General features: G+C 38.4%; 1 long non-coding RNA gene across 2 annotated transcripts; it reads left to right on the forward strand.

Moving 5' to 3' along the window:
* Window positions 1-26,428: 26,428 nt before the first annotated feature.
* On the forward strand, window positions 26,429-54,470 carry LOC147581248 (uncharacterized). 2 transcript variants are annotated; one of them, XR_015251576.1, is made up of 4 exons: window positions 26,429-26,890; window positions 27,204-27,324; window positions 41,165-41,265; window positions 53,442-54,470. It is a non-coding gene; the product is annotated as an uncharacterized LOC147581248 (long non-coding RNA). The 2 variants fall into 2 exon arrangements; XR_015251577.1 differs by lacking the exon at window positions 27,204-27,324.
* The last annotated feature ends 17,619 nt before the right edge of the window (window positions 54,471-72,089 follow it).

Genomic DNA, 72,089 nt, shown 5'->3' on the forward strand with positions numbered 1-72,089 from the left:
CAGAAACTTGCAATTTTAATGAAATGCTTATCAATTCTTCCATGCATTATGTCTTTGGTATATTACCAAAACCAAGGTCATCTAGTTTTTCTCCAATGTTATCTTCTAAGACTTTTATAGTTTTGCATTTAAATTTAGGTCTGTGATCAATTTTTAGCTACTTTTTGTGAAAGATGTAAGGTCTATAGATAGATTCATTTTCTTTTTTCATGTAAATGTCTGGCTGTTCTAGCACCATTTGTTGTTGTTGTTGTTTTAAATGTTTATTTATTCATTTCTGAGAGAGAGAGAGAGAGAGAGAGAGAGAGAGAGAGAGAGAGAGAGAACATGGGGAAGGGGACAAAGAGGGGGAGAGAGAATCCCAAGCAGGCTCTGCACTGTCAGCAGAGAGCCCAACGTGGGACTCAAACTCATGAACTGTGAGATCATGACCTGAGCTGAAATTAAGTCAGAAGCTTAACCAACTGAGCCACCCAGGTATCCTTCTAGCACCATTTGTTGAAAAGACTATCTTTTGTTTATTATGTTGCCTTTGCTCCTTTGCCAAAGATCAATTACTCTACTTAATGTGGATCTTTCTGGGTTCTCTATTTGGTTCCATTGACCTGTTCTTTCACTATTACCACACTGTTTTGACTACTGTAGCTTTATAGTAAGTCTTGAAGTTGGGTAGTGCTAGTCTTCCAACTTTGTTCTCCTTTAGTACTGTGTCAGATATTCTGGATCTTTTGTTTCTCTCTGTGAACTTTGGAACCAGTTTGTTAATATCCACAAAATAACTTACTAGACGTTTTACTGAAATTAAATGACTCTATAGATCAAGTTGGGAAGTAGTGACATCTTGAAGTTTTTTCCTATCTATGAATATGGAATATCTCTTAATTTATTTAGTTCTTTAATTTCTTTCATCAGAGTTCTGTAGTTTTCCTCATGTGTATCTTATACATATTTTGCTAGATTTATACTCAAATAATTCATTTTGGGGGTGATAATATAAATGGAATTGTGTTTTAAATGTCAAGTTCCATTTGTTTGTTGCTAGTATAAAGGGAAGCAATTGCCTTTTGTATATTAATTGTGTATCCTCCACCTTGCTATAATTATTTATTAGTTCAAGGAGTTGTTAATTTGTTTTTTGTCACTTCTTTTGGATTTTCTGCATAAATAATCATGTCACCTTTGGAAAAAAAAACATTTTTATTTCCTCTTCTTTTTGTCTTGCATTAGCTAAGGCTTCTAGTACAATATTGAAAATCAGTGACGAGGAGAAGCATCCTTGCCTTGTTTTCCTGCTCTTAGTGGAGAAGTTTCTCATTATTAAGTGTGATGCTAGTTGTAGGTTTTTGCTATACATTCTTTATCAAATTGAGGAGGTTCCCCTTAATTCCTAGTTAATGAGAGTTTTTATCATGAGTGGGTGCTGGATTTTGTTAAATGCTTTTTCTGCATCTATTAATATGACTATGTGATTTTTATTCTTTAGTTGTTGATACAATAAATTATATTAGTTGATTTTCAAATGTTGAACTAGCTTAGTATATCTAGGATAAATTCTATGTAGTGATGACATATAATTCTTTATTTTTTAATGTTATTTGATTTGATTTGCTAATATTTTCTTGAAGGTTTCACATCTATTTTTATCAGACATATTTGTCTGTGGTTTCCTTTTCTTGTAATGTCTTTGTCTGATTTTGGTATTAGGGTAATTCTGGCCTTATAGAATGAGTTACCAAGTATCCCATCTGCTTCTATTTTCTGAAAGAGATTTTAGACAATTGGTATAATTTCTTAAGTTTTTAGTAGAATTTACCAGTAAACTCATCCAAACCTGGTGTCTTTTGAAAGATTATTAACTACTGATTCAATTACTTTAATGGATATAATCCTATTTGGATGGTCTATTTCTTCTTGTGTGAATTTTAGCAGATTATGTCTTTCAAAGAATCAGTCCTTTTCATCTAGGTTATAAAATTTGTAAGCATAGAGTTGTTTATAGTATTTGTTTTTTATACTTTTAATATCCATGGGATCTGTGGTGATATCCCCTTTTAAATTTTTGGTATTGGTAATTTGTGTCCTCTCTCTTTCTTAGCCTGCCTAGAGGCTTATCAATTTTATTAATCTTTTCAAAGAAACAGCTATTGGCTTCATTGATTTTCTCTATTGATTTCCTCTTCTAGCATCAATGATCTCTGCTCTAATTTTTATTATTTCCTTTATTTTCCTTATTTTGGATTTGATATGTTCTTTCTTTTTCTAGTTTCCTAAGGTGGAAGCTTAGATGATTAATTTTAGATCTGTCTTCATTTCTAATATGTGCATTCAATGTTATAAATTTCCTTCTATGCACTGTTCTCACTGCACCCCCCTCCCCCAAATTTTGTTTTGGTTTTTATTTAGTTAAAAATATTTTTAAATTTCTCTTGAGACTTTTTCCTTTGACCCATGTGTTATTTAGAAGTGTTTTATTTACCTTCCAAATATTTTGGGTTTTTCTAGCTGTCTTTCTGTCATTGATTTCTAGTTTAATTTAATTATAGTCTGAGAGCATACATGTTATGATTTCTACTCTTTTAAATTTGTTTAGGTATGCTTTATGGTCTAGAGTGTGGCCTATCTTAGTGTATATTCCAGATGAACCTGAGAAGAATGTGTATTTTGCTGTTTTAGGAAGTAGTCTATATATGTCCATTATATTTGGTTGATTGATGGTGTTGCTGAGTTCAACTATGTCCTTACTGGTTTTCTGCCACCTTGTCCATTTTTGATACAAGTGAGTTAAAATCTCCAACTATAATAGTGGGTTCATCTATTTCTCCTTGCAGTTCTACCAATTTCTGCCTCACATATTGTGACACTCTTCTGTTAGATGCACACATGTTAAGGATTATTCTATCTTCTTGGAGAATTGACCCCTTTATCATTCTGTAATGCCCCTTTTTATCCCTGGAGACTTTCTTTGCTGTGAAATTTGCTTTGTCTGAAATTAATGTAGCTACTTCTATTTATTTTTGATTAGTGTTAGAATGATATATCTTCCTCCACCCATTTACTTTTAATATGTATGTGTCTTTATATTTAAAATGGGTTGCTTGTAGGCAACAAATGGTTGGCTCTTGTTTTGTGATCCACTGTAACAATTTCTGTCTTTTAATTGGTGCACATAGATTGATGTTCAAAGTAATTATTGATATATTTGTGTTAATATCTACTGTATTTGTTACTGTTTTATATTTGTTGTCCTTGTTTTTTGTTCCTATTTTCTTATTCCAATCTTTTGCTACTGTTTGTGGTTCTACATGAGCATCTTATATGATTCCATTTTCTCTCCTTTCTTAGCCTATCAGCTTTACTTGTTTTTTCTTATTTTTAGTGGTTGCCCTAGATTTTGCAAAACACATTTATAATTAATCCAAGTCCACTTTCAGATAACACTATACCACTTCCTGGGTAGGGCAAGTACCTTCGAATGACAATATAATCCTAATTCCTCTCTCCTGTTTCTTGTATCTTTGCTGTAATTAATTTCACTTGTATATAAGCATATATATGCATTTATACATAAGCATACATAATTGAATACATTTCCTGGATCTGCAATTTGGTGTCTGACATTAATCTGGGGACATTATCAGTCATTATTATTTTGAATATATCTTCTGTTTCTTTATCTCTTTTTTCTTCCTTTGGTATTCCCAAAAGGTATTTTGTACAAAACATCTATCAAAAGGTATTTTGATTTTCTCCTCTTGGTATCCTATGTCACGCCTTTAATAATTGTACCACAGTCCTTAGACATTCTATTCCGTCAGACTTTTTCCATTTTCTTTTCAGTTTTAGAAATTTCTATTGAGATATCCTCAAACTATGAGATTCTTTCCTCAGCCATGCCCAGTCTACTAATAAGCCCATCAAAGGCATTCTTCATTTCTGTTACAGTATTTTTAATCTCTAGAATTTTTTTTCTTGCTTTGTTCTTAGAATTTCCATCTCTATGTTTATATTGCCCATCTGTTCTTGCATGCTGCTTACTGTATCCATTAGAGCCCTTAACATATTAATCATAGTTGTTTTGAATTCCTGGTGTGATAAGTACAAAATCTCTGTCATATCTGAGTTCTGGTTTTGATGTGTCTGTACCTCTTCAAATTGTGCTTTTTGCCTTTTGTTATGCATTGTAGCTTTTTCTTGATAGCTAGGCATGGTGTACTGGGTAAAAAGAATTGTTCTAAAGAAATATTCAGTAATATGGCGGTAAGGTGTTGGGGGGAAGGGAGGTGTTCCGTAGTTTTCTGATTAGATCTTAGTCTTTTAGAGTCTATGCCTCTTGAGTATGAACTTCACAAGTGTTTCTCAGCAGGATGGCTGGAGTGGGCTGGAGTAGGGTTATTTCCCTTTCTTCATGTGGAAGACTAGAGACAGCTGAAGTTGGGTATTTGCCTTCTGCCAGAACATTACGCTCTGATAAAGCCTTAGTAGGTTAGGCTCTGGTTAAACAGTTTTTCCTGAGTACAGACCTTGTCAAGAACAGAATACTCTGGCATAATTCAAAATGTTTTCTTTTCTCCTCCCCCTAACGGAAGCTTGAGGGGATTTTCCTTCGATATTCCCTGTGAGAATGTAGTAGAGCTCCAGGCAGTAAGAACTTGTAAGTGTGTCCCCCTTCTCTTCAATGACTGGGTTCTCCCTTACCCCCAATGACCAGTTCCCCCCGTAGAGCTTTTATCTGTCAGACTTGTTCACATTGACTTTCTAGCAATTTGTCAATTATAGTTTAGGTTTTCCTACTTGGGTACTGGTTTCCACAGAGATTGCACTTCCTTGGTTTCTGCTCAAGTAAGTTGTGATTCTCTCTATCTTCCTGTCAGTCTTTCCAATTTAGGGGACAACAGCTTGCCCTGCAATGTCACTCCTCTAATGGAACTGAGACAACTTGTTGAGTTTTGTTTGTTCAACTTTCTTTTTACTTGTTGGTAAGATAGAGTGGTGACTTTTCAAGCTTCTTATATGTAGGACCAGAAACTGGAAGTCATCTTGGTATTTAAATTGATTAAAATTAAATAATATTTAAAATGCAATTCTACAGTAATATTAACTACATTTCAAGGACTCAAAATCCACATGTGACTAGTGGCTACTGTGTTGACAGTGTGAGTATAAAACATTTCCATCATCACTGAAATTCCTATTGTATTACCCTGCTCTCTAATATCCCATAACTTCTCTGTTTGGCATGGAAACAAGTGATGAGAATTGGGAGAAATAAAGGAAATACTAAAGCCAAAGTATTGCCTATATTCAGAGTATTATCCTGGCTTTTTGGAAGGCTAGGACTCTGGCAGCCAGACGCTGAACCATTAATCTGGCTTCCACTGTCATTATTTTATTAATAATGGAGATATTCATTTTTGTTCCCCATTTCACTTCCTGAGTTCTTTCCTGAAAATACTTTGCTTGTGGGCTCTGACTTATTTAATGGATGATTGTTAACATTCTTTGGCTTTTCGTTATGTTTTCCATCTGTGATATATTGTGGCTTATCAGCACACCAGGATATTCAGTCACAATTTTAGAGTGCTTTTCAACTACCATTCTGTTGCAATTTCTTTTCCCTTTTTCAAAATTGAGAAGAGGGTGCCTTTTTAGCTCAGTTGATTGTCAGTCTCCAGTTCAACTTGAGAAACACAATTGGGCAAGTACTTGAAAGTTCAGCTTGAAAGGACCATGATTCCTGAGAATAGTGATTCCTTTGCAACTTTGTCAGGAGGTGGCTCTTTTCTTTACCACACCCCTGCATCAGGAGGACTCTGGAAGGTAGGATTGGTGCTTTTCTTGCTCCTCACTTCAACTTCCAAGCCATTATTTCTCCTTCTCCTCCCTAAAATGACACCTTTGAATCTCTAGTTGTTTGACTATACTCTCTGCTGCCCTTCTTAGTTGCCTCAGCCATAGAACCTGTTTACTTTCACATTTTCTCTGATGCTCCTCAATGCGAGAGGTTTTAGCTCACTCCTATATTCTCTCGAGTGCTGCTGTCATCATAACTCCTTATGGCTTCTATACCACACAGATGATCCTTCAATTCCTGGTCTATCAGCTCCTTGTCCACTTCCAAATTGAGTAGTTGACTGCCATGGTCAGATTCTAGACCTTGTCATATTAATACCTTTAAGCCTTCCACAACTACCACTTCAAGCATCCTCTTCTCCAACGACTACCTCTTACCTTTCTCATTGTCTCTAATGGCTATACTTCAACAGTACTGTAGGAACTATAATCCACCTTTTCCCACTGTCCATTACTCCCTCATATTCTCACTTCTTACCTTTCATCAACTTCCTTTGCCTCCATCTCTGTTCCTTATACTCTTATACCATGCTGCCATCCAACTCTCTTTTCAACTCTGTGAGGGTTCTAATACAGGTTTGAAAAAAGTACCCCATCTTCTCATTTTAAATTCAAGTCTAATAACTTAAGATGATCCTTCACTTTTGCCAGGCAGTCAAGCTACCTTTCCTTTATACATCCATTGTCTCTCTCCTGGTGACTGTTTCATGCATTTCTTTTATCCTCAAGCTTTCACACTCATTTGTTGATTTTGCTGACTTTACCAAGACAAGAGCAGCAATCAGAAGAAAACTTCCATAAGCGCTGCCATTCCATTCTACCCATTTAGTATATTTGTGCCTTTTTCCTCATCCTTTTCTTCTGTTGCTATGGATGATCCATCTGTGCTCCAAAGGTCACTCCTTTTCTTTCTGTTCTCAATCAATCCCATCCCTCGTGCCCAGCCAAAGGCATTGCTCCAGCATCTCTCCCTTCTCCGTATCGCATTGTCACTATTAAACAATCTATTGGATTATTCTAATGAGGATAAAAACATGCTATTATTTCTTCCATCCTTAGAAAAAAAGATTTTTCTTCCCTTCCTACTCTTCCTCCTAGACCAGCACACTACTCCATTTTTTCCCTCCTTTTCATAGCCAAATTACTCAAAATTATTCTCTACATTCACAACACTATTTCCTCTCCTTTCATTCACTCTTGAATTCAGTTCAGTCAGGACTTTGACCCCACCATTGCAAAGAAATGGTGAAAGTCATTACTGATTGTCATGTTATGAAATCAAATGGTCAATTTTCAGTACCCATCTCGTTTGACCTAGCAGCAATGTTTGACCCACCTGATCACTCACTTCTTGCAAAACTTGCTTCACTCAGTTATCAGTAGAATTCAGTCTTCTAAATTCACTTGGCTTCATGGGTCTCTCCTGAGTTTTGCTTGTTGGTTGCACCTCATTTCTCTGATATTTACATGTTGAACTGCTGCAAGCTTAAGATCTTGGATATCCCATTTTTCTTACCTATACTAACTTCTGTGGAGGTCTCATCAAGTCCAATGTTTTAAATACTTTTACATGCTAACCATTCCTCAATTTCTATGGAAATTATCTGGCATAGCCAGATAATTTTTTGTGGAACTAAAGACTTATATATCCATTTGCCTTCTCAGTGACAAACAATAAGCTCACATTTACATGTGCAAAATTCATGTCCTGATCATTTGATTCTTTTTACCCCATTAGACCCCAGTTTCATCTTCACTTCTTTGAAGGAGCGTTTCTCCACATGAAGAAGATCAAAAAGAAATAACTGAGGAAATAATAAGTAGGTCTAGAGATCTTAAGGGACAGATATGATAGATTATATACAGGGCAAATCCTATTAAAGTAAACCAGGAATATTTACCTGAAATAGTCTATGTCCAGTTTTGAAGATGCCACTAATCTTTCCTAGTTGTGAAAATATCAAGCTTAAGAGTATAAGATTTAAGAGTCTATAGCACTGTGGTTAAACGTATGGGATTTGGAATCAGAATATTCAAACTCTCTTTGAGGGTCAGTTCTTTATCTTTTAAATGGGAGACAATGACAGTATCTGACTCACAGGGCTTCTGTGAGGATTTGATAATATGGTATACATATTAGAGAGTAAAACCTTAATAAATGTTTAATATGTGATGAAATGATGATGCCCTGCATTAGCTGTACATCAAGAAGAATATTCTGGAACACAGTGGCAGAAGGACCTAATGCTGCTTAGGGAAATTAAAAATTGCTTCACAGAGAAGGTAATGTTTCAGCTGGCCTTTAAGGATGAGCGGGGGTTGTCATGGAGAGAATGGAAGGAAGGTACAGAAGACTAAATGAGCATATTCAGAAAATATTCTAAGGAAAATGTGGTTAGAGAGGGATGGGAAATTATCTGAAGTTAGGAATTAAAAAATGTATATTCCCTATGCTAATTTTAAAGTCCAAAATGTTGAATGAACACATTTCTTTAAATGCTTATAGCATCTGTTTAATCTTATTATAAAAGAAATTAATACATTTTAGGGAAAATCTGAAAAAATATGGAAAGCATATATATATATATATATACACACACACACACACACACACATAATACATATACACATATACACACACATATGTGTATTTGTGTATATGTATAGTGTATATATGTATGATATATATGTATATACACACATACACATGTATATAATTTATAGGTGTCCTTTCTGGAAATCATCTCTATTTGATATTTTAATATTTCTTTCTAGTCTTTTTCTTATATCCACATGCATTTTTATATATACAGATTGTAATATGTAAATGGTTTTGAATTTCCTTTCCCTTTTAATATTTTGTAGTAATTGCTGAGTGTTTGCAATGTGTCCAGCTTTGTACTACTTGTTACGTGTATTGTTTCAAAATGACTATGTCTTTGTAAGTTTCATGGCAGATTAGAAAGTTGAGATTTTTCATAGAACCAAATAAAGTTTTAGAATCAGGATTCAAACTCCAATCTGTCTGACTTCAAAGTACATCCTTACAACTTTAAAACCTTCACAATGGTATTTAATTGCTACATTATAATATTTCATTGTTATGAATATATTGTAATTTACTTTAATACTTCTCTATTATTGAATAATTTGGCTGTTTGTAACTTGTCACTATTTTATAAATAATGCCAGTAATGAACATCTTTGGAGTCTATGTTATTTCTTGTATTTAGAGCTAATGTATTACAACAGATTCCTAGAATTCATTATGGGGTCAAAAGAAATGAACTCTCAGCACTTGACATTTTGTTTTCCAGAAAAATCCATGGCATTTCCGGAATTCCATAAACAGTTTACTTTAATGAAAATATTTCCTGCTTTGATAAATTGGCTACAGATACAGTGCTTTATTGATCACCTTATAATGAATTCACTACCATAAATGACTCAAATGCAGTATATTCTTTATTCAACCTGAAATTCACAAAACAGTTACTGATCATAATAAATAGAATTTTAAAAAATTGATCTGATTGCAAGTATAAGTAAAACCCCAGGTAAACAATATAGATTTGAAAAAAACCACAAAAACTCCAAATAACAAAAACTGTAATAATGACAACAATATCAACCCCAAGTCCCTCTTTCCAACCATCTGAATGTGTTTGGTTTCTGAATAAAGACTGTGTTATTTTCTAACAAAGCAGTTTGCCTTGTGCATTTTGTGAGGGGTGAATGTTACTCGGAGGTGAGACTTTGATCACCCTTTCTATTTCTAGGACATGCTTATTCATTGGCAGTAACTGAAATTTATCCAAATAGACTTTCAAAGCTCCCAAGTGTTCTAAATTTATCTCACTCAGTTTCTTTGGTTTAGAAACTAGTTTGGAAAGCTTACAAGGCCAACTTGTCTTCAGTAATTTCTAGTGCTTCTTGTTTGGGACAGGCTAGAAAAAGCTCTGAAAAGCTGCTAAATTTGGTGCTTGGCAGAAACCATAATACACGGGGAGAAATACATGAAGTGTAAAACCTAAAATATCAAAACTCTTTGACATTTCAAACCAATTTCAAATGTACAGAAATTATAAAATCATAACATCCATATAAATCAGCTGTGTGCACGACCTATACTAGTGAAAAGAAAAAAAGGAAGTATTAATTGGTATATACACTAATCATTTTATAAATCTAATGTTTGCATATGAATGGGATGACTTAGCGCAAGGGAAAAAGTCTATATATTTTTTCCTACTGATTAAAAACAGTGTTAGAATGTGCTAAAAATGAACATTTATTGCGTGGACCTACAAGAAAGACTCAGACTGGGATATGAGATAGAATTGCTTACAGAAGACCTGGGTTTGAGTCCTGGCTTTGCACATGCTTACTGTACAATTTAGGGACCATTTACTCGAATAGTCTGTATCTTAATTGCTTCATCTGTAAAATGGAAATAACAGTATCTACCAACCTGAGAATGCATAGGAAAGCACTGAAAAAACTCTAAAACCCTATAGAAATATGAGGTGCTATTTTTATCACTGTTAATTGTAAATTAAACTAAGAGTTCCTGAGATTAATGGAATGTGAAGTTCTCATGAAGTTGAAAAATTTTTTTATCCTTTGAATTTGGCAAAGAGTAATTGTTAATTAGACTGGGTTGTTGTATATGATTATGTCTTAGGTATAGAAGCTTAGGCAGCTGTTAATAAATTGTAATCCTCCCCCCCCCCACTCCCCGCACACACACTATTCCCCCTTCTTCCAGTTAATCACAGAGGAAATGCAGTTTTATTATCCAACTGCTCTTTTCAAGTGGCAGGGAAGGGGGCAGTGACAAATGAATTTTCCTCAATAGCATGGACCTGTCCGTGGCTTTAGACGATACATGAACAGATAAGAAAATGGCTGAATTCTAGGGATATATTTAGACATTCTACTCCCTCCCCCATCCTAACAAAGTAATGTCACTATGAATAGAGAGAGTTTGGCAGAGATGATACAGTAGGAAAATGACTGTTCAGTGTTTGGGGAAATTCCAGGCCAATTGGATATTAAGGGAAAACCCATAGATAGGTATTTGAATCCAGGCCCATTACTGGTCCTTAGGTTCCCAAGCCAAGTTCCTTGGAAGGATAAGTCAACAGCGTCCTCTGATACTCAGATGTCTTTTCAAAGGCAGTATGTGGATGGCCAAGAGGAGATTTTGACTATGGTTCTGCTGCCTTTGGCTGGAGAGCTCATGTTACTACTAGTAATAGGCTTTTATTCAAATATCTGTCTGTGAGTACTTGCAGTCAATGGAAATTGCTAGTGAGTAACAGGAGGATGGATTTGGCATTGCATTCTGAAGACTGGAACAACTGCTCAGTATTTATTCTGCCTATAAACTGGTAGTTCAAATATTTGTTAGTCATTCAGACAACTTTTCCTTGGTAAATATATTTTCAAAACCAACTTTTTTTTTTTAATTTGTTAATTTGTGGTCTTCCAAGATTTTTGACTGGTCTTGTTATTTCAGGATTGAATCTCCTTTGCAAATATGAATTAAATGTTATCTTCTCTCACCTTGTGAATGCAAGATTTCCCTTTCATATCTTTGGTGATAAAAATGTATTCTGAGTCCTAAAAATTTTAACTGTCCAAAAGCTAGGGGAAAAGTTGTTTAGGTGTAGAGTCTCAGTTTTCCAAGAGGAAAAGAGTTGTGGAGCTGGGTTGCATGCCAATATGAATGTACTCAGCACTACTCAACTGTATTGTTAAGAACGGTTAAGATGGTAAATTTTTTTGTCATATGTATTTTGCCAAAATAAAAATTGTTTAAACTTTGTTTTGAAGTTGATGGAATAAAAATGAAAATCTCCCCTGTATCTATGTCTCAGTCCTACTTTCCTTCCGAACCCTGGTTGGTCATTCGTGTGGTCTTTAGGTGCCCTGTAACCTTGAATGCAGTTACAGCCTTTGGGAGAAAGGCAGCCCCATTTTAATCAAAACAAAACTCCTTTACAAAGAATCCCATTAGTAATAGTGGCTAAGAGCCCCATTTTTAATGACATCATCTCTCAAGTTATTGCAAAATGAAAACATTTTTCTCTGTTCTTATTACTTTGTGACTGATTCATTTTTATTCAGTGGAGACATTTTAAGATCATATGAAACACAGAGTCGCAGAAACCATCACTGGGGTTTTCCCCTTCTATGACAGCCCCTCAGGGACCCCGGGCCAGCAGTAGAAGAAAAGAAAAACATATTTAAGCTTGTCATCTAATTAGTGCATATTTTCTTTTACATAGTGTCCTCATCCCCATATACCTGTCTGTTCCACGTTATTGACGAAATACTAGCAACTTGGGTGCTCGTCTGCCTGCCTGGGGTGGATCTGCGTGAATAACTGTTGTGTGTTCTGTTCCTTGTTCTCTGAGTCATCCCTTCCCCAACTGCGTGTTTTTGCCAAGACGGTGCACAAACAAGTTGCTCATTGTTTAATCTGTCACTGGGGCCAGGACTTGAAGCTTCCACAAGCTTCAGGTATTCAATTTTACTCTTTCTCATCTTTTCTTTTTAAATGTCTTGGCTTCAGAGAGAATGCCTTTCACCTAATTTTCTAAAAGGAGAAATCCTTGTGCAAATTTCCTATTAAAAGAAACTATGCACCTTCAGTGTTGTTTATTTTTTGCTAGAACAAATGAATATTGGGAGCTGTGGTTCATACCTGCTTTGCAGCAGTGTGGTTACTAGATGCTTGGTGTGAGAAGTGTGATGTGGCTGCTAGGGATGTCACTGGAATGTAGATGGCTTATTGGAGAACTGCAGGGGAGACGAGGAAAGGGGAGGGGCATGCGGGCCCATATAGCCAAACCATGGAGCATGATGGTCTTACCTGGGCATCACCTTGATTTCGGAGTTGGAGGTTTAGAATTCAGGTAGCTGGGTGAGGAAACCTGAAACCTCATCCTGCATTAATTTAATCGTATATATTGAATTCCTACGTCTTCTCTAGGCAGTGGAGATTCTAGCAGTGAGAAGATTCCTGGTCTTTATGGAACTTACATGCTGGTTGGGGTGACAGACCACAGACAATCAGACAAATCAATAAGAAGCTATTACACAGTGATACACGCTAGGAAGAGAAATAAGTAGAATAAGGGAGCTGAGAGTCATAGGGTGCTATACAGTGTTCAGGGAAGGCCATTCTGTTGAAGTGACACTGAATGGACACCTGAATGGAGTGGGCGAAGGAGCCATGGAATACCCGAAGACAGGGTGTTCCAGGCAAAAGCAATAGCACTTGAAAATGGCCTGAGATGATGCTATAGATTGAATGGCTGTGTCTCCCAAAATTCATGTGTTGAACCCTAATTTCCAATGTGATGGCATTTGGAGGTGGCCTTTGAGAGGTGATTAATTCACGAGGAGGTACCCTTATGGATAATATTAGAGCCCTTATAAAAGAGGCCCCAAAGAGCTCTTTCATCCTTCCACCATGTGAAGATACAGTGAGAAGATGGCTGTCTCTGAACTAGAAAGTTGACTCTTACCAGACACAGAATCTGTTGGTGATTTGATCTTGGACTTCCCAGTCTCTATAACTGTGAGAAATAAGTTTCTGTTGTTGGCAAATCACTCAGCCTGTGCTATTTTGTGATAGCAGCCTGAATGGGCTAGGACAGGTGGAAACATAGGAGCAAGAAAACTTTGAGACTAAAGCAGAATGGAAAATTAATGGTGATAGGAAGTGAGATTGGAGAGATGGCCTTATGGGCCCTGAGATGAACATTGCTTTTGTTCTGAGCGTGATAGGAAGTGTTGGAAGGTTTTGAGCAGGGAAATGGTTAATCTGTTTCATAGGACCAATCTAGCTGCTGTGCAGAGAAGGTGTGGTAGGTGGGTCCGACTTGACGACACCACAGATGTTCAACTGGTGAATGAAGGTGAGAGGTAGAGAGAGGAACGTGGCAGCTGCTTCGAATGTTTAAAGTACTTTTATGAAAAGGAAGGAGTTTGTTCTTTTCTATATCCTCAAATAAAATATGCTTAAGTTATTTTAAAAAAGAGAAATTTTAGTTCAATTCAAGGAAGGACCTACTCTAAATTTACTTTTTCTCTGAATACAGAAGTCACAATTTTTTTTTAGAAAGTGTGTAAGAAAAGAGTAAAGTATAACTAAAATATACTACTCATAATCCCACTGCTCAGAAATAACTATTAACATTTTCTGTAAGTTTCCGGACTTTTTTCTGTGCATGCAAATATGAATTAAAAAAATATTTTGTGCTGTGCAGATATTGTTATACTGTTCTGTAACTTAACTTTTTACTTGCCAATATAGCATGAAATATTATATAAAGCACAATTTTTAAAAGATACGTAATTCTCTTATACACATGCACTGTCATTTGTTATAACCCTTTTATATAGTTGAGCCATCAAGTGTTTTTCAGTTTTCTTTCTTTTTTGTTATTGTAAACAAGATTGCAAAGGACAACCTAGAATATACATCGTGGTCTATATCTCTGGTAATTTCTTTTAGGTAAATTTTTAGGATTACCTGCTTAAAAGCTCATGATTTATTTTGTGAATGTTTATACCAATTTCACACTTCTAGCAACTAACATGTTCCATTGCTTCTCAGTTTCTAATCTGAGAAAACTAAATATGGGACAAGCTCCATTAGGAGGAAATGAGTTCCATGTTACTGGAGGCATTTTAGTAGGTGCTGGAAAGTTAGGGGGGATGGGATATTAGCCAGGGAAATCTAGTTGAGTATTTGAACTGTCAGTGAAGTTTTCGAATTCCGCAGGATGGAGGTAGAGGAAAAGAAAGAGGGAAGGATGTTGAATAATTCTGTTGCCTGTACTCTGTTTTATATATACATGAATCAGTTGATTTTGGTGACAGTTTATATGAAACAGTAAAAAAAAAAAAAAAAGGTAAAAACAACAGTGGGGTGCTTGTAAGCAATTCTCTACAACTTGGAGGTTGGAATCAACAAAGGCCCCGAGTAGGATAACTGAGGTTGGAGATGTGCTTTAATTAATAAACACTCGATGTAAAATAAATGCTATATAGATGAAGAAAAGGGAACTATTAATTGTTTTAGACTTTCCTATGTGCAAAACACAGCAGCGCATGGCCCAGATACTGCCATCAAACACACGAATCTTAGGTAGTCCGCTGGGCTCTGGGAATACAACATCAAATAGAACATGATTTCTGCCTTAATGGACTTGTAACCTACAGGGGGAGACAGGCAAGTAATTCAGTAATTTTGGAAGGCTACAATCGATGTGCTAAGGCATACACAGCATGTTATGGCAGGGGAGAGGTATCAACATACAAATATTCATGGGGACAAATCATGCTAGTTTCAGAGAAATTAATGGAAGAAGGATTGGGAGATCAAAGTTTACGTTCTCTCTTGGATACTACCTGGTTGGATGAGGTTGGGTAGGTCATTTAGCCAAACCTAAATTAAATGGGAAAAATAATATTTACTGAAGATGATTTATTTGTTTTTTTAAGTGAACAGCATGTGAGAGCAACTAGCACAGTGAAGGGCATGCACAAAAGCTTAGTAAATGTTAGTTGAATCATCGAGACATATGAATAGTTTGATAGAATAGATCTTCCCAAGAAGTAATTTCATGCACAGCCCACCAGAAAATCACAGAGGGAGACAGTATTTATTGAAACTGGAAATAGATTTTTTTTTTGCTCTAAACCAGTGCATTTTTGCCAAATAGTATATCCCACATGAAGCTGAGGTTAAAATCATGAATTGTGTGTGAATTTTCATGACGTTAGGATTACAGAGTGAGATGGATCACAACTGGACAGCACTCAGGAAGTCAAATAAAAGTTTTCTATTCATAGCACACACTGGCAGGAGGAATTTCTCTTCGCTAATTATCTCATGTCCTGAGCAGCAGCACAGAGATGATTGCTCTGTGCCTAATGATTAGGAAGGTCAAGTTAAATTTACAGATAAATAGAGGGAGCATTCAGTCTACCAAACTACCTCTTCACGGAAAGACAAAAGTGCTCCCAAGTGGTGAACACTTAATGGAAGTTATTGTAGGGTATGTCTGTGGGGGAGGTGAAATTCAGGATGTTAGCCTCTTTGGAGATGTTCCTCTGTCCTATTCCAGACTGACTTCTCCCACGTGACATCAAGTCTGACGAACAGAGGAAGTTGGTGCTGTCTCCCAGGCTGTGCATTGTGCACCGGGGACACGGCACCGAACAAGACTGCCAAGTTCTGGGCGTCGTGAAGCATAGAGTCTTGCAGGAAATACATCTGTTTAAAAATAAGCACCAAGAGATGACGCAAGTGGAAGTCTAGGAAACTATGACAGGTTCTGTTGCAAATGGTACCTGGCCCAGGGCGCTTCTGAAACCTGGAGTGAGCTGAGAAGTGTATGACTGTCAATTTGTGGGCAACGAGATGGTTTTAGTGTTCACATGGGGTGGTGATACAGCAAGGGGCAGAAACCTTCATGCTGTTCCGCATGCAGATGACCTGAGCTGTTGATTTTGACCTAATGTGAGTTCAGCCTTAGATGCCCCCCAAATAAATACAACCAAGTGACAAAGGGGAAAATGCTCAATGTCACTAGTAATCAAATAGATGCAAATTTGAACAATCCATCTTTTAAACGATCAAATCAAAGATTTAAGTGATAATTTTCAGTGCTGTCAGCAGTCAACAAAACACTCATGGCTGGCAGGAGTGAAAATTAGTATCATCTCTTTTAAAGGCAATTTGGCATAAGTGTATCAAGAACCTTTAAAAACTCCATAGCCTTTGATCCATTCATTCTAATTCTAAGACTGATCCTTAAAAAGAATCCAAAATATAGGGGGAAAGTTCAGTTTATACAAATATGATCATCTCAGAATTATTTGGAACACTGACATTGTGGAAATAACCTAAATGTCTAACAAGAGAACTACTGATTAAATTATGTACATCTAATGAAATCTCCATGGGATGTGGAGCCAATAAATCTAATGGTTAGAATGCTTTGTTGTAATGTTAATAGAAAAGCTTAGTTTTGGTTTCCCATGAAAGAAGGAACTTCTAATGGATTTATAACGTGCTAGCGTTTATTTAACAATGCAGTACCTTGTGCCGTGTGACATCTAATACTGTTGATTTTAGTTTTTAAATATGCACTGTTAATTAATACGATCGTAACTATGTCAAATAAAATAATAAACCCCAAGGTTGGCTCTTAGTGGTGGGATGTGTGATTCTTTTCTTCCCTTCGTTTTTCTTCATTTTGCAAATACCAAAATTAGTGTATATTACTTTTAGAACGGACATATGGACATCAAGCCCGACGAATTTTTTTTTTTTTTCTTTTCTGAAAAAGCTGTCCTGTTTTCTGGGCTGTTGTCCTGGGTGAAAAGAAAGCCTGAAGCGCCAGCTTAATAAACAGGCCTCTCATAGTTTAGGAAAGTCAGAGACCCTTTGAATCTTAGGGTTGAGAGGTCACTAATGTCAAGTCAGTACCACTTTTTCCAGAACAAGAAGACAATTATTGAGTGCCTACTATGTGTAGAACCCCCTTTACAACAATTGCCTACCTGCTTTCCACAGGCAAAGTACTACTCACTGATCCCAGAGAAGAGTCAGACACCCCCTACCTTCCATTGAAGTCCTCAGTTTTCTTCAGTATTCCCCCCCCCCGCCCTCCCCGGTTCCAGATGATCTGGACTATGGCCCTTTCTGTTTCAGAGGAGATTATTTATTTACTGTTTAAATTTTTTTTAGTATTTATTTTTGAGAGAGACAGAGCATGAGCAGGGGAGGGGTGGAGAGAGAGGGAGACACAGAATCTGAAGCAGGCTCCAGGCTCTGAGCTGTCAGCACAGAACCTGACGTGGGGCTCGAACCCACGAGACGTGAGATCATGACCTGAACTGAAGTCAGATGCTTAACCGACTGAGCCACCCAGGCACCCCTCAGAGGAGATTATTTAATGAGAGCTTTCTGAGGGCAGGGGTGGGATCCCCAGCTGCTGGCACACAGCGAGCACGTAGACTGTTGAATGAATAGGTGAATGAATAATTATTGAAGGCACTATTTTAGGTGCTCTGGAAAGACGGAAAGCAGTATGAGAAATGGTATTTTCACTTAAAGATTTTATGAATAATTGTAATGTAAAAAGCTAATTAACAGTGCATATTTAAAAACTAAAAAAGACAGCAAGTGATGTCAGATGGTTCAATGTACTTGTTAAATAAAGGGCAGCATGCAATTAATGCTTTAGGAGTTGCTGCTTTCATTGGAAATCAAAAGATACTCAGAAAAGAAGATACCAAATGGCTCAAGTGTACCTCTTGATATAATTAAATTATGTGGTTTTCTTTTATGAGTTTTAAGTCAGTGAAACAATAAACTATTAATAATTCCATCTTCTGCATACACAGATTTAAGAAATCATCAGGAAACCTTTCATGGTTTTTTGTCAGGACTAGTTTCCCAGTTGATTTATAGCTGAACAAGTGTCAGGAAATGTAATGTCTTCCTTAAAATATATGGATCCTCTCGGAGGAGTTGTGTGGCTGTTAGCCTTTATTAGTTATTGAGTTACCTACCACGTAAGTTAATACAGTCAGCTCTTTGGAAGGCTCATGACTGGTGGGAAAAAGCTTTACTCATGTTAGTAAGTGTGGGTCTCCTTTTTCAAATCTAGAAACTGCACGTACTCCTGGATGGGCAGAAATGGGCTTCCTGCTGTTGTCGCCTCTGGAGGCGGTTTACACATTACCACAGCAATGAACAAAGGAGATCCTCTCATGCAACTGTTCCCTTCACTGCATGGATGACTTGGCAAGTTTTCTCGAAAATGTCAATTGACTTCTCTTTCTCCTTCAACACACAAGCGGGGGTGCTACAGGGAGACTTTCCAAACTTTCTATTGCACTCAATGTAAATGATGTCAAAAATTCTAATTATGTTAACATTTTATTTAATGATAGAAACACGAATTTCATTGACGCCTATTCTTTCGTCTATAAGCCATGGCCTCTTGCAGAACTATCATCTGTAGAGTTTAGCTATGTGGAATCTATACCATGGGCTTCATACTAGGATGCATAGGGTATGATGCGGGCTGGACCACGTCTGTCCATAAATATCCCCAAGTAGCGTAGATGTAGGCATTTTTCACCATGCAAAAACGAAAATTATAACAAACACCATCTACCAGAAATTTAGATGCTAACTCTAAGAAGAATGTACACATTTCAATCTGCCTAGGAAAAGGTGTCTAGCAGTCAGAGAGAGAGATTAACAAACAGAAGTTGTTTCTAGTAGAAAGTTGTAAATAATGAATTTAATGCAAAGAAGACACTGAATTACTATAAAGTAATCATCAATTATACATAAAGGTTAATATTTTATCACAGCATTTACATTAGGATGGCAGGAAGCTGGGCCCCAGGAATCCAGTGGGCTATGGGGTTCTTTGTCCACCACCTCAGTGGCTCTTGACGGTGATGCTGAGATGGTATCTCATGTCAGACTTTGGGAAAATGGGGAACTCTGGCAGCATGCAGAAGTCCTGAGAACTCAGGGGAGCACCATGGTATAGTGGGAAAATTGGTTTTAGTGGAAATCAGAGAACATCTGGAGTCCTGGGGACACTGACAAACTAGACATTCCTTCCCGGTGGAGGAAGACAAGGTTGATGAGGAGATTGGACAATGGACTACCTGAGGTCAAGATGAGCATGATTCGGGGTGCCTGGGTGGCTCAGTCGGTTAAGTGTCTGACTTTGGCTCAGGTCACGACCCCGTGGTTCATGGGTTTGAGCCCTGTGTCGGGCTCTGTGCTGATAGCTTAGAGGCTGGATCCTGCTTTGGATTCTATGTCTGTCTCTCTCTGCCCCTCCCTCACTTGTGTTCTCTCTCTCTCTCAAAACTAAATAAACAAACATTAAAAAAAAATAAAAAATAAATAAAAGAAGCTGAGCATGATTCAGTGCCGTCCTTGATAGGCATTTTTCGATCGCTGAGTAGCCGCCATATGGTAGATGGAGTAGCCCACGAGCAACAGTATTTTTTCAAAAGACAGAACTCAGATCAGTGAGTGGAAAATTTAAGGAGGCAGATTTTGATTTAATATTTATGTAACCTGTGTGTTGCATGTTATTTCAGGACATAGCATGATATAGTGAAGGGTCAGACCAATTTTCAAATCCTGTCTAGTTCTGATTCATGATCACAATATCTACTATTGGGGCCAGTGGTTGGCCAGACAAATAGAGCAACTTGATGATTTTATGTCCTTTTTCATCCCTGCTGTAGTCTGGCCTTGTTCTCTCTCAGGAAAGAACCTCAGCCCTGGTATGCCGCCCATAGTCAACATTGTGTCTTACCCTCAGTGCAAGCTGAATTCAGTCAATGTTACCCTGTGATCTTAATGTCTCATACAGAGATTTGTTTTCTTTTCTTTTTCTTTTTCTCATTCTTTTTTTTTTTTTTCTTCAGTGTGCTTACTGCTTCAAAGGACTCAGTCTATCCAGTATATCAGAGCCCACTGGGCTAGAGGGACACATGGAAGACTGACAATGTGGTCTATTCAAAATGGCCTTACTGACACCGGGGTCAAATTTATGTTTCTTGAATCACTCTTCGATTGGTTAGCCCGACCCCACCACCTCCACTGGTTTGACAAGCACATCTGAACGAGAGGGTCGCTACAGCTCAGTTCTCAATTTTAGATTCTTGCTACATAAAGAAAATGTTTTAATAATTAGAGCTGGTCTCAAGTGGAATGACGTAGCTCAAGAAAAAATAACCTCCTTCCAAAGGAAATATGCACACAGAGGCTCAACACCCATGTGAAGGATGTGAGGGAAATAGTTCCCTGTGAAGGAAGGGCAGGAGTGGAGGCTAAAGTCTCCAATAAGGTTCTTCTCGTCTATAATATTTTATGGGTCTCTGGACAATTCTGCCACTACGCTAGTACCCCTGACAGGGTAAGTAAGATGTCTACCAGCAGCAAGAGTGAGACGATCGAACAAATGTACACAGGTGCACACACAGGCTCATGGAACCCCTGTATAATGCCCTTTTGTCAAGAACCGGTTTGGTTATTTCTTTAGTTTCCTCTTAGGGATTATTTAACGCTGTTAAAAGATGTTCAGCAGCCTTTAGTACACCCAGTAACTTAAATATGGAAGGTACTAAATATGTGAATAAGTGAACCTGGACGATTGCCACTTTCCATTCATTTACTACCATACACTACAAGGTATCTTGTTAAGAGTTCATTTGCCTTGTCTTTTCAAGTGGAAGGACGGGCTCATGGCTAACCTCTTCTTACTTAAGACTCTCAGGGATTCTGGCTTTTTTTGCCCAGCCTCAGAAGATGCTCAGTTAATGATTGAAGTCCACCGTTTCATCCATGACAGGTTGTAATACTCACTGTGCTAGATCTAAAATGGCTCTGCTATGATCTCTGAGACCTGGGAAGGTCATTTTTTTAATGCGAAAGAATAAGAATTTTGAGTTGTGCAGAATTTTGAAATTTTTTTCTGTACCATGCAACTCAGAAGTAAAATGGTTTAGATGAAAGTAAATGGAACAAGAAGAAAAAGGACCTTGAATTCTAGTTCTAATTCTACCAATTTCAAGCCATATGGTCTTGAACCAATTAATTAGTTTCTTTTGAATCTCTGTTTCTTCATCTGTAAATACCATTCAAATTGAGCTATAGTGGTATTATTTGCTTACTGAAGGACAAAGAGATGTTTATGTACCACACTCAAAAGGTCAAACAGATGGGATTATTTTAGATTGAAAGTGCATGTGTAGGAGTCATGCCTTTTGTGAGCCACATAAATCCCATGGGGTCTGGTAACTGGCTCTGTACGCAGCAAGAACCCAACAAGTCTTATGATGGTGATAAATATGATCCCATTAAATAAAGCCACGTTTAACACGAAGAGAAACCTGGGGCAGAAAACAAAAGAAAAATCTAGACTTCATCTCTAGGTACTTTGTGTGACTTTGGATAGGTCACTTGACCACTGTCAGATCTTTAATCAGTTCATGAAAAGAAACAAATGCTAACAAAGGGAGCGAAGGTACATAACAGGAAGAGTAGAGATTATTGAGCCAGTGGGTGGGAAGCACAAAACTCTGAAATGCATGGCATCCTGGAATTCCTGGCTTCCCACATCTGTTCCCCTCAAAGGGTTAGAATTCCCATAAAAACTAGTGCCGGACAATGCTAGCGTTTATGGGAGTTGTTGAGGATACATGGTATGTTTGAATCGGGAGGAAGCTTAGAGATATTTCAGGCTAACCTCTTAATTTTATCGATGGGAAAGTAAGTCTCACAGAACTTATGTGAGTTCTTCAAAATTATGCAATTCATGAGAGGGCCAGAATCAGACATGCAAGGCTGTGAGCCACTGGGGAGTTCAACTCTCTGTTCTGACCTATTGTTGGGCACTGCTGGGCATTGGTATTGCAATCTTGCTGCAAGGTGCTTGCTGCCCTTGAATGGATTGCTTCAATGGAAAGCAATGGATTGCTTGAATGGAAAGTGAATAGTTCCTTCACTTTTTTGGTGTTTGGCAAGCTGCTTAGTCAGGAAAAGACAACACATTGTAAAGATACAGGCATATATAAGAAAGAGGAGTTTATTTATTTATTTAAAAAAAATTTTTTTTTTTAACGTTTATTTATTTTTGAGACAGAGAGAGACAGAGCATGAATGGGGGAGGGTCAGAGAGAGGGAGACACAGAATCTGAAACAGGCTCCAGGCTCTGAGCTGTCAGCACAGAGCCCGACGCGGGGCTCGAACTCACGGAGTGTGAGATCATGACCTGAGCCGAAGTCGGCCGCTTAACCGACTGAGCCACCCAGGCGCCCCAAGAAAGAGGAGTTTAATTCATGACTCCTACCTACAGTGGCCTACATGTCGCACAGGCCAAAGAACAGTTTTCTCCATCAGACATTAACTGCTGTCAATTTCTTCTTTTATGAAATAAGTAGGTTCTGTCTTAGAAGAAGACATTTTCTCTGTTAATGAGGTTTTTACTCCTCGAAGTTCTTCTGTTTAAATTCGAGACTGAAGGATAGAAGGAGTGGCTTCATCGAGGGGAGGGAATGGAAATGACAGCGGACCCTCCCTCTCTCTCCATCAGTGCATGGATGTGGAAAAGGGTTTAGACAAAAGTGGTACTTGGGGTGCCTCAGGTGGCTCAGTCGGTTGAGCACCCAACTCTTGATTTTGGCTTAGGTCCTGATCTCACAGTTCGTGAGTTTGAGCCCCGCATCAGGCTCCGCACTGATGGTGTGGAGCCTGCTTGGGATTCTCTCTCTCTCCCTCTTTCTCTGCCCTTCTGCCTACCCCGTCTCTTAAAATAAATAAACATTTAAAAAGAAGAAGCAGAAAGCAGCACTTAGAATAGCACAGTCCAGGAAACTGGGTGTCAAAGTCAATGCCTGTGTCAGGAGAGCTGCCCATGCTTCTTATAATGTCTTTTTTGCAAATGCTTGCTTGGTTGTAAGATAAGTCAAAGAAGAGCCGGTGGTATCTCAGCTGAGAAAGAACTTGTAGTCACTTGTATAAAGTATAGCAAAGAGAACTGTCTCTTAATAATAATAAAAGATATTTTTTATTTAGGTCTGGTCTAGGAAACATGCCCCCTTGAAACTCTTTTTTTTTTTTTTCCCCAAAAAGCAAAGTGACCTGAAAAAAATCAAATGAGCAAAGTGATGGCTTTCTGTATTTAAAGCTACTGAGTTCTTACTAATCTCCATTTATATTGAACATTCCACATAGATTCTGCACAAGAGAGGAAAGATTGACTGAGTCCCATCTGACACAGGAAGATGCAGGACAGGCAAATGAAAATTGTCCCAGGGGAGTGAATAATCTCTCCAGCCCTGGCAATGATTTGCATCTGTCCTATAGTTTGACTCTCCCAGAATCTGATTTCCAAAACAAACTAGTCTGCCTCCCCAAAAAGAATACCAACTTTCCAATTGGCAATTACAAAAATGCCCCCGTCTGCGTGCATCTGATGAGTGAGTGCCTAGGTTACGGAAACAGAGATACCCTCTTCCCACTGTGATGTTTGTGTTGATAGGCTCTGTTTGGAAGATTAATTCTCAATGTCATCATTCATGAATTACAGGGAATGAAAAACAAGAGGAAGGAAAGCAGTGAAGGATGTGCTAATGTTATGATGTTTTGATAATATTTTCAAACCCTAAATTCTTCTACCGATCAGACCATGCCATTTAAATTTAAGACTGTAATAACATTGGCTTACAGAAATATTTTCACTTGTGTGACTTCACCTATCCTTGATGCCAGAGTTCAAAAGTGTGTGTAAATAAGGAGGGGGCGGAGGACACTATATCACTGATCACCACTACCACCAGCAAAAGTGGCTCAAAACTGTTACCGCGGCTAAGTTGAGAATGAGCTGAGGCTTGTGAAAAATACTAATTAGTACAAAAGGGACTTTAAAAGCAGTACCTAATGAAAGAAGAGTAATGGGGCCCAGTCGTGACACAAATAGGTAACCTTAACAAATGTCACAGAGGAAGCAGAACCACTAATTGGTTCTATTGACATTTTCTCTATCAAGGATCTTCATATCGGAAAGGCATGAACATACATCACCATTATGATTGAATGAAAGCCTTAAATTGGTAATGTGATGGTAAGGACATATCTGTCTTTTAAAAATCATGTTAAGTATCTAAACTCGGAAAAATACATTTTTAGCACACAAACATTTTTAATATTTGCTTACCCATTGTGTTTAACATGGAAAACTGTGGAAAATGGGAAGTTCCTGGCAACTCCAGAAAATTAATAGAAGATGGTGACCTTAATATAATTTTCTAAAAACTTTCTAGAAAATTATACTAGGCTTATCAGTGTGTTTTCATGCCTCGGAAGTATTGAGAGTAGAAAACAGCGATAATTAGACATCAGCCCTGACTTATTAAAATAATTCACGACAAAGTAAACTCGTTGCATTTTTATAGTCTTCAGTCCTCAGTGTGGAATTTAAGGCGAGATTAGGTGATACATGTAGAAATATGTGGAACTCAAGTCAGGGGAGAGCACGTTTATGTGAATTCGTGAGTGGTTGAAGAACTAACTGCATGCTAGAAGTGCCGTAAAATAATCTATGCCCGGTGGAGAGGGTCTGTCTGGGTATGCAGCCAGAGTCTGTACTTGGATGTCTTTATTAACAAGTTCAATGAAGAAGTAGGAGTAAGTCATGCTTCGCAAGTCACTGTCATTCACCAAACTGGGCAATATACAGAGTCCACACTGTGACTGCAAGGGTGCAGGACTTGAGACTCAGAAGCGAATTTGAATTCCAGCTCCATTTCCGCCTCCAGTTGTCTGGCCCTTGACCTAGTAAGGCTGTAAAGATCATATGAGTTAGTATACATAAAGTGCTGAACTAGGTGCCTGGCACAAGTGAAGGTCTTTTTCCCTTCTCTTACTCCTCCTCTCTTGCTTGGAATATAGGTTTCTAGAATAAATTTAACGGAGTCAGCCAGTGATTTGGTTTATACAGAAGTAGAGTCTTTTTTCTTTTCTTTCTTTTTTTTTTGTTTAACGTTTATTTATTTTTGAGAGAGAGAGAGTCAGAGCTTGAGCAGAGGAGGGGGAGAGAGAGAGGAAGACACAGAATCCGAAGCAGGCTTCAGGCTCTGAGCTGTTAGCACAGAGCCCGACGCGAGACTCGAACTCACCAGTGGTGAGACCATGACTTGGGCCGAAGTTGGACGCTCAACCAACCATGCCACCAGGTGTCTCTACAGAAGTAGGGTCTTAAACAATAATCAATGTCGATGCATAAATATCTGTATCACCTATGTGCAGAGTCAGAGATGACTTTATTGTTTGTGAAGGCTCAATTAAAATATCACTGCTAGTAGTTTCTGGCTTATTTTTTTAGTGTTTCTACTTAGCAAAAATTCATATAAAATACCTGTTATGTGCTATTTGCCCTTCTTTCTACACAAAAGTTAACATAACTTTCTTTTACAAACAGTGCCATATACACTGTTAAGCACTTTGCTTTTCTCACCTAACAATACATTCTGGCTATTGAAGCAGATACAGCGAGAGGTTACTTTCTCTGTAATAACCCCAGTCACTCAGTCTAGGTTTTGCAGGGTCAGTAGGAGTTTGCCACACAGATGGCAGAGGGAGTGGCTTTCCAATACGAGGAAACTGGATGTGTCAGGACCCAGTTATTCAATTTGTTTGACAAACGTTAATTAGTACTTTATATGTGCCAGACCGTAGGCTAAATATTTTTTGTTCATCATGTCATGCAATTCTCATCATGACTTTATGAGGTAAATAATACCATTATGCTCATTTTACGGATGAGGAAGTTGAGGTTAGGACATCTAAAATCGTCATCCGAGGTCATAAAGTTAGTAGGGAAAGTCAGCTTCAGAGCCAACGTGTTTTATTTCAGAGTCATGTTCTTAATCATACATTTTTGGCTTCCAGACGCAGGGCAGGAAATGATCAGAGAAGGTTCTAGATGTGGGGGCAGCACTGTCATTTTCTCCGGTGGTGAAGGAGCATGACGTGTTGAAGAACAGAAGCTCCCCTTCTGTTGAAGGAACTCTGAGTCGTTCCTTGCCCTGCAGGAGCAAAGTAGGAAAGGTGGTGGAAGATGGGCTGAAGGTGTTGTCAACAGCAGGGGATGGAGAACCCAGCAGTGTGCAGCTGAAATCTTCCTTCTTGTGCTTGGGCCAGATAGCGGTGCGAGCATCTTTAGCCCTCAGTGCGAAGCTCCTGGAGAAACCTGCTTTGTCGGGTCCTGAGGCTGGAACTGAGAAAGACCACGAAGCCTGCAAGGCTGCAGGCTGCATGAAGTCATTTGCCACAGGAAAACAATTCCCCCAGGACAGTTTGGGGGTGACTGGTGTTCCTGAAGTTCACCTGGATCTGGCCCCTGCTGGCTTGGGGCAGCATACTCTAGGTGGATCTATCCTTTCAGCTGAATACCAGTTGTGATGGTAATGTAATCACCAAGGATCTTTATTTTCATCCCTCACTGTTCCCTTTAAATTGATTCCGGGCGGGGGTGGGGGGGTGGGGGGGTGGGGGGAGGGTGAGTGAGGAAGCTCTACCCTTTAGAGTGATTGGCAACCTCCATGAATTCCTGTGGTCATGTTTATCTGTACTTTAAGTCACTGAACATTGCCTCTTTGGAACCATTAAGATGTCCCATATCAAATTTGCTATTAGGTAAGGGGAAGTAAGGTTGGCTTCTTCGTTCTTCAGTCATGTGGTGATTTCCACTTCTCTTCCCTCTTTGGCCAACTGCAGATTCTGAATCCCTCCTAAACTGGGGGTGAGGGAAAGTGGAGAGAAAAAGGCAGCGAGGAAGTCCTCATTCACCTGATACTCTCCTGATGATCATGCATCATCTTCTCTCTGAACTTGGCAGGTCGGTGAAACCATCTCATTCTATCATGGACACTTTTGTGCATTTGTAGAAGACCTTCCTCCTCACCTTGCTCCCAAATCAGTGAGGGTTTCTTACATGCACTTCTGCTTGAAAAGGCAAGTGCTGTTTGACTGAGCCTGATTCCTTACTCATCTGTATTTCCTGTGTATCCAGCATAAGCTCCAGCTCTTGCCAGCATGACAGCTTCTGGACACTCTTTCTGCAGGGATGTAAGATAGCCCTTTGCTGGCTCAGCTTTGTGCCAGCTTCCCATGCATGGCTCCCCCCCCCCTTCCTACCCACATTCCTGGCCAGGACAGCAGGCCTGCTGCCCCATCTCAGTACAATAGGCTCCTTCACGTGCCTGCAGATGACCAGCCCATCTTTGTCCTTTAGGTTTTGGATGGGAGTCAGCACCTAAACTGCCGAGGACAAGCATTAAGTTCTTGGAGTAATCCTAATAAAGTTGCTTTTCTTCAGTGTGAGTTAGGGGCCAGCGTCTCCTATTGCTTTCTCCAGAACATTCTCCCTTCAACTATCACCTTGAAACTGTCTGACTAGATTTGAAGCTAGGGCTATCTCCTTCTCTCCTGGACCAGAGATGGGGTCGGTGTGACTCAGAACAAAGACTTCTTCAAATACATCTTCTCCTCTCCAAAAATTCTCTTCTAATCTCCAGCTCTAGACCCTTTTATACTTTAATGTGGTTGAGACATCTAAGAGTCTTCTGGAGTAGATCTTAGACTCTTACTTTGAAATATTTTTACTTCTTGGTCTATCTCCCTGTTTTGGGCTGAAACTCTACTTTAATATCAGATACATCATAGACATTATTACCAAAATGACATCTTTTCCCTCAGCTTCAATCAGCGTGCTCTTTTGTAGAGTACAAATATGACCACATGACTCTCCTGCTTGGAACCCCTCAGTGAGAACCCCTGCAATGAGGAAGATGGACAGCACACAAGTAGACAGCAAGTCATTACAAAATCGGATGCTCAGGCAAAGACCAAAGGAGGAAGAGGCGAGTGGGGAGGAGCCAGGCTCTCTGCCTCCCAGCCTTAGAGCAACAGCAATTAATCAACAGGGGTAAAAGCATAAACTCTGACCCCACAGTGCCTGGGTTCAAATCTCTGCTTTGCCACTTACTAGCTATTTGACCTTGTGAAGTTACTTATCTTTTTGGTAGTGCCCTGGTTTCTTCATTTGTAATGGGTCTGGTAAGAGTTTCTGCATATAATTGTTGTATTAAAGGAGTTACTGTTTTCAAAGTGATTGGAAAAATGCCTGCTATACAGTAAGTGCTACCTAAAGTTTCCTAACTAAATATAAAATGTGCCCCACTCTCCTTTGTCTACAAGTCTTAGATCTTTGCCCTGACTGACTCAGAATTACTCTTCATTATTCAGCTTAGCTATCCATAGCCTCTTTTGAGAAGCTAAATCATCCTCAACATTCATTCAGGCATCCCTTTTATGTGCTATAAATGTATTATATACATATCAATATCACCACAATTACCCCACTGTATTGTAATTGACCTTCTCTCTCCATAAACTAGAAACACTCTGTTGAAAGCAGGGGCCATATCTTAATCAGAGTTGTACAACCGGACTATTGGATACCCATTACATATGTGATGAATGGATAAATAAATGAGCGAGCCACGGAGAAATTCTGATAAGGGAAAAATTACATACTTACATTTTGATATTTTTCTTTCTATGCACATAAGAAGAGTCTTCTCCAGTTGGTTAGAGATTTCACAGATTCTACTTGTCATCATTGTCTCACAAGTACTTTGTAAAAGAAGGAAGTTTGGAGATTCATCTAAAATTTAGATTTACAAGTAGAGTTTGATTAATTATTCCATCTAAGTATTTCCCACTTTCATCCAATATATTGAACGGAGGATTCAATTCAACAAACATTTATTGAGGGTCTTTCTGGGCAAATCAGCATGAAATATAGAAACACAAATAAAATACCACCCCTGACATCTAAGAGCTTATAGGTTAGCAGAGAAGACGGACACACAGGGACTCAATGCAAGGTGGAATATAACAAAAGTGAAAAACTGGGGGTTCTCAAGAAGAGAGGTTTCATTTATTACAATTTCTTTTTTTAAAATGTGTTTTTTTTAATAGTGAAGTCTCATTTCCAATTACTTTGTTGCTTTCTGATTTGTTATTAACGTTTTCCACTTCTCAAAGTGACTATACTAACTGCACCTGAAGAACAATTTCTTAATGATATAATTCACACAGAAAGCAAAAGCCTATTTTACAACATCCCTTCATTTTCCTTTTTCTAAATGCAGTTTTCTCATCTTCTAAATGGGCCTAGACTAATTTGTATAGCATTTGGGGTTCCTGTACAGGATATTAATGGTGTCATTGTAGAATTTTAGAGCTCGAAAGAAATTCAGAGGTCATCCAGTATAAAGTCTCCTTCCCTCTCTTCTTCCTTCCTTTGTTATTTTTTCTTTCTTTCTTTCTTTCTTTCTTTCTTTCTTTCTTCTTTCCTCTTTCTCTTTTTCTCCTTTTCATTTTATTATTATAATATATGTGTATATATAATATATATGTATATTATATATACATATATATTATACATACATATTTATATATATATATTTTTATCCCCACAGAAATCTGAAATTGGCCCAATGTGATTAGCAAAGCTAGTTACTAGAACAGGCAAAAGAAACTCTGACATCCTGATGCCTAGTACAATTATTTTTTCCATGAATACCATGCTGCTTTTAGAATAATTTTAGACTATAGGAAATGCAGTCCTGGGGAAGATATTTATAACAAGTCTCTGGCTCATTTAGCATGCCGTTGTTTGGGATATCCAGCTGCATACTTTGTTCTTGTCGGTAATAAATTATTTCCTGGCAATTTGGTTGACAAACGGGATCCCAGCCCCAGTGATTTGCACACGTCTTTTAAAAAATGATCAGGTTAACTGTTCTAAATGGACTTTTTGTCCTTCACTTATCTTCTAGCATGAAGAGAAGGAAGATTCAAGATCTTCAATAAGAGTATAAATCACACACACACACAGAACTCTGTTTATATAACATTTAGGGTGAAGGTACCCTTTTATGAGCTTTTGTAATCCAATGGAGATTCTCTGAAAGCCACAAAATCTCTCCTCTGCCCTGAAACTAGCTAAGTTTGCTTTTCTAACTTCCCAGTGGGCTAGGATACAAAGTATGTGGACATTTCAAATGTTTGGAAAGCAAAACAGAATCAGGAGGTGGGGGTGGGGAGGGGAATGTAAGGGTGGCCAATAAGGATTCTTTTACAACTCATATTTCTCTATTGAAAACTGAGATTTCTGGTCACATCAGGGCAGAATAATTGATAGCAGCTGCAGATGGGAAGGTTTGAGCATGCATCTCCCCAGGCAATATTTTCTTTGGTATTCTCTATGGTATGCTGTAAAGTATAGCAGTTCAATATTGAACCACAGTTTCTCTAGTTCTCTTAGTAGACTAAAACCATGTATTCGTTTTTCTTCACAAAGCTTGTCTTGTTCCGTGTTCTTCTTTAGCCCATCTCTGGTGGCCATGATAGTTGTTTGTCATCAAGGTTAATGATGGTGGGAATACCTCTGGCAACATGCAGTGAAGAAGCAGAAAGTGAATGAACACAGAATGAAGACAGGTTGGCACAATCTTGGTGGCAAACTGGCCTCTTGAAGTTAAGAACCCCCTTGGCCTGATTAGTGGGAAGAAATCAGACGTAAATGAATGGCTTCTCTTTCAGCCGCCATTGTTAATAATAGCAAGAGAATGGAGAGTAGGTTGATCTTTGAGATGTTTGAAGATAATAAGCAATAAGCAAATTGGAATTTAAGAGATAATAATGACTTAAAATGGTGGAAAAGGGGCCAGTATATTTCTAAACTGATGGGTTGAAAGGAGGAAGAGGGGGATTTTTCCAGTATGGACCCTCTTAAAAGGGCACGTCTCTGATTTCTTCAGTAAAATGTTTCTTTAATACCTACCCATCTCTTTCCTTTAGTGAGGAGTTCTCATTTCAAATGCTCTTATTATGATAAATAGAATGGAAAGGGTATGAAAAGGCTATTAAAATAATTACAGAAGTTCAGGTCATAAATTATCTGTTGATTCAGGCTGTCAGCAGGTAAGTCAATTGCTTCAATGTTAAGACTAATTGGCTGGACTAGAGAATTGGCTATGAATGACTACAGACATCTGGATCAGTTGTAAGCCATCAGCTTGGCCAGTGGGATCCAACCTGCACTGAATGAATATTTGCCTCATTTGAGCAATAGACACTAAGCATTATTGAGTTACTGAAAGTTTGTGATATCAGTTTGCCACTCTGCTGCAAAGCATCATGGGATAAAATACAAGCCCTGTAACAGCATGGGATAATGGGATAAAGCTGCCAAGATCTCTCAGCTGAGAGAATATGGCCAAATCAAAAAGGTAGCTAGTGAATGTTTACCATGAACTGGGTTCATCAGCTAAGTACATTATTTTCTGATTGCTATGCTCAAGAAAACTATTTAATCAGCTTTGCATGCTTTCTAAAACACCTAACCTAAAAACTATCATCCTGTCCAAACTTTTCCTTCTCTGCCCCTTGCCATAACATAAGACCAAGAATGGTTTATACTTCCATTTTGGCATGCATGTATTTATCTATCAGTGGATTGTGTGAAAAGAACCAGCAGGTTTTTAAAATAAAGAAACTTCAGAGACTAGAAAAATGTAGGGTTTAGCCAAACCTGGAAATGAAGTCAGCAGCAAGCCACCCCTCCCGTATCTTAACCCTCATATCTATTGTCCTCTTTCTGTAAACATTGCTAATTGGTTAAAAAAAACAATGAGATGAGGACAGTCAACAACATTCTGCCTTACTTACTGCGTTTGTCTCGTCACCGGTAAAACATTTTCAATGTGACAACAGGATTATTCTCTTCTAGGTAAAACTTCTAGTCCTTTACTTGAACTTCCTATAGCTTTTTACTTCAACAGAGTAATCATTTGAACTTTAAAGTTATATCAAGCCAAATATCTTACATAGTTCTGTGGTTGCCCGAAAAGGAGGTTTTCTGCAAAAATAAATTTCCTCAATATCTAAAAGTTACACTTTTTAACCTTAAAACTTAAAAAAATCTGATTATTTTCCATTTGAAAATTTCTGCTTTCTTAAATATACTAAATAGCATATTAAATATAACATTTTATGACTCAGGTATAACTATAAATATACATGTACCAATGCACTTATGGCCCATTAAAAGTATGGAGAAGTTTTGCCTTTCAATAAATCTCTATATCATCTCAAATTACTATATTTTATTTGTCTGCTTTTAGTAGTTTTTCTGTAGCTATTTACCCTTGTCATTGTTGGAGTGCTTTTTTTTTTTTTTTCTATCCCTTTTCCATTTACAGCTACTAATCTGCCATGGGTCTAGGAAGTACATAGCTAACATTCTTAAAATTGAAAACAGGAGAATAATGCCTTATGATGTGAATGGACTTTACCACCTGGATGTCAGGAAAATTATTTTGCTTCCCCAGAGACCTTATTTGCCTATGTAATTGAGGGACAAAAATTATTTGTTTTCAGATGACATTAGATTCCTTTTGTGGGAAAATTCTTTCATATCTGCATAACTCTACCACTAATGTTCCAAGTGCTTTGATACTCTGGTAAGTGTAGAATGAATCTGCTTATTACACTAAGGGCTCTTAAAGGCACAGAAAATGCACATCCTGGCTTATATTTGCATTTAGATATAATGGAAAGAAAATGTGTCAGAAAATAAACGCTAAAAAGGTTGACACATAAATTTTGTGGTATATATATTTTGTTTTAATACTAACTTAGCCATTTTAGTTAGAATAGGCCCGATAACAATCATCTGCTTATTTGTTTCTGTTTACACATTCTAAAAGAGAACATTAAGCCAAAATTCATAGGCAGAGAACAATAAATTAAATGAAAAGTGGAGATGGACAACTTATTGCCATATAGAAAGATGTAAAAATCTCAAAATATTTCTATGTTTTGGAGGATTCCATGAAATCTCTTACTGAGTTATTAAAAAAGTGTTTACTCACCTGATTAAATATTTTTCCCCTTTGCAGAATAAATGAAACATTTCATGTGCATTTTTGACTTGTTCACACTTAATACAACAGTCTTTTCATTATAACAGAACACTATCCAAAAATCTTAGGATGTTCCGTCAGATGTCTAAGGCATATTACAGACTTTTAACAAGCATTTATATTCTTTTATTTCTGATCCAGGAAGCTTCTTTAAGTAGGCCACAGGTAAACTTGAACTTTAATTGCTTTTTGAAATTAAAGGCACGTTCAAATGGTTGGTTACTAAAGTTGAAAAACAATGTGTGAAGTACATTGCTTCCCTTTTCAAATGAAAATTTTGCAAAATCATTACTTAGAAAATTGCCCTAGAAAAATATATGTGAATTTGTATTCCTTTAACAAATTATTTTGTCAAATTGATTCCTCTTTAAGTTTACTTTATTTTTGAGTGAAAGAGAGACAGGCATGAGCAGAGGAGGGGCAGAGAGAGAAGGAGACACAGAATTAGAAGCAGGCTCCAGGTTCTGAGCTGTCAGCACAGAGCCTGACAAGGGGCTTGAACACACGAACTGTGAGATCATGACCTGAGCCAAAGTCAGACGTTTAACCCACTGGGCCCCCCAGGCCCCCCAAACTGATTCTTCTTTAACATTTTCTACATTTTTTCTAAGTTGTTACATTTTATCGATGCTGTTGACCTTGTCATATAGTTCCATCTGCCTCTGTGGGACGTGTGTATGTGCCTGTGCATGTGCGTGTGTGTTGTGGGTGGAATGGCTGGAATATGGAAAGTGGGTCTTGAAGGAGAAAAATTGAGGTTTGGAGGTGTGTATGTACTGATGTGTTCAGGTAGCTGATGTCAACCTTGGGAGGTGATTGCCTTTGGTTTGACTAACAACCATTATTTCCCTTCCCTTCCCTTCCCTTCCCTTCCCTTCCCTTCCCTTCCCTTCCCTTCCCTTCCCTTCCCTTCCCTATTTCTCTTCTTTTTATCTAAAAAAAAAAAAAATTCCCTTACAAGTCAAGAGGTCACAGGATCAAATTAAGTACACTTGTTGGGAATTGCATTCATGTTGCAATGAACTGTGAGAATAGTGGATTTAGCCAGCTGTGGAGTTAGGTCCCAATTCCTGCTTTGTCATCACATACAGTAGTTTCTTTACCTCTTTCCTGTGGCTAAAAATGAACAACAGTAAATACAGAAACCATTGGCTCTGCATTCTGCCATCTTTCTGTGTATTATGCAACGGTTTGGCTAATTTGGCAGAAAGTTACTGAGCTTGACTCCCAGGAGAGAAGCCAATTATGTGTGTCTTATTATAATGTTCAACAAGATCAACTGCGCCTTAAATATTACAGAAGTGCTCCTTTAAGGCACTTTTTCTGAACTTTAATGCAATTCATTTTACAGAACATGAAAAACAAATCATCAGAACAAACTTCCTGAATTGTATTTGTGGGCTAATTCTCAATCTACTTATAAATATTATTAGGAGTACTGGCTAAATGCTACCACATGTTAGGGCAAATTTTTACAATCACAATGCCATACGCATTACTAAATACATGGAGTTGGCTACATCTATCATCCTTAGTTATTTCAACTTTATATTTGTTGTGTGTTATGAAAGTTATTCCCCTCTAAAGGGACACGTGCTGTGTGTAAATTATTAACTCATTAATTTCTGAGGTCCTTATGCCCCAAGGACACAACAGTTTATTTTTCTCTGGCTTGCTGGTCTCATAAATGTGGAAACCAAAAGACTTATAGCAGGAAATCAGTGCTGGAGCGAAAAATAGAATTCAGGTCTTTTAGCATTTAGTGTAGAGTTGAAGAGCTTTTGCGTAGAAGTAAATTATTGCTATTTGTGGGCATGACATCAATTAAGTTTAGGAAAATTGTTTTTGACCTACCATTATTTTTAATTATTTTAAATTGCTTTAAAGCATAAATATGACATTTTGGTTTGGGTGAAACACACTGCCCTTCAAGCAGTATCATTCAATTGTAATTCATTCTGTGAGCTTACTAGTAGACTGGGGGCAGGATAGAGTTTGATGGAGTGAACATAAGCAAGTTTGCCCCTCCAGTCATGTGCGTACCACAAGTCCAGTGGGAACCCACTGTGTGATGCTTGGTGTAAGAGGGGCCAGGCAGCGAGTAGAACCAAGAGGAACAAGCCCTGAAAGGAAAAGAGAAAGCTTATGAAGGCTTTTGGATTATAGCTTTAAGAATTCTTTGGAAGCCTCTCAAGCTATTTGACATTTTCTGAAAATAAATTTCCTAGTGTATATGCTATAATGATATGCTTAATAACAGCTTGTTTTAGGATCATCTGTGAAGAATGCTTTACAAATACACTTTGAGGATATGACTATAATAATAACAAAACATAAGGTAGCTGAATATAACAATAATTTGACAAACACTCATGAAGAGTTTACCAAAGCAGTCTTGACTCAAAGGGTGCCAATAAAGCCTAAGAAATAACAAGAGAAAGAAAACCCAAATGGGTGCAGTTTGTGCCTACAATAGAATACTTTAGGCAATATTTTACGTTTAAGCATTTTCGAAAGACTGACTAATTCTTTAACGTGTTTCTTAGCATTACTGTTAATTTCTGTGAGAATCAGCACCGTTGCAATCCTACTATATAAATATATTCCCAGTCACATGACTTCACAAATTAAAGGAACAAGGCAGATGACCAATGGGTAGGGAATAAAGAGAACTGAGTAGCTTTACACTGGGGAGATCGAGGTAAAGAAAAAAAAAAAAGGAAATATATTTTTCTTTTCTTTTTTTTTTTTTTTTAATTTATTTTTGAGACAGAGACAGAGCATGAGCAGGGGAGGGGCAGAGAGAGAGGGAGACACAGAATCTGAAGCAGGCTCTAGGCTCTGAGCTGTCAGCACAGAGCCTGACGCTGGGCTCGAACTCATGGAGTTCGAAATCATGACCTGAGCCAAAGTTGGACGCCCAACCGACTGAACCACCCAGGTGCCCCTAAACCATATTTTTCTTAAAGTTGTTTTTCCTTTATATATATAGATTTGGCATCTCAATTATGAAAATTCATAGACATTCATAATTATGAGAACATTTAATCCGTAAGCGGTCCTATCCACAGTAGAATGCAGCTATTGATTGTTTTCTAGAGAAGCTAGGTTTAGTCAGTTAAAGCCTATTTGGGGATGGGTGACAGGATTAGGGGTAGATGAGCGGTGAGGGCTATATAGAGGGATTAATGAGTGATGTTCTTGGTTCCAGTGGTTCTCCATACTGGCTATTCATGAAAATCACCTGAGAAGCTTTAAAAAAGTACTGATGTCTGCCATACCCTTCTCCCCATTTCCTCCCCTTCCCCCAGCCCCACAACAGCCTCACCCAATTATACTCTGATTCAGTTGAGATTGGAAGGCAAAATACCATCGTTGCGCAAGAATGAAGGAGCAACCTCTGGTCTGGTGACTAGCACTGGAGATTACCTAGGAATAGTGATGGAAGGAAGAACCATGGAGAAAATTAGAATATAGAGGGGACCAAGATAGAAAAGATAATGGATTGACAAAAACAATGAAAAATAAGTATGCCATTCATGGACAAATATGGCCAAGGAATTCAATTAAGATGAATAGAACGTGAGGTACCTGCGTGGCCCAGTTACGCATCAGACTCTTGATTTCTGCTCAGGTCTTGATCTCAGGGTTGTGAGATCGATCCCCACCTCTGGCTCCGAGCTGGGTGTGGAGCCTGTTTGAGATTTTCTCTCTCCCTTTCCCTCTGCCCCTCACTTGCTCTCGCTTTCTCTCTCTCCCTCTCAAAAAAGAAAAAGAGAAAGAAAGAAAAGAAAAAAAAGATGAATAGAACGTAAGTGAATATTTCTAAGAGACATATTCTTTTCTGTGTATGGATGTAAAATAGATAATTGGTATTTCTAGGTTAGTCTCCCCAAAGCCAACTTTTTCACACTAATTGCCAGCAACTGCTAACAACTTCTGCTACGCATTCAGTTAGAAGTCTCTGAAATTGGTACCAGACAAAGCAAGCCCTCAGGCATTCTCAGCGGGCCACAGTATTCTGGATCAATTAAGTAAGGAAGGAACAAAAGGACTAAATTGGTAAACCATTGGTAAGACTGAGCCTATCTATGAGGTTTCTATCCTGAAACAGAAATAGCTCAAGAGTTATGCAATTTGTGTGAGGTTTCTGAGGAATCTTTATTTTGCAAGATTTGTAACACTATGTTATTTTGGCTGAGGCTACCATAAAAACAAAGTCATTTCAAACAGTGCAGTGAAAATCTTTGTCCTTTTTCTGTGTCGAGCATAGGGAACTACCCATCATTCTACAAATATCTGAGGCCAAACTACCTTTGCTGTTGTATTTTTCCTCTTTTTGGATTGTCTTTGCCCCTTCAATATCGTCTTTAAAATCGTACTCCAAAAAGCACAGTCTCTGTAAATCTTCCTGTAGTTGATGGAAACAATATTCAGGTATACTCTCATCCAGAACGCACACACATCTTTAATACGAGTTTTGTGTTTTTCTGTTTACTCATCTGTCCCTCCTTCTGGATGGACTGAGAGTAATTCAGGGAGGATTTATAGCCAGTGTCTTGCAGAGTGTCTGTTTTTAATTGCGTTGGAAAGCTAACCCTTCTGTTGGGAAACTAGAACCCCTAATGAGAGCTCAACAAATACTTGTTGCATTAAATCGACACCCTTCGCCTACTTGGAAATTTTCCCTTTGGCCAGTCCCGTCGAAGCAACTTTAGTTATGTCAGTGGAGCCTGTCTTGTGCTGTGTTTTTGTGTGAGTGTATTCATCAGCCTCCAGGGGTGTATGAATCAACTCAAGATATATGAAAAATTTTCTTGTTTGTACAGCACATACATTTGAAGGAAGGGGAAAAAGGGTCTATAACTTTATTAGATTCCTAAAGTGGTGTAAGGCCCCAAACAGATGATAAAACGCCATCATAAACAATGAAAAACTAAAGGCTTTCTCAGTGAATTCTGAAATAAGGAGAGAATAACCATTGTTATGACTGCATCCTTATTGGAAAATAACAGGCAAACTGTATTACCTGTGGCATTATGATAGTTTACCTAAGAGCAAAATCAAAATACAAAAACTGAAACCAAATGAAACTTTACTAAAGCTCATAGAGTTTAGGAAAGCAGCTAGAAATAAAACAGGAATCCAAATATGAATAGGTTTATATGAATAGGTTTATATGAATAGGTATATTAGGAAAATCACTTGAAAATATAATGAAAGAAAAATCCCAGTTCATCAACAATAAAATATATATAATACATAGAAATTTAATAAGAAATTTGCAAGGTCTCTATCAGGAAAATAATATGGTTTTGCTGAAAGACATAAAGAAGACTTAATAAAGCTGTCCCATATTCCTTGGTAAGATGACACAAATATTGTAAAGATTCCAAGTAAATATGTGTAAACAACCTCAGCATAGCTAAAAATGCAAATTTACACAATAATGAGATATATTTTATCTTTCAGATTAGCAAAACTTAAAAATAAGGTGGAGTGGCATATTTTCTCATACGTTGTAGATAGGAATGTACATTGTTGCAACATTTTTGGAGGTAACTTGGAAATAGGTAGCAATATTTTAACTTTAACTCCTTAGTTCGTTTTTAGAAATCTATCCTCTGGAAATATCCAACCAAATGACTGTAACACTGATATATCAGAAACTTTGAAAACATTTGTCCATAATAATTGGTTAAAAAATTACTTTCCATCAATGTATTGGATTTCAGCAAAATACTGGAGAGACATCAAAAGAATGTGGCAGTTCTATACATCAAACAAAAACATTGTCCTTTATATATTGACAAGTGTACAAAGCAAGTTGAAACACACTGTTTGACATGGCTCTATTTTTGTTTTTCAATAAAAAAACCCGTGTGTGTGTGTGTGTGTGTGTGTGTTAAAAATGCATGGAAAGAGTCCAGTAGGGAATAGACCAAACGGCAGCCATCTCTGCAAGTAAAATTTAAGGGATTTTTCTCTTTTGACCTTGCCCATTGCCACAACTCTTCAAGATTTTCATAATGATAATTTATTATTTTTTTAAAATCAGAAACAAACATGACTCTATATATGTGTGTGAATATAAATTCCTTAGGCTTTCATCTTAGGATTGTTGTGGCTTTATCTTTATTTTCCCCACGCTTAAACTTCAGGACACAGCCCTTTTTGGGGGACACGGAGAACATTCATCTTTTCAGAGTTGAGCAAAATTGATGATAGAAAGGACAGTAATAATGACAAGACAGGGCCTGAGTTTTTTGGGCCAACTTTTACTGTGTTCCCTTCCCCTCCCTTTTATCTTCTGCTCTGAGTGGGAGTCTTAGAATATATGTCGTTAAAGTTCATTGAATTTGAAGTGCATATACGAAAAGGGGAGAAAAGAGTCACAGAGAGTTCTGCGTCGCCAAAAGAGAGACACATTCCCAGAGCGTCACTGCTTGGGAGGGCTTCCTTTAGACCGAAATTTGAAATTTCAGGTTGAGAGCTTTTCTTGATAAGGGGAGAAAACCTTCCAAACTGAGCCAAAAAATTAAATTGGAACCATCAGAAATATTTAGAGAGCCTTCGTTGTTGGTTTCCAAAGTAGGTACGACCTCCCCGGGCCCCTGAAGTTTTTATTAAAATGCTTTCTCAGAACTACCTTTTCAATGCATAACCTGTTGGGCATAAAGAAAATGTTCTCATTGTTATCAAATACTGAAGCACCTTGAACAAACCCCATCGTTTCTTTAATTTTATTGCCGTTTTGATTGCATGATTATTTATTTCAGCATTAAAGAATATTTCTGCTTTTAAATTCTCAACCGATCAAGCTCACAATGAGTTATTTTAAAACACATTCCAAATATTTTATTTCGCCCAGCTTCATGTTGACAGGTACAATAGTCCCATCTTAGCTTCTGTTCACACAGGAACACATTTTGAAACCCAATTAATAAAAGGTAGAGCTCTGCGAGCCCCGCAGAGCCCAGCACCTGCTGAGCAAACTGTCAAATGTTTGCCACGGTACTTAGAGCTGTATTATGGCAAAATGAAAAAAAAAAAAATAAGCATGGGAATGAAATTAAAAACTCACAATGAAATAGTTGATTAAGAAAATTAAGCCATTTAACACAGACCCATGCCTCTGCCTCCTGGAGGAAGCCTTGGGAGGTAGCTGTGAAGCCGAGCCAGTTAAAATGTTTGTCCTCAATGGCGCTGACTGCTTAATTTTATTCACAAAGGACTCCTCTGGCATTCATCTAAATTTTCAGACCCCCTTTCAAATTTATTCATAAGTTTCCTCTTTCCCAGTGACCCCAACATACTTGGTGCTGGGAAAGAGTCTGTCAACAAATGGCAGATCTGCACCTAAACCAGAATGAGGCCTTAGGGGTCCTGAGGCCCAATTTTAGGTAGGGACTGGGGCTGGGCTCTCTGTCTCCCTGGGCCAGACATTTTAATTGCTGGATTTTTTTTTTTTTTTTTTCTCATGTTTAAGGGAGGAGGGGGAGGAGAGTGTGATAAGGGAAGCTTGGAAGGAATAGTGATGAATAGACCTGGGTCAACATTTTCCTCCTCTGGCTGGGCTTTGCGTTAAGGATTCTTAACGGTCTCCTGAGCAAAATCAGTGCCTATTTCTGTCTTTTAAATGCTTCATATTATAAACTTGGTCAAATTCATCTTTTTCAGGTTGATTTCCAGGAAGCTGAGAGCCTCTTTTGAGGTTGTTCGGCAAGTTACATCAGCAGAATGCTCCTAAACCATGACGATATTCTTAGGTGTGGACCAGGGTGAGTTTTATGAGGCATGTTTATAGTGTCTTTCAATCTGGATGAGCTTCACATCAACTGCTATGCAGTAAAAGCAGTTCTACCGATATCTGTACAATGAGTTCCACAAATGTAATTTCTCCTGGTCTGGCTACGTTTGGGTATAGTTTTGAGAGTATCTGCCCAAATGGAAGGACCGCTCTACCAATTAAGTTGGGCTAGTTGGTGTTGTGATGACAAATAATCAACCGGGAAGTCTTAGCGGCCTAAAATTCCAGTGTTTATTTCTTGTCCATGCTATATACTCATCATAGTTTGACAAAAGAGTAATGCGCACGGCAGTCACTCAGGAACCCAAGTGATTATTGGCTCCATGCTTTCGTGATCACAGAGACTGGGGAAAAAAACACAGCAAACCACACACTGACTCTTAAAACTGCCCAAAAGCCGTGTTACGTCTACTGACATTTTACTAGCTGAAGCAAGTCGGCTGTGGAGCCAGGCCAGTCTTCTATAGGATGGGGAAGTATAATCTTCCCGTAGGGATGTGCATGGAATATTGTGAACAACAGTACAAGTCATGACAACCGTGCATCCTTAACAAAAAACTCTAAGGAATGATTTTCTCAGCTGACATTTCCCGAGATCTTGGGTGACAAAAGCCTCTAAATTGTCTTATTTCCCACTGACTCCTTGAAATGCAGTATTCTCTCCTGGCAGTTAAAAAGGAGAACTGTCTGCTTTCAAGGGCAGACCAGCTGGAGGTAGAATCGATACTGTACCCTGAAAACACAGCAACCTCTCAAGACCCCATGCCAGAATACTCTCCATAACTAATATTTGTATTGTTTTGACAACATGTACCTTGCTTTTTTCCTTTTCTAGTTACAACATACAGGCAACTAGACATATATACAAGCACATGCAGATTTAATGATGGTGTCTTTTATGATTCACCTTGACCATTCTTTTGTGACTCCTCCCATCAAAAACATTCAGTAATTCCCAGTGGCATTCCTAACATATTTGACACCCTGACTGGGTCATTTTTATAACCCCCTTTCCCCAGCTCCACCGTGTGATGAAATGATTTTCATGCAGTAAATAATAATCAACATAGTTTTTTAATCTTTTCAAACAACACATAAAATGGATGGTTTTAATTTTGAAGATTTCTCAGCTTCATAGAATATTTTATGTATGAACTAAAATTTGCACTTTTTCAGGCAAAAATATTACACTTGTATTTTGCATTTATTGTAAGAAAATAGAAAACTCCAAGTGATCCCATACAATGACATCAGTGAGGTTGCTCAAGTTCTGATTTTTTTGACTCAACAATCCCAGCTGTGTCTGCCCAAGGCAAACTCAAAAATTCCCAATTTACTCTTGGATTCATGCAGCTGAGCGTGGGTGTGTTGGGGGCTAACCGTGTAACTGGGAGTTTGCCGAAATAAATTCCATGTAGAACACAGTGCTTAGTAAAGGATAAATAATAAGAATGTGATCATTGAAACTTTACAGTGTATTTTTATTATTTATTTATTTAAAAAAAATTTTAACGTTTATTTATTATTGAGAGACAGAGAGACACAGAGCGTGAGCAGGGGAGGGGCAGAGAGAGAGGGGGAGACATAGAATCCGAAGCAGGTTCCAGGCTCTGAGCTGTCAACACAGAGCCCGACGCGGAGCTCGAACTCACAGACCATGAGATCATGACCTGAGTCGAAGTCGGACGCTCAACCAACTGAGCCACCCAGGCGCCCCTACAATGTATTTTTAAAACTCAACATTAATGACAGCAATTGTTCAAGAGTAAAATTTACAAATTGTTTTTTTTTGTTTGTTTGTTTGTTTTTTTTTGAAGAGGAGGGGTATTTGATCACTTCCCTGTTTAGAATTTTAGGCACAAGGTGATGATTACAATCAGAATGACTGGATTTTATTATTGTTTTTCAAAGTAATCTTTACAAGGGATCCCCACCCCACACACCTACTGCCCTTACCTGGAGCTACTCTTAACACCTCCATATTTAGTCAGCCACTGGTAACTCCCCATTGTTGACATAATTGGATGCAAAGTGATGACCGGTAACAAAGTTCTCCACCAATGGCCTCAACGTCTTTTTAGCCTACCCCTCCACATCTCCTCTCTTATGAAAGGAAGGAATCACCATCATCTAGAATAGTGGAAATATTCTGTTTCCTGATCCCTCCTCCTCCTTTTTTATTTCTTTAATACGTCCCTGTATTTGTTCATAATTCTCCCTCTGACAACCTAAGTATAAAAAGCCCAGGCTTTAGAGCTAGAATTTTCTGGGTTTAAATTTGCTCTCTGTAGTTTATAAATTGTGGGATCTTGGGCAAATTATGGAACCTATCTAGGCCTTAGCCTCCTCACCTGGAAAAATAGTGACAAAAGCCCTGTTTACACATAGCAAGGTGTGATGAGATGAGAGCCTAAAATATAATGAGATTGTCTGTCACAATAACTATCATTTTATCTTTTATCTCTGTTGCTAAATTTCACATATCTGATACTTACAGAGCTTTGTTCAAAATAGGCTCTCATGGGGGCAACCGGGTGGCTTGGGAGGTTGAGTATCTGACTCCTGATTTCAGCTCATGTCTGATCCAGGGTTTCATGAGATCGAGCCCTGTGTTGGGCTCCTTGCTGACAGCACAGAGCCTCCTTGGGATTCTCTCTCTCTCTGCCCCTTCCCTGTTTGCATGCACATGCTGTCTCTGTCTCTCTTTCAAAATAAATAAATAAACTAAAAAAAAAAAAAAAAAATAGGCCCTCCTATCAATTGAAATGAATTGATTAAACCTTTTTTTTTTTTTTTTAATTTTTTTTTTTTTCAACGTTTTTATTTATTTTTTTGGGACAGAGAGAGACAGAGCATGAACGGGGGAGGGGCAGAGAGAGAGGGAGACACAGAATCAGAAACAGGCTCCAGGCTCTGAGCCATCAGCCCAGAGCCCGACGCGGGGCTCGAACTCACGGACCGCGAGATCGTGACCTGGCTGAAGTCGGACGCTTAACCGACTGCGCCACCCAGGCGCCCCGATTAAACCTTTTTAAAGAAAAATTTTCCCCTTGTATTTGTATTTTCTGAGGTTGCCACAATAAAATATATTGTTTAAGTGATTAAAAAAAAAAAAAAAAACAGAGTATTTCTTAGACTGAATAGAAGACAAAATTCCAAAATAAACTTCAGAGAGCTGAAGCAGAGAGAACAGACAGGAAAACGGAGCCCTGAAGAGGTCTACCCATGTAATAGGGGCCGGCCACCTGGGCGGGAGCAGGCACCTTAGCTGACACTGAGCCTCAAAGCTCTACCTTCCCCCGGCTCCATCAGAAGGTATGCTCCTGGGGAAGGAAGAACAAGTGACATTTCAAGAATTGTCCCCACGTTACTTGAGGAATATAAAAGGCAATGATATTTAAATGGGATTTAATGACATAGCCATGTACCTAGATCGTTTCCAGGGGGGGAGAAGGGACACCGAACCACGGGATGATAGATAGATACACCGTAGAGGCTCGTGCTCTAGTCCTTTCTATAATTACCTCAGCTATGAGCCTTAAGCATCATCATGAGAAGACAATCTCGGATATTTCCCGGTTGGCCTTAGTTCCTCTTCTTCAGCTGTCAAGACCTCTCTGGTTTGGAACAAACACCGCGACCAAACGGGGAGGCAGCGCATAGCTGGGAACCGTAACCACCCCGGGAATCTGCGTGAGGTGTCCATTTCACCTTCAGAAACATCTTAGCATTTTGAGCGGCTCGGAGGTCAGGAATGCTGTTGTCATCAGGGTGAGGGCTGCGTCCTGAATAAATACCAAGTTAGAAGGAAGATGACTCAGCCCTCAGAGCTGCCTAAACCTCATACTCCTCTGATATTTTAAGCAACAGAGAGTGGTAAGCAGCTGTTAGATATCTTTGCTTCTTTGTTCAGGCAAAGCTTAGCCTGTTCCATTTGGGAAGAAAATATTCATAATTTCCAGCCCATTTTAAGTTCTCTTTTCTTAGAATTGTTATTGCACACATAGCCTGGACCATACAACTTAGTTTTCTGTAGTTCTGTCTCATTTTCTAATTATTTCCTGGTCCCAAGTGGGTACTGGGATTGTTGCAGGAAGAGAATCTACCTTGCATTCTTCTTATAGTCTCTCTAAACTTAAAGATTTAGGGCTGGGTGCATAGGAGGTCGTGCATACAATACTCAAATGAGCAAGTTACTTCTACATTCATTCTTTCCTTTGAACTTTACCACACCCCCATAGAGTAATTGTTATTATCTCTATTTCCTAGGCCAGGAAACTAAGGTTTGGAGAGATTAAGTACTCTGCCAGAGATCATATAACTAGTAATTTGCAGTACCTGAGTGTACATATTTTTTCTGAAAATGTATTTACATAATATAAATTCTGTAAATTTATTATAAATTCCATCTTAAATTTTATGTAATGAGACCTTAATTGAAAGACTGTTAAACATACATTTAACTTCCTCAAGGTAGTGGCTTCCCATCACTCACCTTTTTTCCTCTGGCTCTGGAACCAGAACACCTTTTGAAATGTGTAAAGCTGTAGGTCTAGAACGTAATTATTTACACACACACACAAGTTTATGTGTGCATATGTCAAAAGAAATGGCACAGGAAAATTCCCAACTAATAAGCAAACACAAATTCATTTGTATTTTTGGTTAATATGTTTGTAGTAGATGTTCAGAGAATTCAAAATGTTCTGGGGGCATTATTATTTATTTTAAAGGTAAGGAAGAATCAACAATTGTCTGTGGTTAAAGCAGGCAAAAATGATATAAATAGTTGAAAGAGACTCATTTCAGTCAAAAGGTATTTATGAGCACCTGTATTTTCTGTCACGGCCAGAGAGTGGTTTTGAACACAAAATTGGGGAAGGTCAGACACCCTGGACGTTCAATCCAGATAACCCAGTTTTATACACCAAAATGACTCAGGAGGACCTGGAGAGCTACCTAGCTTTTTCATTCTGGTCTCGTGCTGCGAATGGACAGCAACTCTGAGATTGACGGAAGACGCTTGCCTCAATGATTGTGTTATGATTCATAGATTCCTGGTACATAACGTACTTGAGTATTTTGCCTTTAGAGGCTTCCTCTTTCAGTTCTTGCTAGGCTAGAGTAAATAAACATCCTATTTATATCAACAAAGTAATAATTTAAGCAAATTAAATGTTAAAGCCTATTAAAATTGTTAAAGAACTTGAGTTTCAGTATGGGTAAGTGCAAGCACAGCAATTTAGTCTTTATTTGAGAGATTATTGAGTATGATGTGCAAACATTTTACACTACTCGTGTAATTAATGTCCTTGGCAATTTACCACACCTTTTGCTTTATTTGTGAAAATTGTAAAGGATTAACTGTACAGAGATGCTTGAAGAAGTTGACTTAATGGATCATCAAAATAAGGGAAGAGTGGTCCAGGGAGGGGTGGGGGATAAGAGAACACGCAGAAGATCGTTAATGTAGCTACAGAGAAATCTCTATTTCTGTCTCCTGGTTTGATCTCTCCAGCCTACGCCCTATGCACTAACCTAGAATAGATCACTGTGCTGCTCTGTTAAGGATAATGTACGGACATTTAGATTGATGATTACTGCTGCATTCAAGGTTCTGTAAATAATGATAACATTACTGTCTGGCACATTATATAAGATCACCTAAATTATAAGTAGAAGATGTATCATGTCATGATCACGTCTAATATATGTAATTTACAGGCTTAATTTTCACTGTCATAAGTGTCTGTTGAAGAGGGCAAGAGAAATCACTCTTACCCAGAAAAATATGGGAAGGAAGCCTATGTCTTTTTCTAAATCTGGAGTTTAAGAATTGTGCAATCGAAAGGAAAATCCCTCTCAAGGGGAAAAACAAAATCATTTACAATCACCCCCTCCCACTAGATTTCATCAAGCACATTTGGTGAACTTAGCATGTATTGGACATGATGCTGAGCACGGCGGCCTGGTGGAAGGAGGTGGAAAAAAAGTGTTGGACATCTGCCTTGCTTTCGCTAATACCACTAACTCATTGAGGAAAGTGTGACAGTCTGCCTTTTAGTTTTGGTTAGGGAGTATCCTGAAGTGTTATTAAAAATTCTCGTATTCAGTTTTCCTTTTGTCCTCTGAGTTTTAGGCATTTTGTTGTTGTTTTTCACTGAGATCCTATTTAGCTAATTGTACCCTTTCTCTCAGTGATGATTATTCATTTTTCAAATATTTCTTTCTCTCCCCAAACAGCTTTATCATTTCTTATCTCATCTGTCTTCTCTTTTTTATAGTTTTGCTGTTTTTCTTTACATAACAACTTTGAATTCCATCTACCAAGGTTTTTTCCATCTGTTATAATTTTGTAAGTTGGTCCACAAACCTACCACCGTCATTACCTCCTGGTGCGTGGAGTTATTTCCAGTTCATAGCTTTTCACACATCCAGAAACGGCCGTCCTTTTGTTTTGTTCTTTAGTCCATTCCTCTATAGCTGTTCTTTCACAAGTGACCATTAAGCATCTAGTGTATTAGATTGAACTTTATGAAATTGATATTTATGTAGGTCAAAAACTGCCAAATATCAGCAATTGCAAGTGGTTCAACCAAATTTGTCTTTTCAATACACATTTGTCATTAATTATATGCATATAATTGAAAAATATACAACGTTTTGTGTATATGTGCGTATCTATTCCTTGATTAAATGAGTAGTACCAACCTGTATTGAATACAGAGTCCATATAAACAGGGGACTCTTCCTGGCCTCTGTATTCTCTTCCACTGGTGTTTGCTGCTACCCAGTTGTCATGAGAGACCATGACTTTGCTTCTTCCCCTTGTATTGTTTGGGTCTTTATAGTATTTTCAATCAGTAGATTTTAGCTAATATTAGTATATCTGCTAATATGTTAATAATATTTTAATATTAATTTATTATTTATATTTAATATTATTAATCTAATTAATTAATTTAATATTTTAATAATTATTCTCCTGTTCGCCTTCTCTTAGTCTACTCTATTGGCCTTTGGATTTCCCCAGCATTAATGTCAGATCGTACATTGCATTTTTATGTTGACTAATATCATTTTCATAGCCCAGATCTCTGTCATGTTTTCTCATTGTTCCTTGCTGACCGAAATCTTGTTCTTGATTCATGGATGCAATATCTTCTCTTACCTCTTTAAAAGTGATAATAGCTTTATTTCTTTGTTTAGTTTTCTTCTCCTTTAAAGTCTCTTTTTCCTCCCACTTCCTTCTCATCTCACTCATCCTCAATGCCTGGTCATATTTAAGAGTGATGTTTTGCCAAGATGACTGGAGGCTCTGTGTTCATGGTTGGAACTTGTCAGCTGTGGGCTTTATTGTCACCTAAACTGGCTGTCTTATGAGGCAAACTGCAACATCAGTATCTTAATCCTCTCCTCTTTGCTCTATCAGTTTTCCCAGAGACAAATCTTCCAATTTCCAGCTGCAAGGTTCTAAGGCTGGGCTATTAACATCCCTCATTAAGTGGAGAGAGGAATGGAGATCTCAAATTCAGTACGTAAACCTTTCGTTAATTCCACAATATGCAGCATGCCATTTCTTTTCTCCACTAGACTTGGTGCTCCCAAAGACAGGGAATTTTTGTTTTACTGTCTCTAGAGAGTCAGCTTCCGATTCCGCTGTTGGGTGGGGTAAGGATTTTTACACAGAATGGAGGGGGGCATATAGACATCTGTTTCGCAAACAGTCTTAATCAGTCATCTTTTGTTTTTGTTCGGTTCCACTTTCACCCTCACTTTTAGGGATGCAGGTGCTGAAAATATCTGAGTGTAAGGGAGGTTTTGCGAGACAAATGAAAGTTTCTCAGATTTCTCTGCTACCAGTTCAGGATTCTCTTTTTTAGTTTGCTAAGCCATTTAATACTTATTCTTCTGTTTTTCATCATCTGAAGTTTTATTGCTATTCTTTCATCCTCTGTGCTCTTTGTCTTTATAGATTTATGCCTCAAAAGATCCCTTCGCCATTGTTTTATGGGGTTTATGGAAGGGCTGGATAAAAGGCACACATCCAATCCCCCATCTTTAACTGGCATTCCCTGCTGTTATCTTTTATTATTTCCTTCTTGCTTCCTTGGTTTACTTGGTCACTCTTTTACCAGCGCTTTGAGTAATCACTTACCTCGTGTATTTAAATCTTTCTTGGTTTCCAATAAATGTATTTAAAATGAAAATTCTTCTCTCAGTACTCCTTTACTTCCAGAATTTGACCTGTAAATGTTCATTGTTATTTCACTGTAAATGTTCACAATTTTTTTCTTGTCTTTTTCTTCACATTACATTTACATTGCATTTTTGGGTGGAATGCTCTATAGTTTACAGTTACATGGGATTTTGACAGTTGTCACTTGCTAATTTTTTTTTTTTTTTTACTGCATCGTGATTAGATCAAAAGGTCCATATGATATTGATTTTTTTTTGGAATTTATTACAGCCATTTGGTGGCCTGTTTCATGACAGGTTTTTTGGGTCGTCCATGAATATCTGGGGGAAAAATGTGTCCTCCCTGTGGAGTGAAAAGATTTCCAGAAAGCTATACATCAAATTTATTGATCCTCATCTTTTTTACTCTGTACAGCTCCTTGGTCCTCCTTCATGGTTCTTCTATCCTCCTGCAAATTTAAAAATCCCCCTTTCTTGTCTACCATCTGCAGGATTACAGAAAGAGCCAGCAACTGCTGGAAATTATAATAGTTCTCCATGCTGTGAGTTTTCTTGACATTTCTTCCATTTTATTAATACAATGCGATTTTGGCTATTTGTATTTTTCCGGTTAGCTGTTTGCTACAGGAGGCCTCTGTTCTTTGTTTATTCCTTATATTGTCTATTCTTATGTTTTCAGAGTGCCCTCAGTTTCATGCAGAAGTAGTACCTGAGAGTTGATCCTACTAGTATTTTAGAATTAAATTAGATTTAGAGTTCATCCTGTCCAGATGAGTCTTACATTCTAAGATCAAATAAATAATTACAGAGAGGTAGGGGTTTTAAAGAGACTCACATCAAATATTTTAATTTTATAAGTAGAAAAACTGAGGCCTAGAGAAGTTCAGTAACTTCTACACTGGTTAATCTACAACTGGTTAATCTAAGTTCTTCTGGTTAGTTTAATTGGACTAGTAACACTTGGCTCAACTTAAAATTGAGGATAAAAAAATGTCTTCATGGACCTAAGGATGAAATATGTTTATATTTGACAATATTTTAAGCAGTGAGAGGGTTTTAAAAAATGTTTATTTATTTACTTTCAGAAAGAGACAGAGAGCACAAGCAGGGTGGGGGGCAAAGAGAGAAGGAGAGAGAATCCCAAGCAGGCTCTGCACCGTCAGCGCACGGCTCTGTCATACCAACTGTGAGCTCACGACTGGAGCCAAAGTCAAGAGTTGACCGCTGAACCCACTGAGCCACCCAGGTGCCCAACAATGAAAGGATTTTTTTTATCATAGTTGTGCTAAGTTTCACAAAAGCAGAATTCTTCTGAATGCCTGATGCATATATCAACCAGTATTGCTGTTAATATGTATCAGGCATATTGTGAGGGTTTCCGATTTTGGGAATGATTAAATATTCTAGCTCTCTCAGAACTTCTGGTTCAGTAGAGAAGGCACAAACATAAGAGAGAAACCCAATAGAGCGGGGCAAGTACTTTAGGAGAAGAAAGCTACAGGTCAGAGATTTTTTGTAAGGGAGTGTCCACAGCACCGAGGAGGTCAAGGGAGGCTTCACAGAGGAGAGATTATATTCTCCAGCAACTCTGAGTCAACATTGAATCCCTCACTTAAAATGACTATCTCTCCTTTATTATCTGATGAACACCCCCAGGAAATTGTGAGGCTTTTGGTACTTCTAGAGAACATTGTGAGAGTGGAGGTGTAGCAGAAACTGAGGTTTCAGTGTTGAACTGGGCTTGGTTTTTAGAGAGCCTATGGATCATAGATCTTGTAGAAAATGGGAAGCCATTGGAAGGAAATATTTATGTGTGGTACTGGTGATGTCTTAAGTACATTGGGCTATTCAAGAATAGACTGGGTACCTTTGTCTGTTGGACATTCACAGGAAGACATTTATTTATAATTACGCTTAGGGTTGCCATTTCTTTTTATCCATGGCCATTCCTCATCCATGTGCTCTCATTTTGCTAGTAAAGCTATAATTAGAGTGAGCTGACAAGAACCCAAGTCAGGAAGAAAATTGAGGCAGCTGATGAAGAACCTGACAGAAATTTAGGGGAGTCACTTAAATGTTCTCCAGATTTGTCAGCCTCTCAAATTTCATTCAGATTTTCCTTTATATATCATTTCTTCTCTTGTCTCCCCACTTCCTACCTCCCTCTTTCTTTTCCCTTACTCTCTGTCTTTCTCTCTGCACCATTATTTCCATCCTTCCTTCCTTTCTCTCTGTGCCATTATTTCCTTCCTTCCTTCCTTCCTTCCTTCCTTCCTTCCTTCCTTCCTTCCTTCCTTCCTTCTTTCCCTGCCTCTTTTTTAATTTCTTTCCTTCTTTTCTTCAACACAGAAACTGCTTCTATATTTTTGTTCCCTTATAGAAGACCTCTTGGGATGACAATGACATATTCTATACCATTACCGTTGCTTGATGGTAAACCCTGAACCATCTGGGGCTCATTTCAGGCTGTGACAGAGTCAGTATTCTAAGCATCTAGACTCAGAATTTTTCTTTTTCTTTTTTCTTTTTTTTTTTTTTTTGTATTTCAGTAGGTTATACCTCATGTATCCAATAGGAGGAGAAGTCAGTTTTCAAACAATAAAATCATTATCAACCCGAATAATTGCTTTTCTTAATCACTAAACAAAGTAAATTCTATAAGGAGTAAAACCTTAAAGAGCCCATGGTTTCTCACGTGGGTTCCAAATCACTTGGAGTTGCATTACACGTGTGCATCCAGAATGGCAGTCTTTAGTTTATTCAGTTATCACTCTGTATTCTTCGGTAGTTATATACAAGTGGTAGTGGTGACACGACATGATAATTCATCTGAGTTTCTATCACATTTATATTGCTTTTTGTTTTGGGTTGTTCCAAGTTTGTGTCATAGTTATTTTATTTTAATTATAGTTTGCCTCTCTTCTTTGAATTAGTCATATATGTGTAACATTAAAGGGGCAGCAAAAATAGACAGATACTTAGTTAAGCTCTTACCAAGATCAGAAGAGATGGTCTCTGAATTCTCAGAGTTTAGAATCTCAAGACATGATATGATCAATACTTACTACAGGCAGATTATGATAATGGTCATAAAATACATATTTAAAAAATGGTCTAGAAAATCAGAGTGATAAGGACACCTGTAGCTGAGGCACATCAAGAAAGGCTTCCCGGTGGAGGCATTTAGATGACCATTGAACAATGTGTGGGAGTTCAAGGACGTAAGGTGAGGGGGATTAGGGGCAAAGCACACATATAGGGCAAAGGCCTGAGTGTCTGAAGCATGTGACCCAATCAGGGAGGGGACATAGGTCACAGGTAAGGAAGTCCTGAGAGGTAAATCTTGCTCCTGAGAGCACAGGGGACAGAGTCAGAACGGAGACAAACTTAAGGGCAAACTGAGAGCTTATAATTTATTCTACAGGATAATGCTGGGCGATCAACGCATGCTCTGAGCCAAAGAGTAATCAGATGAGAATAATACTTTAGAAAGATAATCTGGTGAGTTGTGTAACAGGGACTGGAAGGGGAATGTGACTGGAAATTGGGGAGGGGCAGAGAGAAAACAAATGTGATGAGGGTGGTGATAGAAAGGAGTTGGAGGGAGGTGGTCAGTTGGTGGCAAGAGACTCCCTGGATTTGGCCATTGATTTGAGGAAGGAGCAAAGGAGACGAGGTTAAAAAACAAAACAAAACAAAACAAAACAGCAACAACGAAAAGGAAAGACAGACCCCTCCCTCAGTGTTTCTGCTGGGGCGTGACTGGTAGCAATGGTGGCTCCCCAGGAAGAACAAAAAAAAGTTTGGGGAGGAGCTTTTGGGGCAGGGGTGAGGGTTGTGGATGGCGGATACGAGGTTGTTTTACATCTAAACTAAATGCCGCATATGTCAGCTTAAACCACTGGACAAATAAGGGATTTAACACCTGACCTTTTGTTCTTCATGCAGCCTATGGGATGGTGCTGCCTTTTGCTCACAGCCTCGATTTTATGAGCGTGTCCTCATTGAAAAGTCCCCGGGCCCCTCTGGCAGTTGTCGCGATATTAGAATCTCCCGAGCTGGAAAACAACAGCGACAGCACCGCGGCAGTAACGTGGACAGCAATCAGGACAACGGTGACCAGCAAAGCCAGCAAGGGCAGAGATTTTGCAGGCTTACGGTGCTCACCATCGCATGAAACGCTACTCATTATATTGCTTCCCGCTCGGTGACTCCGCGCCAAACTCCAGCCTGCCCAGGGTCAGGGCTTGCTGGGGTTGCCGCTGCTCCATTGTGTGTGCTGCACTGGGATCAAAGCATTCTTTCCCCTTCCTCATCTACCTCTTCTCCCTACTGCTTGTCTGCCTTCTCCTGCAGGGGGTCAGGCTGGCCACATTTGCACGTCTCAGTGCATAGCCCTTTTATACAAAGTTTTCTTTGTTAATCAGGAGAAGTAAATGCAAATCCTCTCGATGGACAATGAACTGCTTTGAGAAGAAGGTGTGACAGTGATATAATGACCTGGTGAATTTTCAGGCAAGGGAAATCAAAATATCTTGGTTTTATTTTCCAGAGATTAGTATGTGAGGTGTGTGTGTGTGTGCGCGCGCCTGTGTGTGTGCGCGTGTGTTTGTGGGTGGGGAGATGTGTGTCTTTTTGCCCACATTCTTGCTCTGGCAATGTCCCTATGTAATAGAGTTCTTGAAATCTCTCCTTTTCCACGGTCATATTTGAATTCTCCTTCGGATTTGCGTGTCAGAGCCAGAAGATTTTGTTTTTGTTGCAACTGCGGGATATGTCATCTGTGTGCCTTCAGTCTGCTCGATGAGCCTTAATACCTCACCTCCATGTGTCCCTCTGGAAGTCCTTGGCCAGGGTTGGGAGGGGTACACGGGCCACCTTCCTGTCATTAGTCATGAAACCAGATTGAACTGAGACATAAGCACTGCCCTCCATCATGTTTCTCTGCAAGATATTAATAAAAACACAGTGGCCGTACATTCTATTTTTCACTTTTACCTGTCACTGCCTCTTGCACCAATCAAGCAAACAGTTGGTAATCATTTACTTGAAGTACGGGTAAGTTTGAAAGTGGTGTTTTGAAGAGCCCGGCAATCTTTGGGTGTAGCTTACCCTTGAAGATCTTCTTGGGGGACATACCAGGTAGTTATTAAGCATCTAAGAAAAAAGATGGAAGATGAAGAGGTCCGTGTTATGTTTTATTTAATATTCTTTTTCTTTTGTTAGGATAGTAGAATCAAGATGAGGGTCGCTTTATTCGACCTCCTCTCCATGGGAATAATAACTATAATGGGTTTAATTAACTATGTGGTATTGACGTAATTAGTTATCCTGGTGATTATACTTCTTTAATAAAAGCACTGCGTTTGAGATGCATTGGGGTTCTGGAGTCGCACAACCCCGCACCTATACTTCATAACTGTCTAGACATTGGAACCATGTGCATATTTTACCAACAGCCCTTGAGAGAGGTTATCGTACATGGCTTAAGGTAATTGGGAACTAATGATTTTGCCCCCTGGTTTCAGACTCACTCTGGGCAGAGAGCAGAGAAGCCGTCGGGGGAGGGGCAGCGGCTTATTTTGTGTAGACTGAAAAGGAGGGGGAAGGGCTGGGTTTTGGAAACCATATGCTCTTAGGAACTGTTTCTCTTTAAGCCAGCAATCAGAAAGACAGTAACACCAGAGGGAATTGGGGTGTTTCATCTATGGGTGGACTGTATAAATACATTGAAATAAATGTACAGAGTGTATAGGGACATATGCTCCTATTAACAGGAATCCTGGCTACCCACATGTCTAGTAAGCAACACGCGGTCCAATTCGGTATTAAAAGTAGATCGCTGCTTGCATTTGGTCAGCAGGTGACTGGCAATGTCCCTTTCACATGGCGCAGTGGACAATGAAGTCAGGCTGTATGGAGAAAAAAATAGGACAAATATAAAAGAAGAAACATATAATGCCAAAATTTCCATATGAACATGTCAATAATAATATCACAAGAACCCCAGAGAAGACGAGAACAAAGGCAAAAAGATTATCTAGCTGTGTCTGGGACCGTTCACAATAAAAAAATCGTGTCCGAACCCTCTTAGCCTCCTCACTATTCAAAGTTGGGAAAAGGAGGAGGAGGGGGAAGGGGAGAGGTGGGGGTGGGGTCCTTGCCACCGGTGCGGACGCAGACGGGGTTAGAAACCTAGCTGAAATAGACTCTGCCGAGAAATAATAGGTTTTGAGCACCATCTCTTTTGCAGCTAGAAGTGCTATTTCTCTTCCAGTCCGGTTTATTTGACTTTTCTTTTTTCAAAGATGTGCATTCCCCCCGTCACCTCTTCCCGCAGCTCTTTCTCCTGCGGTAGCGTGCCGCCTCCCCTGCGCAGCTCCCTGTCTAGAGAGCCACACGGAAATCACTGCAGGCATTTGACCGCTTCACGCCGCACGGGAAAGAACACGGGGGGTCATCATAACAGCCAAACCCATAAACAAGCACCATCGCGAAACCAAACAAATGGGAGAGAAGTGCCTCAGTGGAGGTACCTGCCAACAAGGCTTGTTCCTCTGCCACAAGGGATGCTCCAGCAAAAGCCTCCGTCCCTCATTAAATCAATAAAATCAAGTGTCCTTTATTTTAAGCCTCTGCAGTGTAATCCAAGGAGAGGGGCCCAGGCTTTTCATCTCATTGTTTCAAAACAGATCGTTTGGTTGGAATTGACAAAAGGTTCATTCCTTTACCTTTGTGGAAATGTCAGTAAAAAGGCAGGTGCTGGGCATTTGGACTCTTTTGCTCAGCAGAAGAAAAAAAGGAGAGAGTGTGTGTGTGGGGAGGGAAAGGGGGGGGGGATCCGTGACAGGCTAACTACATGTACTGAAGCTTTCTAAGACATTTTGTTTAGCTTGATATTGTGCAGCAGTGAGGAGAGAGGTGGAATCTATTGTGTGCCAGCTGCATGAATCACCGGATTGAAGTCTAACAGCCTCAGATCCTCTTTTATACAGTAGAGGGGAGATTAAAGCAGGGAGCTCATATGTCACAAAATAGAGGTACAATGCAGTTCTGGCTTGCTTAGTGCACTCAGCCAGCATTTGATCCAAATTTAGCCAAAGGGAACGAAGGAACGCGTGAGGCTATCAGCCGGGGAGGTGACAAATGTTGGGCTGTAATATCCAAAATTCCTTTTCTGTTTCCAAAATGTCATCTCTCCTCTGTCAGCTTCATTATGATTGAATCTATGTATAGTCACAGACCAACTGGAAACAAACAAAAACACCAAACCCGAGCTAAATTATTCTACACCTGCCTCTTCCTAAGTTGTGTAAATGATAGGGAGCACAGAGAAGTTTTCTCTCTAGGACTTACAAACTCATTTGTTTAACAAGTATTTGCTGAATGCTATAGTATATTCTAGAAACTGAAAGGGATGCACAAGGGATCTAACACATATCTTCCTACTCTCTAAAAGCTTGTAGTCTGGATAAGAAGACAAGGCAGACAGACAGACAGACGGATACACACACACACATATACTCTCAGGAACAAAGGCAACAGAGCATTTTGTTTAATGACTAAATATGGGAGCATGAACAAGAAGTGTTATAGGAATTCGGAAAAAGTGAATTCTGAGCTAAATGTTTTTTGAAAACAGAGTAGAGAAAAGGAACAATCTATGTTTGGAGTATCAGCTCTTGTGGATATCTTACAGGTGCTATGCCACGTAAAACAGTGTGTGGATAGAGTCGTATTATTATCACCCCCATTTAATAGAGAAAGAAACTGAAGCCCAGAGAGATAAGTAACCCATCCAGAGTGATGTCGGAAAAGAAGAGGCAGGGCAGGATTTTAAACTTTCAGACTATTAACTCTTCACCACATTCTCAACCTGCTTGGAAAAAGAATGGGAGGGAGATGGTCTGAAGGAGCAATCAGCCTGGCCTCCCTTCCCTTTCCCCTTGCTGAGTAATTTCTCTAGCGTCTTCACTGAAACTTTCAGGCCCTTATCCCCTTATCTGTGTCAGTTTCAAATGAATTATCACTCACTTTCTCTGTATTTAGATTTCCTTCCCTGAACAGACTTCATCATCAAATCAGTAATAACATTTTATTTCAGAAGAAATTTTAGTGGTGGCTTGCCTAAGGCCAAATAAGTTCTTATTTGCAGACATGAGATCACAATTTGTCTTTTGAAGCCTGGTCCAATGTTCCTTCTGTTGGGTTTGCCGCATCTATCACACCCCTGCTATTTGCTTTTCTTTTAGCTTTATAGAGGAAACCTCAAATGAGATGGAGGCCCATGCAGCCCTGGCCATCTGCAACGTCAAGGTCCCCAGTTACCATTGAGTGGTCACATCTGCTCACTGACAGGGCTGGTCACCTCCTTCTGAGACTCCCAGGAGCCATTGGAGGGATTCTCTGTTTCCAGGTCCTCGATGCAGTTGGTAAATGATCTCATTTTACAGTTTAGTGCAAACATTGACATCATCTGACATACCACCTTTCACCTGAATAAATTCCACGTCTGCACCCCCAACTCCCCTACTGTCCTGCCCAAAGCCAGAAGAGCTGCCCCTCACTGGACTTTCCTCCACTAACTGGTAGGACCGTTGAGGGTTGTTTTGGGGGCTGGTGTCCTTCTTAGCTTTCAAGGTTCCCCCCGTTCTGTCTCAGAAGTCTGGGACCCATGAGCCACCCTACCTCCCTCAGTGAAAATATGAACTCAGAGAAGAGCCTAAGACATGGAATTGTAAAAATCTTTAAGGCTCAATAGTATTTTTCTCAGTACATGAGTTTTTAAATTTTTATTTAATAGGATAGAGCAGCCACATATAAAGAAACACATTGATAACTCTGGGGTATTAGGCACCATGAAAAACGACTAAGGCACTTGGGGAGCAACAGTCCTAAAATCACCTCACCTCACGGGTGGGTCATCTCTTCCATTTATACATGGCAGATTGCCCTGCTTATCAGCTCAAAGCCAAATCTTCAAACTAGGGAAACTCTCCCATTCCCTTTACCTCAGGATGGACCTTGTTCTTATGATTTTTCTGGCACTTTCTATGGCCTTTTTTCATCTGTACTTCTTTACTTTCTATGGCTAAGGATGTATAAGTTCATTCAACTTGATAATTCTTCCTTTGATCTTGTTGCATACTTTCACAATTTTGTTTATCTCCCCTTTTTTACCGCCCTGGCTTTCAAGTGTATCTTCTATATATCCCCTGCCACTGTTTCTCAGTGACTACTCACGTTTTAGAAGACTGATTAACCTCAAATTGACAGTTTCTTGTGGCAATTACTAAGTCCTGATTCTTCTCCATGTCTTTTGAAATTCAACCCTTCTAACAATCTTGTCTTCTAGAATAATCACTCTCAACCCCTCAGACCCTCAATTTCTTTTAGAACAAATGCTTGTAATGCTGCTGTAAGTCGTGAAGTAAAATGCATTGACAATATAACTTTCCTACTCATGTAATTTTAATAATTCAACATAATGCCTTAATTGTATATAAATAAGAATTAATGGAAAGTAATTTATAATAAAATAATATACATCAATATAGCAATCCCCGTCAAAATAACACCAGCATTCTTCACAGAGCTAGAACAAACAATCCTAAAATTTGTATGGAATCAGAAAAGACCCTGATTAGCCAAAGCAATCTTGAAAAAAAAAAAAAAAAACAAAACAAAGTGGGAGGCATCACAATCCCAGACTTCAAGATGTATTACAAAGCTCTAATCATCAAGACAGTATGGTACTGGCACAAAAACAGACACCCAGATCAATGGAATAGAGTAGAAAACTCAGAAATGGACCCGCGAATGTTTGGCCAACTAATCTTTGACAAAGCAGGAAAGAATATCCAAAGGAATAAAGACAGTCTCTTCAGCAAGTGGTGCTGGGAAAACTGGACCACTTTCTTACACCATACACAAAAATAAGCTCAAAATGGATGAAAGACCTAAATGTAAGACAGGAAGCCACCAGAATCCTAGAGGAGAAAGCAGGAAAAACCCCTTTGGCCTCGGCCGCAGCAACTTCTTACTCAACACGTCTCCAGAAGCAAGGGAAACAAAAGCAAAAATGAACTATTGGGACCTCATCAAAATAAAAAAGCTTCTGCACAGCAAAAAAAAAAAAAACAATCAGCAAAACCAAAAGGTAACCAATGGAATGAAGAAGATATTTGCAAATGACATATCAGATAAAGGGTTAGTATCCGAAACCTATAAAGAACTTATCAGACTCAACACCCAGAAAAACAAATAATCCAGCAAAGAAATGGGCAAAAGACATGAATAGACACTTCTCCAAAGAAGACATCCAGATGGCCAACCGACACATGAAAAAATGCTCAACATCACTTATCATCAGGGAAATACAAATCAAAACCACAATGGGATATCACCTCACACCTGTCAGAATGGCAAACATGAACAACTCAGGCAACAACAGATGTTGGCGAGGATGCAGAGAAAGAGGATCTCTTTCTCACCCCTGTTGGGAATGCAAGCTGGTGTAGCCACTCTGGAAAACAGTATGGAGGTTCCTCAAAAAATTAAAAATAGAATGACTCTACGACCCAGCAATTGCACTACTAGGTATTTATCTAAGGGATACAGGTGTGCTGTTTTGAAAGGGCACATGCGCCCCAATGTTTATAGCAGCACTATTCACAATAGCCAAAGTATGGAAAAAGCCGAAATGTCCATTGATGGATGAATGGATAAAGAAGGTGTGGTATATATATATATATATATATATATATATATATATATATATACACAATGGAGTATTACTCGGGAATCAAAAAGAATGAAATCTTGCCATTTGCAACTATGTGGATGGAACTAGGGGGTATTATGCTAAGCGAAATTTGTCAGTTAGAGAAAGAAAAATATCATATGACTTCACTTACAGGAGGACCTGAAGATACAAAACAGATGAACATAAGGGAAGGGAAGCAAAAATAATATAAATACAGGGAGGGGGTCAAAACATAAGAGACTCTTAAATATAGAGAACAAACTGAAGGTTGCTGGAGGGATTGTGGGAGGGGAGATGGGCTAACTGGGTAAGGGGCATTAAGGAATCTACTCCTGAAATCATGGTTGCACTATATGCTAACTAACTTGGATGCAAATTAAAAGATAAATGAATAAATTAATTACAAATATGCATCAATATATAGAAACACCATTAATACAATAGATACAAATTCAGATTGATATAAATGTGAATCAAATATCATTAGCAGCACTACCATGAAAACTACGATTCCCGGGGCACCTTTGTGGCTCAGTAGGTTAAGCAAACAACTCTTGATTTTGACTCACATCATGGTCTCAGATTTTGTGAGACTGAGCCCCACATCAGGCTCTGCGATGATGGCACAGAGCCTGCTTGGGATTCTCTGTTTCCTTCTCTCTCTGCCCCTCTCCTGCTCATGCTCTTTCTCTCTCTCTTCCTATCTCAAATATAAATAAACATTTAAAAATATGATTAATGAACTGATGAGCAAAGTTTGATAAAGATTTCAATAAAGAAAATATAGTAGTTATGTATTTAACAACAGGCAAAAACCTTTGTGTTTTTATGAAATAAATTTAGATCCTATCCTGAAATAATTGTAAACATTATTTTACATGTATGAATGTCCATGAATCATTCAAAAGGTTATTTGATGCAAGACCATTCTTCATTATGTGTGACTGTCTCAATCACTGAAAGATGTCTAGCATTCCTCCCCCAACACCCATCATTGCACACAATGTAAACATATTCTCCACTATTGTTGGCAACCTAAAGTTTCCAAAATACCCCTTACTGGTGGTGTGGTGCCTCTTGAGAACCGTATTCCAGATGATCTCATCTTTGGCTCCAGTGGCATTTCTCTTTTCCTTCCTGCTTCTCTGATCCCTCTTTTTCCTTTGGTGGGCAATTGCCCCTTTCTCCTATGCACGTTTAACTGTGGCCATTCTTCAAGGCGTGGTCCTTGGTTACTTCTTACTCCCTCCGTCCCCTCTTCACCTCTTTCTCTATCTCTCACTTTGCTTTATGGAAACATTATATTCATTTATACCCAGTATGATTTTCTGATTTTAAGTGTACAACGTACACTTAAATGTATACAGCCATGCAAGTGTCCCCACAATCATGGTAGAGAATATTTTCATCACTCCAAGAAGTTTCTTCTGCCTCTTTACACTTAATCTCCTTTCCACAAGCCTAGTCCCTGCCTATCACTAATCAGTCTTCTCTGCCTAGAGTTTCACCTGCTATAGAATTTCTTATAAATGTAATCATACAGCATTTAGTGTTTTAGGCCTAACTCCTTTAACTTAACATCATGTTTTAGATATCCATCCATGTTGTGGATGTTTTGGTGATTTGTTTGTGAATAATAATTTGTTGATAAGTAGTATTCAGTTTTATTATAAACCAAATTTGTTTATTTATTCACTTGTTGATGGAAACTGGAGTATTTATATTTTATCCTTTTTATTATTTTTTTAATGTTTATTTATTTTTGAAGGGGGGAGAGAGAGAGAGAGAGAGAGAGAGAGAGAGAGAGAGAATCTGAAGCGGGCTCCAGGCTCTGAGTTATCAGCACAGAGCCTGATGCGTGACTCAAACTCATGAACAGTGAGATCAGACCTGAGCCGAAGTTGGATGCTTAACCGACTGAGCCATGCAGGCGCCCCTATTTGATCCTTTTTAAATAAAGCTATTCTGAACAGCTAAGAAATACATTTTTATTTATCTTGGGTAAATACCTATGAGAGGTACTGTTGGTATATATCGTAAGTATATATTTTAATCGTAAGAAACTGCCCAAATCTTTTTCAAAGTGGATGTACCATTTTGCCCTCACACAAGCAGAATATGAGTTCTAATTATTCTACATCCTAGGTATTGTCAATCTTCTTGAATTTGAACCATGCTAGTGGGCTTATAGTGGTATCTCATGGTGCCTTTAATTTGGATTTTTTTGCATGGTAACTAATGTTGAGTATCAGTTCATGTTTTTATTTTCATTTTTTCTTTTTCTGGAGAGGTATCCATTTAAATCTTTTATCCACTCTGTAACTGGATTGTTTATCTTATTAGTGAGTTGTACGAGTTCTTTACATATACTCGATGTAAGTCTTTTATGACTACATGTTTTGAAAATATTTATAAATTGTAGATGTGTAGCTAGGATCTAGCCTTTTTATCCTCTCTGGTATATTTGCCTTTCAGCTGGAGCATTTAGATCATTTTCATTTAATATACTTATCGATGTGATTGGATTTAAAACATCTTACTATTTATTTTCTTTTTGTTGCAATTTTTCTTTATCCCTGTTCCCCCGCCTCTTTATGCTGTCTTCTATAGGATTATTATGATTTTTTTATTTCTACCATTGGCTTTTTAGTTATAATTCTGCCTCAATAATTTACAAAAAAATTTTTTTTTCAACGTTTATTTATTTTTGGGACAGAGAGAGACAGAGCATGAACGAGGGAGGGGCAGAGAGAGAGGGAGACACAGAATCGGAAACAGGCTCCAGGCTCCCAGCCGTCAGCCCAGAGCCTGACGCGGGGCTCGAACTCACGGACCGCGAGATCGTGACCTGGCTGAAGTCGGACTCTTAACCGACTGCGCCACCCAGGCGCCCTCAATAATTTTTATAAATATATATTTACTGCAGGTCTTTGACAATCAATTTTCTCTACCTTTGAAAAAAAATCTCATTTCATTTTTACATTTGATTAATATTTTTGCTGCATGTAGAATTCTAGGTTTACAGTTTTTTTTTTTCTTTCCCCTTAGAATATTTTAGCATTATCACTTCATTGTCTTCTGGCTAATGTCGCTTTCGGTGAGACATTAGCAGTCTTCACTGTGTTTGTTTCTCTGCACGTAATGTGTCTTTTCTTCTCCGCTGCTTTTAGGGTTTTTTCTTCATTACTGGTTATCAGCAATTTGATTATAAATCATGTGGTTTAGTTTTCTTTATAATTCTTCTTGGTAATCATTGACCTTGGATTTGTGGATCTTTGTAGCTTATACTTTTCATCAATTTTGGAAATTTTGGGGCCAATAGTTGTTAAAATATTTTTTAGTATCTCTTCTTCTCTTTCAGGTACTCCCATTATATGTATGTTCATTTGCTTGGTAATGTCCCACAAATTGCTGAAGCTCTGTTCTTTGTGGGTTTTTTAAAGGCTTGTTTTCTTTTTTTAATTCATTTTAGGTAGTTTCTATTGCTACATCTTTAAGTTAGTAATAATTTCTTCTACAATATTTAATCTACTATTAATCTCATCCTGTGCCTTTTTAATTTCAGATATTACATTTTTCACTTCTGGAAGTTTGAGGTTTATTTTAATTTTTATTGTTTTGTTCTTAATAGACTATTTTTAAAGCAATTTTAGGTTTATAGCTACATTGAACCAAAGGTACAGAGATTTCTCATATACCTTCTACCTCTGCACATGTATGAGGGTTTGTGTTATAAATCACTTACTTTTTTTCATTAATTTTTTTTAATGTTTATTTTTGAGAGAGAGAGAGAGAGAGAGCACGTGCGCAAGTTGGGGAGGGGCAGCGAGAAGGAGACAAAGAATCTGAAGCAGACTCTGTTCTGTCAGCACAAAATCTGACATGGAGCTCGAACCCATAAATTATGAGATCATGACCTGAGCTGATGACAGGTGCTCAACCGCCTGAGCCACCCAGGTACCCCAAATCACTTCCATTTTTACCCTTATCATCTTTCATGCTTTACTTTCTTTAATATAGATAATATACACATATATTTAAAATATTTGAATATATATTATAAAATTACACTTATAATTATATTTTATTTTTATATTATATATCTTATTTTATATATTATTACAAATTCTTGGCCTGTTAATTTTACTACCTGTGTCAAATGTGTGTCTTTTCTATTGATTTATTTTTTCTGGTGGTTGTGGGTTATTATTTCCTTGCTTTTTTTTAGATGTGGCAATTTTCAATTAGATAACATACATTGTGAATATTATATTAATAAATATTGAGTGTTTTGTACTTTTCTCTTTTTTAAGTTTATTTACTTATTTTGAGAAAGAGAGAGCATGTGCCCACTGCAAGTGGGTGGAGTAGGGGGGTAGAGAGAGAGAGAGAGAGAGAGAGAGAGAATCCCAAGCAGGCTCTGCACTATCAATATGAAGCCCAACTCAGGGCTTGAACTCACGAACTCTGAGGTCATGACTTGATTTGAAGTCGGACGCTTAACTGACTGAGCCACCCAGGAGTCTTGTACTTTTCTTAATGCACATTTACTGGAATCAAATAGGTCATTTTAGGCTTCATTTGAAACTTTCTCGGATTGGTGGGGTGAAATCCAGGCAACCTTTAGTCTAAGACCAACATTCTAAGGGTCTAAGGCTACTCCTAAGTTCTAAGAACTCTACCTAGTGTTCTGTGCCTATTTACATTGGCTGGTGGGAATATGAATCATTCCCAGTTTTGTGTGAGCTCTGGGAATTATTTAACGTATTGATTTCCAGCAGATTTTTCTTCAGCCTTTGGTAGTTTCTGTTCCATATGTGTGCAGAGCAGTACTCACACAAGTACTTGAGGGGCCCTCTCTGCAATCCTTGAAGTAATCTCTTTGTGCCCTTCCTCTCTGATATTCTGAACTGTAGATTTTAACCACTTTGGCCTGTCTGAACTGTGGCAGAAATGTGGGTGCAATTTTAGGGTTCACCTCATTTGTTTCCTTTTTTTAGGGATTATCGTCCTGAAATGTCAAATGTATAGTCCTATGTCAAATGTTTCAGAACTCTTGTTTCATATTTTTTAGTTAAGATAGGAGTATAAATCTGAGCCCTGTTTATTCATCATGGTCAGAAGAAAATTTCTCAACTGTTCTTGAAGGACCTATCATTCATAGAAATATAATATTTACCTTTATGGGTCTATCTCCCAAAGATGAACCTCAACCTGTGATCTCCCACTTGGCCATATTGGTAGATTACCAAGTGCACATTCCACATGAGTTTCTTTCTTTCCTGTAAAAATTGACAACCTCTTTCCATTTTCCTAGAGTCCACCAAAGGCACTCATATATTTTTTACCAGATATTGAGGGTCTTAGTTTTAAAGTTATTTTTTGAATCCTTACACTTCTCTTCCCAAGGATCATCAGTCGCTAAGTCCTGCAGATTCTTTTAAAATTTCACATCTGTCTTGCTGCTCCTATGCCCTTTGCCACCACTGTAGTCAAGAACTTTGTCATCTCCTGTCTTCAACGTACAAGCATTTTGTCATGCTCTCTCTACCCTACTTTCTCCTCACATCAATTCAACTTGCATAAAATGTCATTCATTGCCCGGACATGCTTACAAATAAAAGTGTAAAGACTTATACCAGATCATTCGGCATTAAATAATTCAGCTCTAAGTAGCTTTTTATAACTATCTTCCAGTCCTCAGTTTATTTTCTACTTTCAACAAAATGCTCACAGCATTCTAGTCCATGGTTTCTCCTCGGTGTCTTGTAAACATATCCTGCTAAGTCAGGCTGCAGGCGTGGCTCATAGTATCCTTCTGCTAGGAATTCCCGCCTTCATTTTCTCTGCTGTTTTGAATGTACCCCATTCCTCTAAAATCCAGTTTAATTTCCACTTACAATAAAGATTCTAACATTGACCTTTTTCCAATCTCCTAACTGATTTTGTTTTCTTTCTATGCATTCAACATTTAATCGCATAGTGTTGTAGAATATTAGTCCTTGGCTTAGTGTGGTCTCTCAAATATTCCCATTCGTTATCCTCAACCTGTCACATCTGCGCTTTCAGAGCATGTACAGCAGGGAGAGACTAACCTCTGACCTTCCAACTTCCAACCTTGAGTTGATTCCACAACTTCTTTATGTTGTATTACCTTTCCCGCCTACATTTTTTTAAATTAAGCTCTGTATTATGTAGGTAAGTGAATGAAACCGAGAAATCTAAGAAAGAAAGGAGGAGAAAAAGGGAACTCTCACTTCTTTGTAGCAAGGAAGTAATTAAAGTTTCTTTTTTATATTTATATATAACTATAGATAGAGATGATATAGATAGATGTAGATATAGATATAGATATAGATGATATAGAAAAATAGACATAGAGATAAATAAATCTGGTAAAGTACTATGGATATAATTCCAAAAAGTGTTCCAAATCTTTTTCAGGTAATTGCAATGGCATGAACATGTGTCTGTCTTCCAAGGATCCCATTGTTAAGCACTTTATTCTTGGAAGAAGTATAGATATAGTGATTAAAAGCACAAGTGTGATCATGAACTTCTCCGGAATCAAATCTCGGCTCTGAAGCTTGTGAGATATGTGATGATACACAATTTGCTCTCTGTTCTTTGGCTTTTTCATGAATAAGATGGAGATAATATTAATCCCTACTTCACAGAGTTGTGGTAAGGTTTAAATGAGATAATCTCTGTCAAGTGGACTGATGGTAGGAAATTATGTTTTGGTAACGTTTTCAATCTGATGTTATTGGACAAAATGAAAGAGTTTTGACTGAGATGGTTAAAGTTTTATGCTTTTGATTCAGAAAAAGATCTAATTCTGGCTGCCATTCAAAGGTTTTGAATGTTGAAAGCAACAGCTGGGTTAGGCATCAGAAATTCACCATAGGTAAGAGTTAGTACCTATAACAGACAAGTTTTTGACTCAGCTTTGTCCTCTGTTCTTTTTTTCCCCATATACTCTCCTCCAACTTCACTTGTCCAGTCCCACAAACTCCAGCAATATTTCAAATCCCCAATCCAATGTGATAAACATAGATCGATCTATTTTGCTATGTATCTATAGAGAGATTAATTGCTTTGAATTTCAGTCAACACACGATTGATTTGACAAAATTGATTTGGCAATTGATTTGAAAAAAGAAAGAACAATTTAATCAAAGTAGTTATTTAGGTATCTAGAAAACTTCTATAACAGTTCCCTTGAGTTTCCTCTCACTTCTAACTGCATTCAAACAAGCATGCTTGTGCAGCTGTAGTAACATATAGCTAACCTTACCATCATCTGTGGCATCTTCAAGACTGGCTTCTGCTCCTCTTGTATCTATCATAATCTCTTATAATCTCTTATCATGAAAATGAATGTTCATCGAAAAAAACATCTGTCCGCTGATCCATTAGCAGCACCTTGACAACATAATCATAATTCTAACCAGAAGGAGTTTTAGTGGCGGCTGTTTCAATCAAGAATTCAACATTTTAGAGAAGCATAATGCTTACTTACCAGAAAAGACATCTAGGTCAGAATTCATCACCTCTAATTTCAGGTTCCTAATTTCGTTCTCACCTCGCATTGTTCCATCAAACCATCATCAAGAAAAACTGATTAACTATTCCCCGAGCCTACAGTAGTGTTAGAATTTTGATGATGTAAATTAATTGGTTATGGTTTCAGTCATTTGGAAATTTTCTGAAAAGTATTGCTTCCAAGACTCTTCATATTTTAATTCTTAACCATGTTAAATGTTAAAATACTTGGTGAACTCCAACTTAAGAATAGTTTTATTTTATGTAGTTGGTTTACAGAAAAAAACTTAGGGCGTGTTTCAATAATTCCTGAGCTCTTTTATCAGCCAGGGATGTACAACTTGGGGAGAAAGTTGTATAAAATCGGTGTATAAAAGTTGATCAAGAGGTGTGTCAGAAATAAAATTTTTGCTTTTTAAAGTTTATTTATTTATTTTGAGAGAGAGACAGAGAGAACAAACTGGGAGGGACAGAGACAGAGGGAGAGAGAATCCCAAGCAGGATCCGTGCTGTCAGCGCAGAGCCCAATGTGGGGCTCAAATCCATGAAACAGGAGATCATGACCTGAACTGAAACCGAGGCAGATGCTTAACCAACTGAGCCACCCAGGTGCCCCGAAGTAATAGTTTTAAAAGAATAGTTAAAGTGTCGAATTTGAGACTGATCCAATAAAGACTAAATCAGGTGCATTCAATGGTATATCAGAAAATCATTACTCCCACTTTTATGGTGGTATTTTTCTGTGCATAGGAGAGAATGGATAGAGTTAAAGGCAGTATGATTGGAATCAAAGTAGTAGTTAAACATCTGTTAGTCACTATTATGTGCCAACCGCTATGTTTTATATGCATCGTCACTTATTAATTATTATTATTACTTTCTCCATGCTTTAGATAGGAAAGGAAAACTTAGAGATGTTCAATTAATGGCAGAGCAAGGATTCTAATGTAGTTCTGCCCAATCCTGAAGCTTAAGCATGGCAGTGCATTGTGTATATGCACATCACCCATTTCTAGTGGTATAGCAGAAATAAGGTCAAGAATGTGCGGTGTTATGGGATAGATACCCATAAGATGCTTTATAGTTTACATGGCATGCTCACAATTTTTTCTTTCAAATCTCATAATATTACTGTCAGGTAGTGTTATTATTGCTGTACCCACTATATAAGGGAGGAAATTGAAATCAGAAGTGCTGAATAAATTACCTAAGTTTATACGGCTGGTAGTACATAGACTCAAGGTAAAACTCAGGCCTCTGACTTAAGGTCCCCTTAGTATATCCATTACATTTAACTGCTTCCAAATGTAAACATAGCAGTTATCAAAATCAAGCATGTGCATGCCCATGTGGTAGAAAAGGACAACTCAACAGTAATATTTGAAGGTTTTAGTAGCTCACTTTCAATAATGGATAGAACAACTAGATAGAAGATCAACAAGTAAGGCTTCAACATTAACCAGCTAGTCCTAATAGACATCTATAAAAGACTCCATCTAAAAATAGCAGGATACATATTCTTTCTCAGTGCACATGGAACATTCCCCATTGGTTAAGACATAAAATAAGACAATTGTATAAATATTGGAATCGGACGAATATCATTGAATTAGAAATTAGTTGGGGCGCCTGGGTGGCGCAGTCGGTTAAGCGTCCGACTTCAGCCAGGTCACGATCTCGCGGTCCGTGAGTTCGAGCCCCGCGTCGGGCTCTGGGCTGATGGCTCGGAGCCTGGAGCCTGTTTCCGATTCTGTGTCTCCCTCTCTCTCTGCCCCTCCCCCGTTCATGCTCTGTCTCTCTCTGTCCCAAAAATAAATAAACGTTCAAAAAAATAAAAAAAAAAAAAAAAAGAAATTAGTAACAGAAGAAAACTGGGTAAATTTACAAGTATGTAATTTAACCAATATGCCAGAATAGCCATTTGGTCAAAGAAGAAATCACAAGAGATATTAGAAAATACTTTGAGAGGGGTGCCTGAGTGGCTTAGTCAGTTGAGCATCCTACTTCGGCTCAGGTCATGATCTCACAGTTTGTGAGTTCAAACCCCGTATAGGGCTCTGTGCTGACAGTTTAGAGCCTGGAGCCTGCTTGGGATTCTGTGTCTCCCTCTCTCTCTGCTCCTCCCCTGCTCACTCTCTGTCTCTTGCTCTCTCAAAAATACAATAGAAACAGTAAATTAAAAAAAGAAAATACTTTGAGATGAATGAAAATGAAGACAAAACAAAACAAAATGTATGGTATGTGGACTAAGTATAGATTTAAGTGGCTGTTATTCATTTTTGTTTGTAAATAAATAGACCGAAAGATGATCTTGGTAGACTTTGGGCTATATGGCATCTAAAATATTCCATGAAGAGATAAAAAAAAAAAATCTCTGAATTTTGAAAAGTTATTTGTATACACCTGGCATAGAGAAGATCAGCATCTGACTCTTGGACTGGGAAGGATATCCTAACTGTTAATTTAAAATGGGTAGAGATAATATTAAAGAAAAAAGTCACTGCAGGGCCCTTGACATGCATTCCACAAAAGAGTTAGGAGGAAAATATAACTAAAAAAATACGATTTCCCATGAAAGGATTTAGCTGTGACCATTTTATCCAGAGGTGGACCAGATATTTTTTCTCTTTCGTGGTTTATGAGGTAGAAGAAATAACTTCCCTGTCCAGACTATTTTTGCCATTTGTAATGACTTTCTTCATCACTAGACTTTATTTTCATAGACTAAAGGTATTATTTCCATGAAAATTTACAAAAGTACCCTCTTGCCTCTATTGAAATCTATATTGTATATGAATCATTATGAGATTGTTTTTAATCACAAAGAGTAAGGGAGAAGAGTACGTTGCACCAATGTGAGGAAAGGGAGAGAGAAGTGCCAGAAAGCTATACTATTTACTTGAAATGATGGCCCCAATTTGGTGCTGGGAGACCATCATTCATTCTCTTAGTCACTCAACAAACAATTTGATGAGGTCCTGCCGTGTGTAAGATGCTGTCCTAGGTACTGAGACACAGCATCGCTAGGTAACAGCACATGCTAGCCTCTCTTCCCCCAACCTCCCTAGCTTTCTGAAAAGATGTCAAGTCTTCCAACCTAAAGTATTTTGGATCAAACATAGTTTACCTGAAAAAATAATCAACAAGCAAGGTGATCCCGGAGAGAGTATTTGAAAGAAGCCATTGCCTTTTTTTTCTTCTGGGCAGAGTGGAACATTCCAGGATGGTGAGCAACACATTGTGGTAGAGTCGATTCAAAATATCAGAGTAGATTCAAAACATTTCATTGAGAAACATATCCCACAGTCTAGCATATTGTCCCCGAAGCTGGTGAGGGCTTAAACACTGTGAAAAGATACCTTTTTCCCTTAGGAGATTCCCCACGTTAACTCAGGCTCCTGTTATGCCAGGATTATTTTTTACAGAGCAGCTGCCCAGGTGGCAAATGTCTTCTGCTAACGGGATTGATCGAACAGTACGGATTTCACTCTTAGAGCCTATTTCTCTTGCTTCTGTGATGCGTCCAAGAAGATAGGCAGAACATGAGATGGGGAATCAGAGGGGAGACACAGACTCCCTGAATTTTGAGAATGGAGTTTTATAGGCTTGGAAAGAAGTGTATAGTATAATACATATAGTTTGGAACAGTAGTTCCTCAAGTATGGTCTGGGGAGTCTTGGGCTCCTCACGACCATTTTGGGACTCCATGATATCAAAACTGTTTTTATAATAATACTGAAATGTCATTTACACTTTTCATTTATTCTCTTATAAATGGTTGTTGGAATTTTCCAGTGGCTTGACAAGATGTTTGATATTGTAACAGATGGAACAGAGAAGTAGATGAGGATCCAGCTGCTTTCTATTATGCAAGACATTTAAGTTATTCATAGAAATGTAAAATAATGCCACACTTCTATGTTTTAAAATATAGGTATTTTTGTAAAAAAAATATGTTACAGGGGCGCCTGGGTGGCTCAGTCAGTTGAGTGTCTGACTTTGGCTCAGGTCATGATCTCACCACTTGTGGGTTCGAGCCCCGTGTCGGGCTCTGTGCAGACAGCTCAGAGCTTGGAGCCTGCTTCAGATTCTGCGTCTCCCTCTCTCTGACCCTCTCCCGCTCCTGCTCTGTCTCTTTCTCTCAAAAATAAATAAACGTTATCAAAAATAAATAAACGTTAAAAAATGAAAAAAATATGTTACAGGTAATGTGCTGTTAAAGCTATTTTAAAACAAATTAATAAATTAAAAAAATTTACATTCTGTTTTTAATATCTGCTATGATG

This window comes from Puma concolor, chromosome B2, assembly GCF_028749965.1.
Source record: "Puma concolor isolate L17-30 chromosome B2, mPumCon1.1.hap2, whole genome shotgun sequence".
NCBI classification, from domain to species: domain Eukaryota; kingdom Metazoa; phylum Chordata; class Mammalia; order Carnivora; family Felidae; genus Puma; species Puma concolor.